Source organism: Rhinoderma darwinii, chromosome 1 (assembly GCF_050947455.1).
Source record: "Rhinoderma darwinii isolate aRhiDar2 chromosome 1, aRhiDar2.hap1, whole genome shotgun sequence".
Taxonomy (NCBI): domain Eukaryota; kingdom Metazoa; phylum Chordata; class Amphibia; order Anura; family Rhinodermatidae; genus Rhinoderma; species Rhinoderma darwinii.
This window is the reverse complement of record NC_134687.1, coordinates 592741716-592813804: the sequence shown is the minus strand read 5'-3', so window position 1 is coordinate 592813804 and position 72089 is coordinate 592741716. Positions and strand designations below refer to the sequence as shown.

Here is a 72089-nt window from a genome sequence, read left to right as displayed (position 1 = left end):
ACTGAGCTTGGTTCTGGTGTTGTATATATGTACTGAGCTTGGTTCTGGTGTTGTATATATGTACTGAGCTCGGTTCTGGTGTTGTATTTATGTACTGAGCGTGGTTCTGGTGTTGTATATATGTACTGAGCTTGGTTCTGGTGCTGTATTTAGGTACTGAGCTTGGTGCTGGTGGTCTATTTATGTAGGATCTATAAATAAGGACAATAATTGCAGGGTAGCTGGACATTTTGAAAGTCTTTGAATAGTTAAAGGGAACCTGTCATGTCGTTTAGTCCTCTAAACCACCACCATCCTGTAATACATGATCTGATAATCTGTCCAAACATGTCCTGTATGTTTTTTCAGATGCAGCAAAATCTATAAAATAAACTTTTAAAACATTGTGCGCTGTATGATAATTTCCCTTTGAAGAGTTGCTATACTGCAGAGTCATGCAGTCTGGTCTCCAAACCTGCCTGTCCATGCTTGATTGACATCCCCCTGGCTGTCCTACGTCACTACCAGCCTCCTCTCACTGATGCGCCGTCACTTCGTTCTCACTGGGCATGTGCAGTGCAGCGAGGTGTACTTTTACTTCCTCGCTGCACCTCGAATGCTCAGGGAGTAGACCTTGCTGCACTGCGTAGGCTTTAAGAGTACAAAGAAACTGTGGATCCGTGAGAGTTGGAGGAGGCTGGTAGTCATGTAGAACAGCCAGGAAAATGTCAATCAAAGTCTTGGAAGGGGGGGGGGGGGGGGTGGGATTTACATTTTCATCTCCGGAAGCAGAAAAGCTAGAATCAGCCCTGGTTATACTGACATGCAGCCTAATAGGCAGCCTAGGGGGTCTTCATTAGGACCTAGCTGCCATAGCAACCAATCGATACCCCGCAATCGTGTCGAGGTGGTGTCAAAGTGCACAGAGGTAAAACCACTAAGGTGCTGCAGTTGCTATTGAACGTGGGATCTAAGGGGTTAAATAGCCGAGATAAGAGTTATTTCCAATCCCGGCCCTTGCAGCAGAATATCAGCTGTATGATACTAATTGGATACTATTGGCAACCGGGCAAGTTTTTCTGTTAGACAGCTTTAATAATTCAGGCTCAGTGTTCACATAATGCAGCTGAAAATCATTTGGATTTCAGGGCACAGCGTTTTTTTTTCTTAACCACCGGATGCCCAGTTCATATGGGTTTTGCTGCAGATTTGGTGTGGAACTAAAAGGTTATCCCCAACTTAGACATTTATGACCCCCGTTTCGCATGGTGAGGCGGCCACTGGCTGCAGTGGAGAGGGGTCTGCACATGCGTGAGTCTCTCTCCTTTCTATTCTATGGAAGTTGAGGAAACAGACACGTCCATCAGCAGTCTCCTTTGAAAAATACTACGGACGGCACTGTGCATTTGCTGGTTTCCCATGTAGTCTTTTTCAATGGAGACTGCTGATCTGCTAACAACAGTATATTAATGACTGGAATATAATGCAGTTTTTGCACATTTTGAAAAATAATCATTAAGTGGCAAACCCCTTTCACTTTCATGTATTTTGTTGTGGAATTTCGGTGCAGATTCCGCAACAAATAATCAATATGTGAATTCGCCCTAAGGCTATGTTTGCACTGTAGAGTTTCAATGTGGAAATATCTGATGTGGAATTGGTGGAGAAACCGCGGCAGAAATCCGAGGCTGAGGCTCAGATTTCTGCCATGGTTTTGCAGTAAAAACTGCTGCGTTTCTGCATGCAGATTATCCTGAATTCAATTTTGCAGCAGAATACGCCGCCTAAACCACATCAAAAATGACGTCACTTTTTTCAGCAAGGCGGTTTAAAATTCCACCTGCTGAAAATTCTGCCTGTGTAAACAACGGGGCAGTTTCACATAGAAGACAATGGGAGACTTCTTACAAGCGTATTTCACGCTAATTCCTATTTGGAAAACGTGATGGAGTCAGCGCAAAAATTCCACCGTGTGGATAGGGTTCAGGGCCTCCTTCGCAAACTATTTTTTATGGTGCTTTACTTGCGTTAGTGGCTTTATCTTATTTAGTATCATTTTATCCTGGTGATTTTTCAAAAATAATTTTATAAAATTTATTTAAATTTATAAATTACAACACAGATAGTGTTAAGCAAAGACACACTTATCCAGAAAACATTAGATGTCAACTGGCACCAACAAGAAAGAACACATACCCCACCCATCCACCCACCGCTTTTGCTATCTGCAGTGTTTGTCTATGCAAGATTTCTGGTGCCGCTGACCCCAAAAACAGTGTTGTAGGCATTCTCATATCTCATTGTAGAACCAACATCTGGCCTGAGCATTTTTGAAAACTAAAAACACGCAAAAAATGTCTAAACAATGTGTGTGAAACCAGTTAAAGGGTGTATTTACACGTTGCAGTCATATCAAGTTTATTATGAGGTTGTTTCTGCAACGTGTGCATGGATTTTTGCAAACCCAATTCAGATGAGAATAGTAATAATCTTTATATAGCACTAACATATTCCGCAACGCTGCTTGTGAAGTAAAATAATAAAAAAATGAACAAACAATGAGACAGGAGAGAGGGCCTGTCCATAAGAGCCTACAATCTAATGCTGGCCCATACACATTAGCTACATGTCGCCGAACATGCAGATTTCGTTCCGACTCCACGACGGCGAGAGAAGGGTCGGGGATTTTGAATTCCAACATGCCCTATCCTTTAGTTCATTATTAGATAAGCCGCCGCCAGACGAGTCTGGCAGCAGCTTTTTCCCCGAGAACACTTGCACGCTCAGCCAAGCATATGGGAGAGACGAGAGGAATAGCAGTCGGCCGACAGCTATCTAAATGTATGGCCATTTTAAATGGAGTGGGAGGAAAGACACATGAAACAGTCTTAGAAATTTCTGCATTAAATCTAAGCAAACAAATCTAATGAAGCAAATTAGTGACGTTAGGAGTCTGTAGGTGACAACGCATGTGGTAATTATAATGACAGTCATATTGATTGAATAGAATTGTAACATCTTGACAGAAGGGACGATTGACAGATTTATTGAGATTTCTTTTTTTGATCTTTCATTGAAGGACTTTCATAGAGATGGCCCAGGGCATTTGTTATTTGGACCATGAATCGTATGGATTTCTTTCTGTGGTAACATTATAAATCTATTTAGAACTTAAGTTAATGGATCATGCGACCTCTCTGGTGAATTGTCAGGTCCCGTGTCTCCATAACAACAGAGAGAGTGCGGCCATGTACGAAGGCTTCCTGCAGCAGAAGATCAGAGAGCGGCCTTCTTGGAGCTGATTTATAAAGATTGTCTACTCTGCTACAATTCAACTACAAGGTTATTCTGCTGTAAATAATAAATGCTGAAAAGAAACCGGCACAGAGGCTATGTCTGCATTCAATGCCGGTTACACGTGAGGATGGAGAAAACAAAGTCATGTGAGTTAGTCACTTAAAGTGTACCTACCGTTATCAATTTTTTTCCTAAGAAACCAATGACGTGGAGTTAAAAAGTGGACATTCTAAGGGCACGGCCAGACGTGGCGGATTTCCTCCGCAGCTGTCCGCATCAATGCCGCACCTAATCCGGGTTGCGGATTACGGCTGCGGATCTGCCCAAAATGTGCAGTAAATTGATGCGGACTAGCTGCTGCGGACTGCGGAAAAAGTGCTTCCCTTCTCTCTATCAGTGCAGGATAGAGAGAAGGGACAGCACTTTCCCTAATGAAAGTAAACGCATTTCATACTTACCGGCCGTTGTCTTGGTGACGCGTCCCTCTTTCGGCATCCGGCCCTACCTCCCTGGATGACGCGGCAGTCCATGTGACCGCTGCAGCCTGTGATTGGCTGCAGCCGTCACTTAGACTGAAACGTCATCCTGGGAAGCCGGACTGGAGACAGAAGCAGGGAGTTCTCGGTAAGTAGGAACTTCTATTTTTTTACAGGTTGCTGTATATTGGGATCGGTAGTCACTGTCCAGGGTGCAGAAACAGTTACTGCCGATCGCTTAACTCTTTCAGCACCCTGGACAGTGACTATTTACTGACGTCTCCTAGCAACGCTCCCGTAATTCCGGGAGCCCCATTGACTTCCTCAGTCTGGCTGTAGACCTAGAAATACATAGGTCCAGCCAGAATGAAGAAATGTCATGTTAAAAAAGCAAGACGCATCCGCAGCACACATAACATGTGCATGACAGCTGCGGACTTCATTGCGGAATTTAGAATCTCCATTGAAGTCAATGGAGAAATTCCGCCATGAGTCCGCAACCAGTCCGCCACTGCTCCGCAACAGACAGAGCATGCTGCGGACACCAAATTCCGCTCCGCAGCCTATGCTCCGCAGCGGAATTTTACTCAACGTCTAAACGAACACTTCTAAATAGAAGTGGAAGTCAATGCAGAAACGGCTCCGCTGCGGATTAACGCTGCGGAGTGTCCGCAGCGGAATTCAAGTGAAATTCCGCCACGTGTGAACCCAGCCTAAGACATTCAAATAGAAAACAATAGTATTTCCATGCCAAAGGTTCTCCATGCCAATAGGTGACAGCCATAATGCTCTCCCATGAGTCTCAGCCACAGTATTCCTACTACCACCAACCACTGTAATAATCTGCTTCTGTCCTACTTATGGTCCTTACCATGCAGAAAGTTTAATGTAAGAAGCCATTCCATTTTCTGCTGTGTCAAAATACATCCATATCTTTCTATATGATATGCAGTAGTGCTTTCTGAGGGTGTCCCCTCCACATGGGCATTTTGTTTTTATAGAAAATTTTCTTCCAAGCGTCAGTTCCCTTGCAGACTGCAGCAGGTTTAAGTCTTCCCACAGCATGTTGCTGCCACCACCATGCTTTATGGGGAGGGGGGGGGGGGGGGTTACTTTGTTAGCTAAATGCATCAGTTTTATTTCTACATTATATGTTAGCCGTTAGAGCGTAAGAATGTCAGGGCCCCCCATAGCAATCGCTTGGGGGACACATGGTATCACAGCCCCGCATCATTTTTATAATTCAAGGTTTTTGGTCTTCTGATTGGTTTCTTCCTCCCCACCCCTCTTTTATTATCACAGTTGGTATTTACCTGCATGGGTCAGGTTGAGGTCAGCTGTACAGGAATGTACGAGCAGGTTCTGGAATTTTCCACCTTGCGCTCGTGAAGCCCGCGCTTTTTACTGATTGGATAATGAGCAGCAATGGCGGGAAGATTTCCTGTTTAAATTCCGGTGTTCGGCAGTGTTCCGGGCCGTTTGAAGAGGATTCAAGACAAGCCCCGCCCAGCCCTCCCCTTTTTTAAAAGGGTTTCCCTGTCGTGATGTTTACTAGTGGGGTTTAGTCTCTCAGCTAATGCTGAGGGGACTTGGTTCAATAATTTTATGATGATTGATTAATGAATTTTCAATAATTTTATGGTTATGTTGTATTGAATTATTTATTCTTGGGTAACCCTTAATAAACATCGCGGCCTATATTTTCCAATTATAAAGTTGTGGTTGTCATTTATTTGTATGTTTATATGTTGGGGTTTGTGTTACCATGTTATATTACTCATAACAGTGTGATTATACATGTATGTTATTAGATATTGTGATGTGTCTTGTACATTAATCATTAGTTTTAAGGTTTGCATTTTCTATAAAAAGGGGTTGTATATCTCCCAATATTCAAGTATGGCAAAGAGAGACAAATAATGCGGCGCATGTAGCGTGGTGCAATTTTTTTCTTTTTAAGCCACGCCTCTATAACCGTGCCCAATCCCCGCCCAAACACACCTGGTTTAGCCCACACAGTATCATGCTCCTATGGTGCCTCCCACAGTATAATTCCCCCATAGAGCCCCCCACACAGTATAATTGCCCCTATATCTCCCCCCACACAATATAATACCCCTATAGCTGCCCCCCACAGTATAATACCTCATAGTGCCCCCACACAGTATAATGCCCCCATACAGTATAATGCCTACACAAATTCACCCATACATTATAATGCCCCATAGCGGCCCCCACACAGCATAATCCCCCATAGCTTCTCCCCATACAGTATAATGCCCACACAGATGTCGCATATAGTATAATGCAAACACAGATGCCCCTATACAGTATAATGCCCCCACATCTGACCCATACAGTATAATACCCGCACAAATTCCTCCATACAGTATAATGCCCCATAGCTGCACCACTACAGCATAATGCCCCCTACCCTATAATGTCCACACCGATGCCCCATACAGTATAATGTCCTATAGCTGCCCCCATACAATATAATGAGGAGATGTGAGCCAGCGCTCACAGATCCATGGCTGCGGCCGCCGGGAGGGTCAGTAAACCCGACGATCCGCGGCCATGGACGCTGCAGTGCCACAGTGCCCATGTAGTGCCACACCCCCTTGAAGATAGAACCACCCCCCTGTAGATAACGCTAACCCCCCAGAAGATAGCGCTAACCCCCCAGGAGGTAGCGATATTTGGGCTACCTCTAGGAGCGGAATCCCCAGCCAGAGCATCGGCCACGTTGTGGCCGGAGATTCCGCTCCATGAGGAACCTCTGAAATCACTGTCCAATTGAGATGCCGGAATCCCCGACCAGAGCGTCCGCAAAGCTCTGGCCGGGGATTCAGGCTTTCCCAAGACAGGAGTCCCCGGCCAGAGAGCTTGCATTGCTCTGGCTGGGGACTCCATAGTTGAAAGCCCAACATCACTGTCCATATATGAAAAGTGATGTCAAGGGCGTCCCCGGGCTCAGGGCTTAAAGTAGTGCTGTGCCCAGGGAATCCTCGACGAGTGGACAGTGAATGCTGAAGCAGGGAGCTGATGGTTCCCGGGTCAGGTCATCAGTATATTCAGGATAGGTCATCAGTATATGATCAGTGAGGGTTTGACACCTGGACCCCGCACCGATCAGCTGTTCCGGCTGCCTCTGGGCACCGCATGTTATGCAGTGGCTGGTGTTAGAAGCAGATGGCTCCGTACACTGTAGTAAATAGGATCAGAGCTGCAGTACAGCTGCTATACTGTGACCGGAGCCATCTACTTCCGTCAAAGGCATCCGGAGGCAGCCGGAACAGCTAATAGGTGCGGGGTTCGGACCCCCACCAATCATATACTGATGACCTATGGTGTAGATAGCTCACAGTATACAAACAAAAACAACCCGTGCCTGGTCAACCAGTTAATCACCAGTGTCTGTACTCTGAATTGTTTTTTAGACATCAGTTATTCTACATTGTATATTAATCACCACTTACTGTGGTGTGCATGGCATATTAGTCATCAGTTATTATGATCTACAGTGTATGTTAATCAGCATTTATTATGGTGTGCATTGTATATTAGCCATGAGTTAGGCCTCATTCATACAAACTTTGACTACGTTAAAACAACGGCCGTAAACCCATTTGAAGACCATTCATCAGGCAATTTATGCGTTTACTTGGCCCTCTTCAATAGCCAAACCCGATAGGAAAACCTCCTGTCCTAGATGTAATGCTACTCGAACAGATATGTAATATGGTTTCTAGGCCTGCCCAAACATACAAATATTTTGGAGAGGTCGCCTCCTTATTGCAACGAGTAGCTTTAGGGGGATCCTGGGTCCAACGGAAGTCATATTTCATGTGAAACATGATGGAGAACTAGATGATGCGGAGGTAACACACCTCCCTTCCATACCACATGCCGTAGCAAAGCAATGTGTCCTTCAAAATTGGCTGCTAGCGGATATCCCGGACCGCAATTTAGTAATTCAAGGGATGAAGAAATTATTCTATCTAGATAGAGCTGGCATCTTAAACCACAAGGATACACAGGGCAAGAATTTTTTTGGGAAATGGAAGCGATTTCTCACATATCAATTCTCTACATCGGAATTACTTAATATAATTGTTCCATTTACTGGTTCACCTTGGTATCTGATAGAAGACCTCAAGGGCACTTTAGCGGTATTGTAACCTCAAACATAGTAACAACATAGCACTCTTTTTCTACATTTTTCATATAGGACACATATAACATACGCTCTTTTGTACGTATACAGCTCCACAGTTTTAGTTAAAGTTTTTGTCGAATTTGTTAATGTGAATTCTTTGAATTTTATACATCTATGTGATTAGCTTGGCAAAAGTAGGGTGATAACATTTTCTAAGTAAAAGTTGATAATCTTGTCTTATCACTTGTTTTGTCTAACATCACCATTGCATTATGACCATTGTGCAAATGTAGATGATTGCATTGTTCCTCACAATATGACGTAATTTTGTACTTGTTTTCCCACTTTTGTATGTTTGAAAAAAACCGCAATAAAAATGTTTTTAACAAAAAACGTCCATCACACCGTTGCATGTATTTCAATGGGGCCGTTTACACGGACGTTGTTTCAACGGACCGCGGGAAGGGTCTGTTGAAAAATAGAACATGTCCTATTTTCTTGTTTTCACGGATCCCTCCATAGACTCAAGTCCATGGGGATCTGTGAAAACAAGACCCACACAAGGGCAACGTGAACATGAAAAACAAGTTTTTCACGTCTGAGTTTCCCCACGTTCATTTGATTAAGGCCTTACTGTGGTGTGCATTGTATAAAAGTCATGTTATTGTGGAGTGCATTGTATACCATTCACAAGGTACAGTGGTGTGCATTGTATATTAGTCATCAGCTACTGTGGTCTACATTGTATATTAATTACCAGCTATTATGGGGTGCAGTGTACATTAGTCCTTAGTTACTGCGGTGTGCATTGTATATCTTCACTTAGTAACCAATCGGTTGTGCACCATAAAACGGTACAAGTTCTTTTTCCGTAATTTTTTTTTTTAGCTCTCTGGAATTGAACTAATATGATGAGTCCGTGATGATAATCACCTGTAGACTGACACATGATGACACTTTACAAAGAGAAGATTCCATATAATTCTATCAATATTCACTAGAAGAGGAGTATATGGTGGCTGTCTGTTTCTTATTCCTTGGCAGTCAAGATGGGGCTTAGTACATCAGCTTTAAAATATTTATTGAGTAAAATGTAGATCCCTTATTAAATAATTTGACACAATCGGAAGAGGCTCAGTTGGTTACTAAGCAACAGGATTAAAAATGAAGAATTATGGGTTTTCGTAGTGCTTGGTCTGCCACACAAGGCAACATTCTTATTGTTAGGCCTTATTTACATGAGTGTTGCGCACCTCGGACGTGAAAAACGAGTTTTTCACGACCGAGGTGCATCCATGCTCGGCGCTGCGGGACGCAATGTCTCGCATCCCCCATAGATGAGAGTCTATGGAGGGATGTGTGATGCGTGAAAAGATAGGACATGTCCTATTTTCCCACGGACCGATTGAATTACATAGCTCCCACTGACGTTTAACACGCTCATGTAAATAAGGCCTTATGGTCGCAAGGCTTCTCTTATACCCAGGGGATACACTAACCCTTCTCTGCCTCCATATAAATCAGGACAATCCAAATCACATGTCCATATGATGGGTATCATAATCAGTACTTGTACTTTACAGAGTGTTCTAATATGTAACTAGTGTGACTCAAAGGGTTAACAGACTCCCTTCCCCCACAACCACCTTACAACAAACACCAGATAAAATAATTCCCAGTTTCACTCATGACGTGGGTGGTTAATGAAACTATATGCTGAATGTTTTTATTAAAAATTGAGACTAAATTATGGAGAACGTGGCATGCGCCAATGTTGCTGAATTCATGTATTCTACGACATGCTGAGATATATCCTCCAGTATATTTTTGCTCCCATTTCCCTTTCCCAATCTGTGGGATTTTAGCTATCCATGGAGAAGCTAATATTTTTTTATTTAAATCAGCCAGCAATGCACCGTATTTAGACTTTTGCAACCATTTTTTTTTTTTATTGCTCCAAAACATATAAAATCCGTCTAGGTTAAACAAAGGCAGAGAAAGTGGAGTCAGACTAGACACAGGGTTTGTTTGTATTTTGTAACCATGGACACACTGGTTTGCATAGGAGCTGTAGACTAAAACCAGTAGTTTTAAATATTACGATTATTTCTTAATAAAATATGTGATCATCTATAGTAGAGGTAAATGGGAGTTACGGAAACTGCGTATCACAGCGAGATATGGTTTCCGGAACTGCTACCTTGTTTCCAGAACTACCATTCACTTCTATGGGAGTTCTGTAAACCGTGTAGAACAGCGAGCTACGCTGTTCCAATAAGCCCGGCCGCCTCTCCACACGGTCTCAACCCATTGCTGGAACCCACATCTATGAGACATTTATGGCATATACTGTGGATATGCCATAAATATCGGAGATGGCAATACCTCATGCAAGATGGCAACCCCTATAATCATGTACTGAAAATAGAACTAAAAAAACCTACAAATTAAAAAGAGTTTTAAAAATAATGTAAGTTTTACTACCCTTTAAAAAGGGTGAGATGATTAAACTATCAAGGCAAGAAATATAAAGAAGGAAGAATTAAGAGAAACTAGACAACAGATTCAGCAGTGGAGCCGTTCAACATCCCCGATAGCTCAATGAGATGAGCTACTGCCTGGCATACAGGAGTTTCTGGGTTTCAATCCTAACAATACTCCCTTCTTGCTGGATGACCTCTGGATGTCCTAATGGCTGGCTTGTTAGGATTTATCTAAAGATAATCTTTTGTAAGCCTAGGAGAATGAACATTTTCTTTTGATTTACAAGATTTCTCCTCAGAGACGTACCCCTACCAATGGATTAAGTACTGCAGTTTATTCCAATAGATTCTGGAGTTTAAGCTCTTCTCATCAATACATCCATCTTCACCTTGCACATTCACTGGTGGTAGAGAAGGCAAATTGTGGACCAGAAAAGGATTTTCCTGAAAGGTCTTAAATAAGAAAAGGAATGAAAAATAGAATGCAACTTCATAGTCTCAGGATTAACTGAAAAGTGACTTTGGCACTGACCCCTATTTTGGTTAGAGCAAAGATATGTGCCACCGGAGGGAAAAAAAAAGGCAAGAATGAATTGTCGATAACAATTAGTGAATCAATAGTACAGTTGTAGGATATTTGTAGTGGAAGGATCTCTGCTTATTGTATGTAAAAACCATCAGAACAGTTGGTATTTGGTTTAGGTAATCCATCCAGAGTCTATTGCACAGGCAAAGACCTGGGAGAACGAACAACAGGCAAACAATGTCGAGGACAGGTCTCACTCCACACTTATCTGAGCTAAAGTTCAATCTATCACTGGAGAGTGTTTTCTTAACGAGGTAAAACCCAAGAGGAGGGGACGGAGACAATTTTTTAGGCCGTAGAAGGAAAATTAACTCATGGTGTAGTGCTCCTATTCGCGTGGAGCTCGGTAGCTTAGTGGATGAATTCAGATAATCTCCCGTCCACTGATGCTATGGAAAGTGGGTTCTCCAGTTGGTGCACAGGGATATGATAGCGGGTCACTAGAAGTCGGCAAAGCAAGATTCCTGCAGAACCAGAAATGCTTGGACTGTGACGCAAACTCCGGCAGTGAACAACGTGATGGGTTTAGTCACTGCTTAGGTTAGTCTCTTTTAATTGCCCTAGGCGTTGGAGTTTCCTGGTCTCACCGGACAATCACTTACAAAGTGCGTCTTACCGCCAGAGTACAGACACAAGTTAGAAGAGTAGAAGAGGTTTCTGCAAGGTGGGTGCCAGTCTGGGTCTGTCTCGTGTTGTCACAAAACCAAATATCAACAGGATTGGCGAAGGATATCAAGTCGTCCAATGTAGTAGGTAGATCCCGACCTGGCAATTCATCCTTGATGCGGCCAGCCCTACCTTCCCAGAATGTAGCGGCAAGAGCTTCATTTTTGCACTATAAACTCTGGCTAAGGTGTGAAACTTGATGGCATATTGCCCTCCAGTAGAGATGCCTTGGCAAAGCTTGAGTAGTGATAAAGCCGCAGATGATGCCTGACCAGGTTCTTCACACACCTTTTTAAATGTCATAAGGAATGCTTGCATGACGAAAATGATTCCATCACTCCTTTCCCATAACAGTTATTCCCAGGCCAGCGCCTCTCCAGGCAGTAGATACAAGATGTAGGCTACCGTAGCCCGGTCAGAAGCTAATGGATGCGCCATCACCTCAAAATAGATTGTGCATTGATTCAAGAAGCCCCTCCAGGACTAGGAGTACCCTTCATAGCAAGAGGGAGTAGGTAGATGCATTCCAGGACTGAAGGCATTTGGACCGCAGGAGAAGCTGCAGTAAATATGGCATTTAGGTGAGAAGACACATAGAAGCCAAAGAACGCAGAGAGGAGGCAAGTATACAGCGGCAGCAGAGCACCCTCTGGTCCACCCCTACTCATCTGGACAAAACCATGCTCGGCCTTAACATATGCCAACTCAGCTGTGGGTAAATCCTTTGAATCATCTGGTATTTTCACTCTGGAAAATTCATCTCTTTCACTTGCTCTAAAAGTCCTCACTGAAATTGGTTTTTCTGGGTTGTTAGAATCCATTCGGGATCAGCTATCCAGCAGCGAAATTCCATTGTGCCTAGCAGAGAGTTTTCCATCCCGCAGATTATGCAGTTTAGCATCAGGCACAACTATTAGGATAATCAAAAACTTGATTAATAGAAGTGTCATACAAATAATTTATAAAAGATTACAATTCTTTTTTTTACATAAGGAGACACCCACACTCTAGCTTTATCTGTCAGAAGATTGATTATAAACAATACTTTTTCCATTTCACTGGGAAATAGAGCAGGTTGCATTTAAATATATACCGTATTAAAGAAACCTCGGTAATGGCGACAATCACCATTGCACTTTGATGGTAGTCACATGCAACGTCTTGAAATCGCGTCTGAGCTACGCCCATCCAGAACTTGTCTTTGTTAGTCTCATACCAGAGTTTGATCGGAGGCACCAAATACTATGTATGCGTTTGCTTTATAATAGCATGTATGTATCAGGCTAAGGGCTTATTCAGACGAACGTATAATACACCCGTGCTACGCACGTGATTTTTCACACACGTCGCACAGACCTATGTTAGTCAATGGGGCCGTTCAGACAGTCCGTGATTTTCACGCAGTGTATGTCCGCTGCGTAAAACTCACGACATGTCCTATATTTGCCCGTTTTTCGCGCATCACGCCCCCTTTGAAGTCAATGGGTGCGTGAAAACCGCGCACGACACACGGACGCACTTCCGTGTGCCACGCTACAGTAGTCAAAACTGTGAATGAAAACAGAAAAGCATCACGTGCTTTTCTGTTTACAAATATAAAAACAGAGTGTCATAACGATGGCGGCTACGCGAAAATCACACAGCCGTGCATCATATGCTGATGACACCTTTTGTGGACCTTTTGCGCACGCAAAACGCACACGCTCGTGTGAATCCGGCCTCAGGGAACTTAAAAGGATAACAAACTTCAAAGCTCTGACATGTTTTTTTGATTGCTGGGGGTCTGAGCACTGAGACCCCCACCGATCGCTAAAACAAAGTGACAGAAGCGCTTGTGTGAGCACTGAGCCGCTTAGTTTACATTCAACTCTTTTGAAGCACAAAGAAAATGGCAACATTGAGGACTGTAGACGCAGTGGTCAGCCAAGAAAACTTAGTGCAGCAGATCAGACACATCATGCTTACTTTCCTTTGAAATCTGAAGACGTCCAGCAGTGCCATCAGCTCAGAATTGCCACAAACCATTGGGACCCAGACACACCCATCTACTGTTTGGCGAAGCCTGCCCAGAAGTGGTCTTCATTGAATAATTGCAGCCAAAAAGCCAAAGCTTTCACATGGAAACAAGGCCAAGCGTCTCAACTATGCAAAAACATAGGAACTGGGGTTCAGAAAAATGGCACCAGGTGCAAATTTGAAATATTTGGCTGTAAACAGAAGGCAGTTTGTTTTCTGAAGGGCTGGAGAGAAGTACAATAATGTGTCTGCAGGCAACAGTGTAGCATAGTGGAGGTTCCTTGCAAGCTTGGGGCGGCATTTCAGCAAATGGAGTTGGGGATTTGGTCAGAATTATTGGTGCCGTCAATGCTGAGAAATACAAGCGGATACTTATTAATCTTGCAATGCCATCTGGGAGGCATATGGAAAGGTTATTTCTTGCAGATTACTATTAAAGTTGTCACAGAAAACAAAGGCAGTCAGACATTGGAATACAGGAGGGTTACTTTTTCCAAGGAGTGGTTTTAGGCAGTGTTCACACTGCATATTTTGTATGTTGATCCGGACACTGACTCAGCGCTAAAAAATGATTTTCCATAACGAGCGGCAGATGAAACCGCTAACTAGGATAGGGGTGGCCAGTGTGGATGAAGCTTCCAGTTTCAGGTAACTTTAAATTAGTAAAACATATAATTAAAAAAAGACAATTAGGGCTTGTCCACATACAACGCAATTGCTGCAGAAAATTTCTGCATCAATTCCGTTGAAAAATGCAAACATTCCGATGCGGCAAAAACGCACCATTTCCTGCGTTTTTTACAGCAGAAAATTGTGCGTAAATTCATGCGTTTTTACTAATGCAAGAAGATGGTGACCTCTCTGGAAAACGCAGAAATTCTGTCCACATTCCGCAGCAAGAATTGACATGATGCGGTCCGAAAAATCCACACCGCAGGTCAATTTCAGCCCGGAATTTTTATGCAGCGTGTGGAGATTTGTAAGATCCCAACCACTATGTTGCTACTGTATTCTGCTGCGATTTCTCCGCCTGCAATTCCGGAAGAAAAAAACCGCAGCAATTCCGCAGCATGTGGACGAGACCTTAGGGTATGTTCACACGGAGTGTTTTCAGGCATATTTTGGGACAATTACGCCTCGAAAAATAACTGAAAAAATGGAAGCAGAACGCCTCCAAACATCTGCCGATTGATTTCAATAGGAAATACGGCGTTCTGTTCCGACGGGGCGTTTTTTTTACGCCTCGTTTTCCAAAAACGGCACGTAAAAAGACGCCCGCGAAAAATTAGTGCATGTCACTTCTTGGGACGTTTTTGGAGCAGTTTTTCATTTACTCTACAGAAAAACCAGCTCCAAAAAAAGTCTGTAAAAAATGCAGCGAAAATCGCAAGTGGCTTAAAAAACTTCTGAAAATCAGGAGCTGTTTTCCCTTGAAGCTCAGTATTTTCAGGCGTTTTTTTTTTTTAGTAAAGGTGCGCACATACCCTTACACTTTTATGGAAATGCATTAAAAATCTTGAATCATTCCCTCCCCACTGTGATGGTAGAACTCCACAGATGTTCCGTCCAATGGTCACATGCTTGCTGGATGTGACTTCACCCACACCTGTTTACATGCAACTGTGGGGTTACAGTGGGGGACATTTAAAAATAATTTTTTAAGAAGTTCTCAAATGGTAATTGCAGCCTTTTTAATAAATACGCACATTTGGCAGATGACCCAAATAACACCATGTAATCGGTTTCTGTTACAATTTATTGTCTTGATTCTCTCAATATACAGTTTTGTTAGAATCTTTTACATTTAAAAAAGGATAAAACGAGTCCCGCAATCAGGACCTAATGAAGAAAGCCTTTTTTTCCGTATCAATTATGTTGATGATGTAGGTTTTCACTCCAAGTAATTTAAATGCTTTGTACATAACACAAAAAGTACCCTTCACACACGCACGCATACACACACATACGTGCACACGTACACTATATTTCCCCAGATTTTCACAGAAAACCTGGAACGGTCTACCAAAATATTACATGTATCTGCCCAGAGCGAATTACAGCTGCAGTCCCACTGAACCCAAAAGCACGCAATTTAAGTGGCTGCTGAATAAGTCTTCCTGCTGGAATGTGCACGATAAGATCTATGATTTTAAAAAGTCAAACCAAAAGCTTCAAACAAAAGAAAAAAAACAAACATTTAAGAACGGTCTGACAAATAACCACACAGGCCAGGTTCTTCAACAGCATTCGGCGATCACTTGAACCTTGATAGTTTTCTCCAGAGTGAAGAGCAGATTATTTTGTGATTTCTGGAGCCACAGAAGTGAAACTGTAGCTTTAAAAAAAAAAAAACAAAAATAAAACATGAAGGGATAGGTTAAAAGAAAAAAAAAAAAAAAAAGAAGAATAAATACTTCTTATAAGAAGCAATTTGTGTAAAACCTCAAATTAAACTTGACATAACCGGTGAGCGTCAAAGAAAGCATCGAATTTCACTAAATAAAAACATACAAATGGACAAAAAAAAACAAAAAAAAACAGCTGACATAACTTAGTGGCTGCTAGAGGGTCTTTTGATGCATTGCACATTGAGAGAAAGGGTTAACGACAGACTGCCACCTCTTCTCGGGCCTCTTCACTAGCTCCACAAGCCAGCATAGTTTCCGTGGAGACCAGTTGGCAGAGGGCCGCCTGCCACAAAAAGTTTGGTTCCGGACGAGTCGTAGCAGTGGGTGTAAACAGCATTGGGGCAGCAGTCGATATCCGAGAAGTAATTCCTCCACATGTCATTATGATTCTGAGGAGACAAGAAAAAAACAAAAACAACAACTTTTATTTTGAATAAGGAGGACTTTCTAAATCCTCGTGTGACTGTCAGTTAAATTCAAAACATGGAAGTCCAAATTACTACACTCCCATATGATACCTTTTGTTTGGGGCAATACTCACTCCAAAAACATTCCTTGGATACTTTACAAAAGGTCTAAAATTGTGGGCGCAGCAGCCCATCTGGATGTTTTCATTTATTACATGGCTGGCCAGCTTAAATATTTATGAAGCTGGGTATTAAGGGGGAATATGCCTAACTCTGAACATCACCTTGTCCACTACCACAAGGGATGCAGACCTTATGGCTGGTGTTGGAAAGTCCTGCTTTTTTCCCACGGGCTTTGCTTCCTATATATAAGCAAGAACCTTATTGGTCACAGGAGTGGCACAAGTCTCCTTCATGGTCCAATCCCATTATTACTCATTTACAGGATATGACGAGTTTTGGCAGACCCATGGGGTTATAAGCCTGAAATCACCATAGGACACCAACTCATTAAAATCTTTTGAGTAACTTGAGGAAATGTATGCCATGTACCCCATACTACATTTTATAAATACTAACAACTGAGACATGCCTTGGGAAGTCAGGTTCCAGACAGAGAGAGACATTTTCCATAAGTTCAGGATCACACACAGTTTTGATACAGTTTTTTTGCTCAGTTTTTTGAGCCAAAGTCAGAAGTTAATCCAAGAAGGCGACAAGGTATAAAGAAAAGACTGATGCTTCTCCTTTGTGTGTCAACTCCTGCGTTTGCCACAAAAACTGCAACACCAGCAGCCAATACTATTTAATGCAATTATTTATCATCCACCAAAGCTCTCTTAGCACTTTTAGAATAGAGGCAAATCAAAGCCATTAACACAGCAGAATCCCTTTAAGTTACCTCGTTTCTCCGTACTCACCAGCCAGCCTTTACCAGTCGTCAGTTTGAGGATCTCTCCTTTGGATTTTGAACCATTTAAATAGCTAGTGGAATCATCCAAAAACCTCTGCGCCCGGATGTCATAAAACAAGAGGGAGCCCTGACCGGTCCCCACAGTGATCATATGTTCATAGAAGCTCACAGAACGGATACCTGAGCAGAAATACACACAATTGATTACAAGGAACGGTGTTATCACCATGTGCACCAGTCATGCAGTACATAAAGAAATAGATTTCCTTACAGAAGGGCATTGTGTGGTTAATATGTGGGTTGGATTGAAGAGGGGAATTAGGACCCCCCCCCACACTCATGGTTTGTATGTAACCAGAGTCTAAAATATCCTCTTATTAAAAGGGAAATTGTATTAATCAGTAAAGCAGATTCCCAATGTGTTCCATTAAGTCTCCTACCTGTTCTTTTTCTTGAAGCTTCTATCACTAGATATCAGACACCACACTTGGGCAGTTGCATAGCAACAGACTGAATCAGGCAACGGTGACACACTTTCTCTACTTGGGTCACTAGAACTTCCTGTGTTATGTAAATACACGGACTGTTCCACACAGGCTCTTCACTGGGGGGGGGGGGGGGTGTGATGGGGAATAGACAAACAACCAGTTACTGCTGATCAGACAGATGTGTTATAATGATAAAGACCACAGTTCGGCCACCCTGCACCTAAAATTATATTCCCTTATTTTATTTAGGAGAATATTGAGAGAACGATAGAGGTTACTGGCTCCACCTGTTCATGTGATGCTGTGCAGAGGCATCATGGGAATTGATGGCACAGAAAGTTGTATATCCCCTAGAGGTCTTTTTTAATAACTGTGCTGATAGCCAAGCAGTATAGATGGCTGCTTAGCAACAACACTGGATCTGAACAGTCTTGTCTAGTTACAAAGGTTAAAAAAAAATACACAGGTCCTTCAAGTTTAACCTCTCTCAAACAGCACACCAATGCCATTTGTCAGTAAGCAAACATCTAGCCCTTTTTTAACCCACTAGTGACCACCCATAGGTGTTTATACAGCGGTCCCCAACAGGCTTTATTATGATGCAGTAGCCTTTTCACTGTGCTGCATCAGAATAAAATAGCAACGCTGGGAGTAGTGATCGCTCCCTGCTCTCCGATACCAGAAGATGCGGAGGGCTTGGAGCAGACCTGCTCGAGGGGGCGAAATTGAAATTAGCATCGAACCCTCTCTCACCCCATTGGAACACCTGCGATGCGAATGCAGGGTGCCGATGGTTTTTATGCCAGTTGTGGGCCTAACAAAGGCCCCCAGGTTTGCCTTTAGTGAACACCTGTTAGGCCAAAAAATGCCTGTTCGGTTAAAAAAAAAGTTACACACATTTAGTATTGCTGCGTCCGTAACGACCCCAACTACAAAACAATTACGTTATTTAACCAGCACAGTAAACGTCGTACAAAATAAAATAAAAGTGCCAGAATTGCTGCTCTCTATTCATCCAGCCTTAAAAAAATTTTTTATTAAAAAGTGATCAAAAAGTCGTACGTACTCCAAAATAATGCCACAAAAAATAAGCCCTCATACAGCTAGGTCAGCAGAAAAATAAGAACTGTATGGCTCTTAAAATATGGCGACACAAACAAATAATTTGGCAATAAAAGGGTTTTTACTGTGTATAAGTAGTAAAACATTTAAAAAAACAAAAGCTATATCAATTTGGTACCGTCGCAATTGTAACGACCCGCTGAATAAAGTTATGTTATTTATACCACACGGTAAATGGCACAAATTGAAAATGCAAAAAAGCATGGTAAAATTTTTTTCCTATTGCTGCCCAAAAAAAAAAAAGTTAATAAAAAAGTTAATCAATTTATATGTACCCCAAAATGGTGGATTTAAAAAAAATACAACTTGTCCTGCAAAAACCTTTTTTTTACTATACTAACCCAGTAGGTAATTTACAGACTCACCACTGCCTTGCTCCCTGCAGTACACAGACCTGGCGTTCTCTGGCGGCTGCCGTGGATCAAGGAAAGACACATGTGCCTGTGATCCCACAGCATAGACTGACCACTCCAGACCATAGGCAAGACAGACATTCTCTCTGCAATAAGGTAACTTGGTCGACAGCAGCTGCATGCAATAAGAAAATAAGACCGTAAACCAGATGTAAAATAATCAAGTTCTCCTTATTGTGCTGTTCCTGTAACTACAAATGCACAAACATACAATAATGTAGAATAGTGCTGTCCAGTGTTATAACAAGGATTCCAGCCCAGATCATTATACGCCATGGACACCTATAACCTGGCAAAAAATATTTTTACATTTGTTAGTGGCCACCTGGGAGTTTAAAAAAACAAAAAAAGTTGCACTAAGTTTCCATTCCTTTATTCATTTTTAAACCCCCTGATATTCAGTTGGCAACTGGCTCCTAGTTTCAGACTTCTCATGCAGTGGTTGTTCATCCTATGCTGTGTGTCAGGGCTGTGTCCAGGATGCTGCTTCTTTCACCAGCTTTCATGAATCAGCACAGCTTTCTCTACACGGGTAGCCTAGCCTGTGTGGTTCACTCCCTCTCTACAGTCGGATACAGTTCAGCCTGTTTCATCTGCCCTCCCTGAACACTTGGCAGATCAGAGTGTGGAGAGGTGGGAAAGCATCCATGTACAACCTCCTCATTACTGCTGCTATCCACTGAGACAACAGTGTGCTGTCAAATTTATGCCAGAACTTGCAAGACAACCAGCTAAAGGAGTTACAGACTACAGCAGCAAAAAGCTAGGAAACGTTTAATAAAAGACTATTTAGGAAGTTTCTTAATTTTGCACTTAGGAAGCAAAATGAAGGCTAAAAAAAAAAATTCAGAGCTAAAGGAGTAGGATCAATTGTTCGGATAGAAAGCTCAAGATCCCCTGCTTCCTTTCACATAACCAGTTACATGAAACTACAACTAGGTGGAGCTCCCTACATACATCTATAAAGCTCCCATTAAACGCAACGATACATTCATCACCTTAAATGGACCTTTTATTCCGACTAGAACACAGATTAAATTTCTGTAACCCCAATACCTTGGCTAAAGTGTATTCTGCTGTCCACAAGTGGAAGTAACCATCCAGGGACACTGCTCCCAGCTCCTGCAAAAAACAAAATGATTTAAAATAACGCAAGGTGGACAAACTGATCTGTGATACGGAGATATCCAACCAATAAACCCAATGTCAGGGTTTATTAAAGAGACGGTCACGGCAAACCCCCCCCCCCCCATACTACAGCAATTCGTAAATAGCTTAGAAGACACGTATTCATATTCTGCAACTCGTATTTTTCTACCCTGCATGCTGATGCATAGAGAGGACTAGAAAGCTCAGTAATATAATGGAGGGGACTACTAAGACTCATCAGCTTTCAGCGCACGGCCTGTTTGCAGGCTTACACAGCTGGAAAATGCAAGAGAGTAGGAAGAAAAAAATAAAAATAAAATGGAGATCTGGAATCCATGTCTTTTCAAACACTTTGAAAATTGTATTAAAAATAAATAAATAAGTAATTTAAAAAAAATATCGGTGTTTGGTGCAACTTTCTAATTCCTTTTTATTAAAAAATAGTTTACTCCTGTATCCTGAAAAAGAGCAGCTGTAACCTGTATCTTGCAGGTCAGCAGGACTGTCTGATTACAGGTGGATCCACGCAGGACCCTCTGATGCTGAACCAATCACATCTAAGTTATGAACTTAGATGTGATTGGTAAGGCCCCATGCACACGTCCATAGATTTAATCCATCGTAAATACGGATCTGTTGTAATTTATAGTAATCCGTAAATCATTCCCATATATGGAAGGGTGTCCGTAAATATGGCCCATAGTGCATCCGTGTTTACTGATCCACAAAAAAACAGGAGGAATCTTTGGTAATCCCCTGGCGTCGCTTAGCAACGCTTCCGTAATTATGGACAGCTACGGATGCACATCCGTAGAAGTCCAATTACGGAAACACCCACAGACTTCTAGGGGGAGTCCGTGCGGTAATAACGGAAAAAAAGAGACATGTTCTATCATTTCTACGGCACGGACACTCCTCCGTAAAAATATGGAAAGGTGTCCGTAGCCCATAGAAATGAATGGGTCCGTAATTACTGATGAAAAATACGGTCGTGTGAATGGGGCCTAAGTCCCCATGTACACGAACGTGTTTTTGCGTCCGCAGTTCATCCACAAAACTGCGGATGAATTGCGGACCCATTTCTATGGGCCCATGGTTTCCACAGTCCGTGCATTGGCCAGAAGGCCGGACCGCAAAAATATAGGACAAGTCATTTTACAGGCCGCATTTGCGGATGGCCCGCTGATGACTCTGTGGCAGTCGGTGTCATAATCACGGGTCGTGCACACGGCTACGGTCGTTTGATTGGGGCCTAACAGCTCGAAACAGTGTCAGTGACATGAAGGACCCGCTGTCACTGAACTAGTCAGTCCCGCTGACCCGCCAGATACAGGTTTCAGCGCTAGATACAGCTAATCTGTACACAGTAAGTATTAGCCCTCCGATCGCCTTTGCAGCCACCGGCAACACAGCGATCACGTTGCTGGGGTGCCGGTGGCTATAAACTCTTCACATACTGCAATCTCTATTGAACGCAGCATGTGAGGGGTTAGTCGGTCGGATCGGAGGCTAGCTCCGGTCCTGGCCGATACCTCAGGGTGCCAGCTGTAACATACAGCTGTCACCCGGCGGTGATGTCGCTGGCTCAGCTCCTGAGCCAGCTTCATCTCCATCACGTACAGTAACGTGAAAATGCGGTAAGACACCAGTTTTAATGACGTTACTGTACGTGATTCGGCGGGAAGGGGTTAATTGAAAAACTAATAATTAACCCCTTAGTGACCACTAATACGCCTTTTAACGTGCTTCACTACTGGGCTTTAGGCTAGGCTGACGCCTTTTCACGTCAGCCTAGTCTAAGTCCTGCACGGGTCTCCCGTGCAGGCAGGAGCCGGGGCTCTGCTGTCTGATGACAGCTGAGCTCCTGCTCCAACGCCCGCGATCGAAGTTTACTTCGATCGCGGCCGTTTAACCCGGTAAAAATCCCGCCGTCAATAGCGACCGCGGCATTTAACTTTGTTTACAGAGGGAGTGCGCTCCCTCTGTCACCCATCGGCGGCCCGCTAATGCAATCGCGGGTCTCCGATGGGGTGTCAAGGCAGCCGGGGGACTGATAAAAGCCCCCAGGTCTGCCCTGGACATATGCCTGTTAGGACGCGCCGGAGGCACGTCCTAACAGATTGCCTGTCAGATTTACACTGACAGGCAATAATGCTCTGGTATACGAAGTATACCAGAGCATTATAGCAGCGATCGGAACATCGCACAGTAAAGTCCCCTAGTGGGACTAATAAAATCAGTCATCAAAGTGAAATAAAGATTATTAATAAAAAGTACAGTAAAAAAATAAATAAAACCATTTTTTTCCATAAAAAGTGGTTTTATTTAGTAAAAGTGTAAAAAAAAAAAAAAAGTACACATATGTGGTATCGCCGCGACCGTAATGACTCCATTAATAAAGTTAATATGTAATTTAAACCGCAAAGTGAACACCGTAAAAAAAAAAAACGCCAAAAACTATGGCGAAATTGCAATTTTTCTCCATTGCCCCCCAAAAAAGTCATAATAAAAATGAATCAATAAGTCCCATGTACCCCAAAACAGTACCATTCAAAACTACGTCTTGTCCCGCAGAAAACAAGCCCAAAAAATCACTACATTGATGGAAAAATAAAAAAATTACGGCTCTTGGAAAGCGACGATGCAAAAACAAATAATTTTAGTTCAAAAGTGTTTTATTGTGCAAAAGTCGTAAAACATAAAAAAACCTCCACATGTGGTATCGCCGTGATCGTACCGACCCATAGAATAAAGGTAACATGTTAATTACGTCGCACAATGAACGGCGTCAATTTAAAAACGCATAGAACAATGGCGGAATTTCAGTTTTTTTTTTTTATAATCCCCCCCAAAAAGGTTAATAAAAGTTAATATAAAAATTATATGTACCCAAAAATGGTGCCATTAAAAAGCACAACTAATCCCGCAAAAAACAAGTCCTCATACAGCTATGTAGACGAAAAAATAAAAACGTTATAGCTCTTTGAATGCGACTACAGAAAAACGAATAAAATAGCTTGGTCATTAAGGCCTAAAATGGGCTGGTCACTAAGGGGTTAAAATGTTTGACACTTAAATCCAATGTGCATAATAATTTGGAACACTGTAGTTAGCATTTTGACCCCACAGTTTGTTTGCTAAATTTATTTGAATTCGCGTGTGAAGATTAAAATCTACTTTTTTTCTGAAATAACAGACATTTGACATTTTTACAAGGCATAAAGGAGAAAAAGCACCCCTACATTTGTAAAGCAATTTCTCCCGATTACAGCAATACCCCATATGTGGTAATACACTGCTGTTTGGACCGACAGCAGGTCTCAGAAGAGAAAGCGCGTCATTTGGATTTTGGAGCGCGGATTTTGTTGGAATAGTTTTCAGTGCCATGTTGCGTTTGCAATGCACTGGTCCGGAATCCCCCCAAAAGTGACCCCATTTTGGAAAATACGCCCCTCAAGGAATTTTTTCTAGGGGTGTGATCACTTTTTTTTTTAACCCCATAGTTTTTTTGCAGAATCTTGTGGCTTTCTGGTGTGAAAAAGAACATTTACATTTTTTTCCACAAATGCTTCATTTATAGGACATTTGTCAGACACAGAGCATGCAAGTGAAGAAAAGCACCTTAACGTTTATTAGCCCATTTGTACCGAGTTCAGAGATACCCGCAAAGTGGTCCAAATATGTTGTGTGGACACATGGCAGCTCCTGGAAGTGAAGGAGCAGCCTTAGATTTTCAGGACCCAAGTTTTGTATGATTGGTTCAACAGCCCCATTTGATCGTTGAAGAGACTGAGCCCCCAGAATGATGGAAACTCCCCAGAAATGACCCCATTTCAAATACTACACCCCTCAAGGAATTTATCTAGGGGTGTGATCACTTCTTTGACCGCACAATTTTTTTGCAGAATCTTGTGGAAATCTGGCGTGAACAAAATTAATATTAATTAATAAAATTAATAAAATTAATATAAATTAATAAAATAATTTTTTTTCACAAATGCTTCATTTATAGGGCAGATTGTTCAGAGCATGCAAGAGAAGAAATAGCCTAATAAATGAGGGGCTTTTCTTCAGAGTTTAGAAATATCCCCAAATTGGCCCTAATCTGCTGTCGCTGGACATATGGCAAAGCCAGAAAGTATTGGAACACCACAAGGATTTTGAGGTCTTATTTTCCTTGGATGATTTTTGGGCACATGTCATTTTTGCATAGGCCTAAAAAAATTGTGCATTCACCACACGGTATTACAAATCCTAGGTATTCATCTAGGGCTATAATGAGTATTTTTAGTTTTGTTATGGGGGGGGGGGGGTGTTAAATTTTTAAATGGTGAAAAGGTTATGGTAAGGGGCTATAATTGTATATGAAAGGGACGATAATTATAATTGATAAATATTTGTTATAGGCCTGGATGTAGACAGGCAGTGACGTGGTGGTGGGTGTTGCACCACACACAGGTACAAGGGAGCAGGTGGCGTCACAAATGGATGTTATCATCAACACATCCCCATGCTGCAGGGGTTGACTGAAGGGTTTTTGGGAGCAATCATTGGTTTTTGCAGACAGTCCCACACGCCACGGTTTTTTGCTCCGCCAGGCATTTGAACTTGTGTACCAGTTGTCTATATACAAGTGGTACCCCTGATTAAACAGTGGGTGCAGGAGGTCCCAGACAATCTTCCCAGTTGTGGTCAGGAAGGGTGGACAGTTTGGGGGCTCAATCTGACGGTCCCTTCCCTCATATATTCTAAAAGTATGTGTGTAGCCCGACTCCGACTCACAACTTATATATCTTGATGCCATACCTGGCACGTTTGTTGGGCAAATACTGCCTGAACTTCACCCTTCCCTTGAAATGCACCAGGGACTAGTCAATAGCAATTTCTCTTCCAGGGCTATAGGACGATGAAAATGTTTGGGCTAAATGGGAAATAAGGGGGTCTTATAGAGTCTATCGAAATTGGGGTCATGGGGGGGGGGGGGCACAGGGAGTTATCATTAAGATGTAAGAATTTTTGGATTGCCTCAAAACCAGCCCTGGGCATTGTGGTGCGGTATAAGGGGCAGTGGAACAACATATCAGACTAGCAGACAGACCAATCAGAGCGATCTCCAACAATAGACCGCTTCGATTGGTCCCTTGTAGTCTGCCCGGACATCAGGGCAGACAGACACTAAATTTAACCGCCGCTGCGGTGTTGCGCCGGTTAACTTATAAAGTGCAGACTTAACTGCACGTCAAGGTGCGCGAAGTAACTGCACATCTTGACGTGCATTAACGGCAGGGTGCGGGAAGGGTAGAGTAGGGACCCACTTTAAAGAGGTCACCGTGAAGTGGCAAGTGGGCTTATACAGTTTGATCAAAATGTTAACGAAGAACCTCACGTTCATGTTTATTAATTAGGCCTAGCGAATCAGATCAACATATATATTGTGGATTGTGCGGTCCATGTCTAGTTTCTCACAATGCTGAGAGATATGCTCGCTATACAGTATAATGCCCACCATAGCTACCCCCACAGTATAATGCTCCCATAGCTGCCCCCACACAGTATAATGCCCCCCATAGCTGCCCCCACAGTATAATGCAACCCTATAGCTGCCATCATATCAGACGGCCCCCCTCCCATAGAAAATAATAAAACATGCTGTAAGACTTGGTACAGGCAGGAGCGATGACGTCACTACATCGCGCCTGCCTGCGCTGAGCCGCTCACGGCACAGTGAATGCTGAAGCAAGGGGCTGTCAGCTCCTTGCTCCAGCATTGAATACAACAGTATCTGCATCCCTCGAGTCCGTGACGCGATCAGAGGGGGGGTCCCCCTTCTCATTTTCCCCTTGAATGCTGTGGCTTTCAAGGGATTGGGAGATTTCTCTGATCTACGCTTTAAGGGATTGTCCACACGCAACGGATTTGCTACAGAAAATTTCCGCATCAACTAGTAGACAATCCGCTGCGGAAAATCCACACCATTTTATGTGTTTTTTACTGCAGAAGATAGTGTGGATTTTAGCTGTGTTTTTTTTTTTTTTCAATGGCTGTGGGATGGTGATATTTCTTCTTCTTGTGGGGACATTCCCACTCCCGGTAAGAAATTCTGCAGCGTATCCGAAGAAAATTACGCAGTACATCCGAAAACGCAGGAAATCAGTCCACTTTCCACAGCAATAATTGACATGCTGCGGAACTAAAATTACTCACCGCAGGTGAATTTCTGGACTGAATTTTTCCGCAGCGTGTGGATGACCTTGTCAATTTTTTATGGCTTGTCTCTTTAAAAGTCAGAAAATACCTTTTGGGAAATTGATTATTTCATTTATTTTTTCTACAATATACGTTTCCACTGCAACTGGAAATTCACAGCAGCCGCAGTTACATGGGAAATCAGTCCTATTATAGTGACTATTGTCACGGTCATGGCTGTGCTGGGTCTAGTAAGATGCAGTAGCAGCCTACTACGGGCGTTCTGGCGATCATGTTACCGGTCACATGACCAGTCGGACCAATAGGAAACGTCGCTGCCTAGTCTATACATAGAACTCATTAAGCGTCGTGTGTAAAAAAAAAAATATATATATATATATATATATTTATTACACACACCCTACCGTTCAAAAGTTTAGGGTCACTTACAAATTTCCTTATTTTTGCAAGAAAAGCAGTTTTCTTCAATGAAGATAACATTAAATTAATCAGAAATACACTCTATACATTATTAATGTGCTAAATGACTATTCTAGCTGCAAATGTCTGGTTTTTAATGCAATATCTACATAGGTGTATAGAGGCCCATTTCCAGCAACCATCACTCCAGTGTTCTAATGGTACATTGTGTTTGCTAACTGTGTTAGAAGGCTAATGGATGATTAGAAAACACCTGAAAACCCTTGTGCAATTATGTTAGCACCGCTGTAAACAGTTTTGCTGTTTAGAGGAGCTATAAAACGGACCTTCCTTTGAGCTAGTTGAGAATCTGGAGCATTACATTTGTGGGTTCGATTAAACTCTCAAAATGGCTAGAAAAATAGAGCTTTCATCTGAAACTCAACAGTCTATTCCTGTTCTTAGAAATGATGCGAGAAATTGCCAAGAAACTGAAGATTTCCTACAACGGTGTGTACTACTCCCTTCAGAGGACAGCACAAACAGGCTCTAACCAGAGTAGAAAGAGAAGTGGGAGGCCCCGCTGCACAACTGAGCAACAAGACAAGTACATTAGAGTCTCTAGTTTGAGAAATAGACGCCTCACAGGTCCTCAACTGGCAGCTTCATTAAATAGTACCCGCAAAATGCCAGTGTCAACGTCTACAGTGAAGAGGCGACTCCGGGATGCTGGCCTTCAGGGCAGAGTGGCAAAGAAAAAGCCATATCTGAGACTGGCTAATAAAAGGAAAAGATTAATATGGGCAAAAGCACACAGACATTGGACAGAGGAAGATTGGAAAAAAGTGTTATGAACAGACGAATCGAAGTTTGAGGTGTTTGGATCACACAGAAGAACATTTGTGAGACGCAGAACAACTGAAAAGATGCTGGAAGAGTGGCTGACGCCATCTGTCAAGCATGGTGGAGGTAATGTGATGGTCTGGGGTTGCTTTGGTGCTGGTAAAGTGGGAGATTTGTACAAGGTAAAAGGGATTTTGAATAAGGAAGGCTATCACTCCATTTTGCAACGCCATGCCATACCCTGTGGACAGCGCTTGATTGGAGCCAATATCATCCTACAACAGGACAATGACCCAAAGCGCACCTCCAAATTATGCAAGAACTATTTAGGGAAGAAGCAGGCAGCTGTTATTCTATCTGTAATGGAGTGGCCAGCGCAGTCACCAGATCTCAACCCCATAGAGCTGTTGTGGGAGCAGCATGACCGTATGGTACGCAAGAAGTGCCCATCATGCCAATCCAACTTGTGGGAGGGGCTTCTGGAAGCATGGGGTGAAATTTCTCCCGATTACCTCAGCAAATTAACAGCTAGAATGCCAAAGGTCTGCAATGCTGTAATTGCTGCAAATGGAGCATTCTTTGACGAAAGCAAAGTTTGAAGGAGAAAAGTATTATTTCAAATAAAAATCATTATTTCTAACCTTGTCAATGTCTTGACTATATTTTCTAGTCATTTTGCAACTCATTTGATAAATATAAGTGTGAGTTTTAATGGAAAACACAAAATTGTCTGGGTGACCCCAAACTTTTGAACGGTAGTGTGTGTACACACACTGATGTCCTAGTGGAAAGCCTAGTTTCCTCAATCAAAGAGGGGATGTCCCTTGGATTACCACAAATAGTGAGGATCAGAGGCTTTTTGCCATTTATACTGGAAAGGTCATAGGGGAGGGATCCCTTTAGATGTACACCACAATCAGTGTGGATGACTATTTCTCTACAAAAGGCAAAGATGAGATTCCTCACTTTTAGACAGGAAGTTTGGCGGTCACAGACTATTTTACATTGTGCAGTAATGTGCTCGGTGTCTGCTTCTATATGATCATATAGCAATAAGTAAAAAAAATAAAAGGAGGTTTACAGGAAATGTCACAAAGTCAGCAGCGGTGGAAGGACAGGGCATGACACACATTACCTTCTTCTTGCTGTTGAACGCCAGGGCGCGGACCTTACAGTTTGAGGAGTTGCTGCTCTCTTTGGGTATGTCCTTCAAAGCTTTATGGTAAATATGAGCATAGACGGGCACCCGAGAGCAGCTGTGTTGGAAGTTGCATTTATTCAACACCTCGTCATTAATCTCCCACAGAGCCATCGAGCCATCACGGGAGCCTGAAACAAAAAGGGAGTTCAGATCAAAGAACATTCTCTGGATTAACCCCTTAATACCCAAGGTATTTCAAACCTTAAAGGGAATGTGTTGCTAGCAAAACATGTATTTTTTTTTTAGTTAAACAATTAGTGTGTGGGTGATTAAACATTGTTCTAATTTTTTTCACGAGTCAGGAAATATTATAAATTAGATTCTAATTTATAATATTTCCTAGTGCTGGTCACTAGATGGAGCAATTCCCAAAATTGCAGCATTGCATGTGGTAAAGCAACCACATTGCTTTATGCTGCAAAATTTGAGAAAACTCACTCGCTCTAGTGAGCTCTGAGAATCCTCCCTCCTTTATCCTGGCTAGTGCCGGGAGAAACGAGGGGATTGAACGGTCAAACCTCCTACACTGTGTCGCCATTTTTTGAGCTAACACACAGTGTAGAAGGTTTACATACAGTAGTAAACACACTGAAACACGAACATACATAGAAATCACTTACCTACTCCAGTCGCCGCCGGTCCGTCAGCTCGGTCTGCTGCTCCATGTGCACAAGTCCGGAAGCCGCGACCGGAAGTAGTAATCTTACTGTCCGGCCGCGACTTCCGATCCACAGGAAAATGGCGCCGGACGGCGCACAGTTCAACTTGGACTGTGTGGGAGCGGCGCATGCGCCGTTCCCACACGGACGGCGTACACCATAGTGGATGGAACGGACCCCGTTCGCATTCACTATGGGACTGGAGCTGCCGTATTCCATGTCTGTATGTGTCGTTAATCGACACATACAGAAATGGAGTAAAAAATGGCAGCCCCCATAGGGAAGAAAAAGTGTAAAAATAAAAAAAAGTGAAACACAAACACACAAATAAATATAAAAGTTTTTAATAAAAGACTAAAATCAAACGGATGTTACATTTTTTTCGTGACACTGGTCCTTTAATGACGGCGCAATTTTTAAAGTTTTTCCATCGTCGCATTCAAAGACCTATAACTTATTTTTAAGTCTACATAGCTGTATGACTTTTTTTGCAGGACAAGTTATATTTTATAATAGCACGACTTTGGGGTACATATAATTTATGGATTATGTTTTTATTAGCTTTTTTTAGCGAGGTACTGGGAAAAAAACCCCCAAATTTCGCCATTCTTTTTTGCATCTTAATTCACGATGAACGACACATACAGAGATGGAATACGGCACATACCTCCCCATAGAGAATGCGAACGGGAGCTGTTCCATTCACTATAGCGTATAGCGTACTACCAAAAGGAAGGTCTTCGGCAGAGCGAAATCCGGCGCCATTTTTATGTGGACAGGAAGCCGCGGCCGGACAGTAAGATGACGACTTCCGGTCACGGCTTCCGGCCATATGTTCAAGGCAGCGAAGAAGCGAGGAGTAGGAGCGGAAGCAGCAGCGGTGGCAGGAACAGGTAAGTTATGTTCGTGTATGTGATGTGTGTATTCTGTTCGTGTTATACTGTCTGATTAGCACTGTATCTAATCCTCCTACACTGTGTGCCGCCATTTTCTGAGCGAATGAACAGTATAGGAGGATTAGAAGATTCAACCACCTCCTTCTCCTAGCACTAGCCAGGATAAGGGAGGGGGGATTGTGTGAGGACACTAGAGAGAGTGTCTACACCAAATTTGCAGCATAAAGCAATGAGGTTGCTTTACTACATTGCAATGCTGCAATTTTGGGAATTGCTCCCTCTAGTGACCAGCACATGGAAATGTTATAAATTATAATCTAATTTATAATATTTCCTGACTTGTGAAAAAATTAAAACAATGTTTAATCACATATACTTCCTGTTTAACTGAAAAAAAAACCAATTTCTAGCAACATTCCCTTTAAGGCTCAGAGCCCATTTTTCAAATCTGACATATTTCACTTTGTGGTAATAACTTCGGAATGCTTAAACCTATCCAAGCGATTCGGAGATTTTTTTCTCGTGAGACATTGGGCTTTATGTTAGAGGTCAAATTTGGTCGATATATTCAGTGTTTGTGAAAAATCGCAAAATTTTGAAAAAAAATTGCATCTGCTTGTAAAACAGATGGAAATACCACCCAAAATAGTTACTAGTTTACATTTCCCATATGTCTAGATTGGCATCGTTTTTTGAATATTCTTCTATTTTTCTTTGACATTACAAGGCTTAGAACATAAACCGCAATTTTTCATATTTTTAAGAAAATTTCAAAAGCCTCTTTTTTTAAGGTACCTGTTCAGTTCTCACGTGGCTTTGAGGGGCCTATGTATTAGAAACCCCATAAAATACCCCATTTTATAAACTAGACCCCTCAAAGTATTCAAAACAGCATTCAGAAAGGTTTTTGTTTTTTTAACCCTTCAGGCATTTCACAGGAATTAAAGCAAAGTGGAGGTGAAATTTGCAAATTTAATTTTTCTTGCTGAATTTCAATTTTATTCAATTTTTTTCTGTAACACAGAAGGTTTTACCAGAGAAACACTACTAAATATGTATTGTCCAGATTCTGCAGTTTTTAGAAATGTCCCACATGTGGCCCTACTGTGCTCGTGAACTAAAACAAAGCCCCAGAAGCAAAAAAGCACCTAGTGCATTTTGGGCCTCTTTTTTATTAGAATATATTTTAGGCAGCATGCCAGGTTTGGAGAGGTGTTGAGGTGCCAAAACAGTAGGAATCCCCCATTTTGGAAACTACACCCCTCAAGGAATTCATTTATGGTTGTTGTGACCATTTTGACCCCACAGTTTTTACACAGCACGTATTTGAATTGGGCTGTGAAATGCCATTTTTTTCCAATAAGATGCGATGCCATATATGTGGACATAAACGGCTGTTTGGGCACACTGTTGGGCTCAGAAGGGAGGGAGTGCCATTTAGCTTTTGGAGCACAGATTTTGCCTAGTGGTAGTTCTGATTGGGGTTTTGCTGGTAGTTCAGTTTATAATGTGGGGTCATTTGTAATCTGGGCAGAGTACATCAGGGCATAATAAGAGGGTATAATAATGCGGTAAATAAATAAATTCAGAGATATGTGGCCGGTGTCGCACTGATAAATGGTGCCCGATCTTATCCGCTTTTGGACACACTGCACATTCTGTGTCGCTATATTCTGAGAGCCAGAACTTTTTTTATTTTTCAGTAAAAAAAAGCGGTGTAAGGGCTTGTTTTTTGTGGGACGGGTTGTAGTTTTTATTGGTACTATTTTGGGGTACATGCGACTTTATGATCACTTTTTATTCCATGTTTTGTGAGGGGTGGTGTTAAAAAAAAATAAAAAAATAGCGATTCTGGCATTGTTTTTTTTTTCGGTGCGGGAAAAATAATATTATAGTTTGGGTCGTTACGGATGCGGCAATACAAACTATGTGTACTTTTTTTTTTTTTAAACGTTTTCATTTTTCTTCCATCTTCATCTTCCGTTTGTTTTTATTAACGAAACTTTTATTCAACTTTTTTTTTTGTCCCACTAGGACTTGATATCCTGCACCTCATCTTTACTCGAATGCATTGCACTACCCACGTAGTGCAATGCATTAGAGCGGTCAGTAATTCACTGACAGCAAGCCCATTAGGTTCCGTCTGTGGGCGGGGCCTAATAGGCTATCATATGTGGCAGACCAGGAGGCCATTATTAGGCCTCCGGTTGCCATAGCAGCGATCGGCATAGTCACGATATCGTGTCGATGCCGATCGCTACAAACCACTAAGATGCCGCGATCGTGGCATCTGAGGGGTTAATGGCAGGGGTCGGAGCTAGCTTCATTCCCTGCAGTTACAGCACAGTGTCAGCTGTAACAAACAGCTGACACCAGTGGCTGATGTCGCAGGCTCAGCTTCTGAGCTTGCACCATCTTGAAACTGCGGCCGGACGCCTTTTAAGCCCTGCCTCTGGGCGGGACCTAGCAGGCTTCCGTTCTAGGCAGACAGGAGGCCATTGTTAGGCTTCCGGAGCAGTCATCGGAATCCCGCAATTTCATTGCAGGGTTCTGATCTGCTTGTAAACACCATAGATGCAGCGCTCGGTTTTGAGGGCTGCATCTAAGGGGTTGATCGGCCAGATCAGAGGCTAGCTCCGGTCCTGGCCTTGAAGCAGTGATAGCGTTAAGCAGTCACTGCTTTAAAACGGTCTGCAGACGCGGCTGCCGACACAGTACCCTGTTAATGCGGTGACGAAATAGTCCGTCAGTTTGCGTTAACAGGACAACTCCTGTGACCGACTATTACGTCACATAGCGTTAAGGGGTTAAATATGATCGGAGACTACTGCTAGTGGTCTCCGATCGTTGCCCTGAAGCCCGAGGCTGTGAGTAACAACCCAGACTTCAGGAGCTCCCAGCACAATGCAGGAAAAGTTCTTCTGAAGTGCCGATATGAAAAGGCGGCGCTTCACAAGAACTACCCCAAACGGCCAACGTAAAAAGTTCGTTAAGCGGTTAAAGGGATTTTCCGATTATTATTCATCACCTATCCACAGAATAGGCGATAAATATCAGATTGGTGAGTGACTGACCGCTGGGACCCACACGATTTATGTGTCTGTGCACTGCCAGAAGCTGGGTGGGAACGATGAGAAGTGTATGATGCTGATTTGTCAGCATCATACACTTCTATTCACAACGCCCAGCTAGTAAAACAAGTAAACACGCCCAGTTGGACATACGAAAAAAAACACGCCCAGTTGTCCATTTCAAAGCTCATTTGCATATATATATATATATATATATATAAAAAATAGCTCATAACTTGGCCAAAAATGAACGTTTTTAAAAAAAAAAACAACACATGTTACTGTTCTCTACATTGCAGTGCCGATCACATGCAATAGGAGATAGGGATTTGAGAATCTGGTGACAGAGCCTCTTTAAACTCTCCCTCTCTGTCCCTGTTAACCCTTGGTGCCCTTGCTGTCCCTGAGCTAAACCCTTGCTGTCCCTGAGTTAACCCTTGCTTACTTGCTCATCCCGTTGTATCCCTTGTTAACCCTTGAAACATTTAACCCTTCCCATTGTTAATCCTTTACCTGATTAACCCTTAGAATACAGGGACAGATATTAGGAGGGAGCGGGACAGAGATAGTGGGCGTATGAGAATTACAAGTAACTTATGCGTATTGTATTGTAACGTAACTTGTTTGTATGTTTAGGTAAGTGGGTAGTGGTATAGATTAGAATTGTAATACCGTGCTTATACTGTACTGTGATTAGTTACTGTGTTTGGTGTATTTTATATATGAGAGTGATTACTGTATGTTAATAAATATTACCTTTTACTATATGGTCTTATTCCATTAAGTAGCAGCAAAAGCAATTAGAGCGACGTTCGTGTAAAGGAAAGGTAGGGAACTAAGCTTAACCCTAGTGACGCTGATTATAAAGGAGGTAGTAATAGTGGGTGACACGAGAAGGTGAATGCCGTTATTACCCCACCCCCTTTTACACTGAACAGACCGGGAATGCTGGAAGATTTCGGCTCTGAAGCCTGCAAGACTGTTAATGCAGACAATTTTCATGGGATTGAAAAAACATTTAGAAGATTATCAGAAGATGTACATGATCGGATATGAACTAGATAATGTTTCTAATATATCAGTTGAACAATACATTGCTGAGAACTTGGGTAGAAATGCTTTTCCTTAATATAGAACTCACCTGACACAACCAAGGTGTCACTAATCCATGCAATTGAAAAGATCCAGTCATTGTGACCCTCCTTTAAATAAAATAAAATATAGTTAGGGCAATATAGGCAGGATGTATAGATGCTTCTGACAAAGTGGGATCTGATCACAGTAACAACTGAGAAATCCAGACAACGGTGTAAATCTGCTGCAATATGTATAATTGCATCACATCACTAGGATTAGGAAATATTGGGGTAATCATTCTTATCTCAGCAGCACAGAGTATTTGAGTAAATGTATAAGACAGGTTATTGAGGACAGACCTGCATGTGACAAGGGCAGCATTATGTGTGAGAGAGGAAGAGAGGGAAGGAGAAGGACAGACAAAATTATAGTGGAAGCAGCACGGATCTCAGCAGAACAGAGTATTTCAGGAGATTAGTGTAGAGGGAGGTCACAGACAGTTAGCAATGTTCACACCATTATAAAATGAATTGCTAGAACCTGAATTGTTAGATAAAACCATGCTCATGAATTCATACATGCAGTTAAATATTTCACGTGAAGCAATATACCCACATGCAACACACCAGTAAGTACGTACTCTGAGTTATGCTGTGTTTGTGAGGGCAGGAACCAACATTTTTGCCTAATGTTTAGTTATTGGGGTCAACGTATAAAACCGTATACAGTAAGATCCCTCTAGTGGTGGCTGCAGGAAGCCAGAATGTTACCATTTAATTCTAGCTCAATGTAGAGGATCTGGAGCTCTGTATCAGAAAAATGTAGCTCCAACCACTACAAAAGATATATTACGAAATTAATCAGGAGAGAAAAAAATAGCTACATGTTTATTTTTATCTACCGTCAAAGAAAAAAGTAAAGCTCACATCTCCCACACAGATAGGATCCAGGGTCGGCAGCCGGTACACTGCCAGGCTGTTGGGGTTATCTCCTCCGGTAGCCAGCAATGTTCGGGAAGGGTTGATCTCTATGGCATGGATTCCACAGCTTTGAGGAGTTGTATTAACCGGTTCACGGTCTTTCAAGATCGGGATCTTTGTAATCTGTCCTGTCTGTATATCCACCACAAATAACTAAACAAAAAAAGAAAAAAAAAAATGACAAAAGAAAGATGTCAATTGATATAATTAATTGTGATATGATGGGTTATCCGTGATATTGCAGGTACAACTACTGCATTAGACAATCTTAGAGGGTATGCGTCGTTTTAGGTAACATTTGAGAACAAGCCATCCTGTGTGTACATGAGGAATTACACTATTTCTGGCCATGACTTGTATTCTGCATTATTTAGCAGTTTTCCCCTCTGCAGGGTCTCTCTCTAATTTTGGTTTCCCCCCAGGTTGTGGATGGAGCCTAACTGCTATCAGGTCTTCTATTAACTGCACATATAGAAGATGAGAATCCATCTGTCCCATCTCTACCGAATAGCAACAGCGTGGAGATTATACAGCAGTAATGAGCAGTGTAGCTGAAAATGCAGCCCTGGGGCAATATATAAATCTTAGGCTGCATGCACACAACCTTTTTCATTTGTGGCCCGTAAACAATGGACCTGCAAAACACGGCTGTGCCGCCCGTGGCTTTCACGTCGCCAAAGAATTGAGTGGGCGAGACCGTTCCAACGGCCTCACATGGATCCATGAAAAACACTAATGTGCACGGGGTCATAGAACTTAATGGGTCAGTGGGCTATCCGTTAAAAAAAGAAACCGATAGCACACTGACAAAAACGAACGGTCGTGTGAATGTAGCCTTACTATGAGTAGCTGCAACGTCTGTGTGTCTCTATGCCTCTCACTTAACCCCCGTTCCCCCTCCCCGCTCCATAGACTTCTATGGGCAGCTGAAACCTGATCCCACTAAGCTTATACAGTGCATTTGGAAAGTCTTCAGACCCTTTTGAGGTTTTCACATTTTGTTTTGTTGAGGCCTTGTGCTAAAATTAAAGAAAATAAAAATAAAAATCACGTTTCCCCCCCACCATTCTGCACTCAATAACCCATTAATGACATAGTGAAAACTGAATTTTAGAAATTTTTGCAAATTTATTAAAAATGAAAACCTCAAATTTCGCATGGAGATAAGTATTCAGGCCCTTTACTCTGACACTTGAAATTTATCTGAGGGCCTCACCTTTCTCTAGATCATCTTTGAAATGTTTCTACACCTTTATTGGAGGCTAGCTGTGGTAAATTCATTTGATTGGACATGATTTGGAAAGACACACCCATGTCCATATAAGGTCTCACAGCTGACAATGCATATCAGAGAAAAACCAAACCATGAGGAAGAGAGAACTGCCTGTAGAGCTCAGAGACAGGATTGTGTGGAGGTACAGATCTGGAGAAGGTTACAAAAAAAAACAAAACTGCTGCACTGAAAGTTATCAAGAGCACAGTGGCCTCCATAATTCTTAAATGCAAGAAGTTTGGAATAACAGGACTCTTCCTAGAGCTGGCCACCCCACCAAACTAAGTAATTGGGGGAGAAGGGCTTTTTTAAGAGGTGACCAGGAACCCAATGGTCACTATGGCTGAGCTCCAAAGATCCTGTGTGCAGATGGGAGAAACTTCAAGAAGGTCAAGCATCACTGCAGCACCCCAACAATCTGGGCTTTATGGCAGAGTGGTCAGAAAGAAGCCTCTGCTCAGTAAAAAGGACACATGAAAGCCCACCAGGAGTTTGCGCAAAAAAAAAACCAAAAAAAAAACAAAAAAAAAAAAAAACACCCCAAAAGGACTCTCAGACTGTGAGAAGAGAGATTCTGTCGTCTTGTCAAACCAAGATTTTTGGCCTAAATTCGAAGCGTCATGTCTGGAGGAAACGAGGCACTTCTCATCACCTGCCAAATACCATCCCTACAGTAAAGAGTGGTGGTGGCAGCATTATGCTGTGGGGTGTTTTTGGTCAGGGTTGAGGGAAAGATGAATGAAGCAAAGTGCAGAGATATTCTTAATGAAAACCTGATCCAGAGTGCTCTGTACCACAGACTGGGCCGAAGGTTCATCTTCAGGCAAGACAATGACCCTAAACACACAGCCAAGACAACACAGGGGGGGGGGGGGGGGGCTTAGTTACAACTCTGTGAATGTCCTTGAGTGGCACAGAACGAGCCCTGACTTGAACCCAATGGAACATCTCTGGAGAGATCTGGGAAGGTCTGTCCACCGCCGGTCTCCATCCAACATGACAAGCGCTCGAGAGGATCTGCAGAGAATGGCAGAAAATCCCCAAATCCAGGTGTGCAAGTCTTGTGGCATCATACCCAAGAAGACCGGAGGCTGTTATCACTGCCAAAGGTGCTTCAACTAAGTAAAGGGTCTGAATACTTATGTCAATGCAATAGTTTAGTTTTTCCTTTTCAATAAATTAGCAAAGATTAACCCCTTAGTGACGAGCCCATTTTTGGGCCCTAATGACCAAGCTATTTTATTCGTTTTTCTATAGTCACATTCAAAGAGCTATAACTTTTTTATTTTTTCGTCTACATAGCTGTATGAGGACTTGTTTTTTGCGGGATAAGTTGTACTTTTTAATAGCACCATTTTTGGGTACATATAATTTTTTTATTAACTTTTATTAATTTTTGGGGGGGGGGGGGGGGGGATTATAAAAAAAACCTGAAATACCGCCACTGTTCTATGCGTTTTTAAATTGACGCCATTCACTGTGCAGCGTAAATAACATGTTACCTTTATTCTATGGGTCGGTACGATTACGGTAATACCACATATGTAGAGGTTTTTTGTGTTTTACGACTTTTGCACAATAAAAACACTTGAACTAAAATTGTTTTTGCATCGTCGCTTTCCAAGAGCTGTAACTTTTTTATTTTTCCATCAATGTAGTGATTTTTTGGGCTTGTTTTCTGCGGGACGAGACGTAGTTTTGATTGGTACTGTTTTGGGGTGCATGGGACTTATTGATTCCTTTTTATTATGACTTTTTTGGGGGGCAATGGAAAAAAATAGCAAATTCGCCGTGTTTTTTTTTTTACGGTGTTCACCTTGCGGTTTAAATTACACATTAACTTTATTAATGGAGTCATTACGGTCGCGGCGATACCATATAGGTGTACTTTTATTTATTTTTTTACACTTACTAAATAAAACCACTTTTTATGGAAAAAAGGGGATTTATTTTTTTACTGTAATTTTTATTATTAATCTTTATTTCACATTTATTATTTATTTCACTAGTCCCACTAGGGGACTTTACTGTGCGATCTTCAGATCTCTGCTATAATGCTCTGGTATACTTCGTATACCAGAGCATTATTGCCTGTCAGTGTAAATCTGACAGGCAATCTGTTAGGACGTGCCTCCGGCGCGTCCTAACAGGCATATGTCCAGAGCAGACCTGGGGGCTTTTATCAAGCCCACGGCTGCCATGACACCCCATCGGAGACCCGCGATTACATTCGCGGGCCGCCGATGGGTGACAGAGGGAGCTCACTCCCCCTGTAAACAAAGTTAAATGCCGCGGTCGCTATGGACGGCGGCATTTAACGGGTTAAATGGCCGAAATCGAAGTAAACTTCGATCGCGGGCATTGGAGCAGGAGCTCAGCTGTCATCAGACAGCAGAGCCCCGGCTCCAGCCTGCACGGGAGACCCGTGCAGGACTTGGACTAGGCGAACGTGAAAAGGCGTCAGCCTAGCCTAAGGCCCCTTAGTGACTCATGTGAAAAGGCGTATTGTTGGTCACTCACGGGTTAAGAACATTCTGTTTTCATTTTGTCATTATGGGATATTGAGTGCAGAATGATGAGGAGAAACTGGATTTATTTTTATTATAGCAGAAGGCCTCAACATAACAAAATGTGGAAAAATTTAAAGGCTCTGAAGACTTTCCGAACGCATTGTAATCCGTCTCGTCGACACTGATTTAGCAGTAAATTCAGAGTGAAGAGTTAGGAGGAAAGGAGCCAGATAAGTGGAGAAAGCAGCATGTTCCTGGAATAATATATATTACAAAGTTTCTTATATTTTCTTATACTATTGATTTGTGCAAAGTTTGCTCAAACATCAGTGCCTATTTAAAGTGAATTTCATCCTTGAATACCATTTTTTTTTATTTATCCAAAATCGCCTCAATATTCTGCACGGATAAATCGGTTGGAGCTCCAAATCCCCTGCAAAGACATAGGTGGTAGCCTGCTACCACCAGAGGGAGTTTTAGACATAAAACTTAACAGTATTCAGTGTGCTCCCTCTAGTGGTGGCTGCAGGTAGCCAGCACGTGAGGCCTCATGCACATGACCGTAATGTTTTTTTTACTGTCCGCAAATACTGATCCGCAGTCATTCGCATATCTAGCATGCTGTCGGCAATTACACTCGGTAGTGCATCTGTAGTCATCTGTATTAGCGGAAAAAAAAAAAAAAAAAAAAAAGGGAGGCTACAAATGATGTCACAAACATGTCCCAACACCTTGAAAAGGTCACATGATCGCTCAGGCGCCATTACGGATATACGGAAAGGTGTCTGTTGCCCATAGAAATGAATGGGTCTGCAGATTATCCGTAATAACGGGTAAAAACTATGGTCGTTTGCATGGTGCCTTATCTTTTAAAACTATGCTTTTATTGGCTATGCAGGGAATTTGTAGCTGTGTATAAGAAAAAAAGAGAGAATTAAAATCTGTAAAGATATATTAAGAAATTAGACAGCACAGAATTTGACCGAAAGACGACCAAAAAAATAAATAGAGATTAATTTAGCAAAGACAAGACCCCCCCAAAAAGACACGACAGCAATAACTATATACAAACACAGTAATAACTTAACCACCTGGCATTGAGGCCCTAATAGCTTTATGCAACACCTCGGATTCGGAGACCAACAAGGTATTTTTTAGGGATCATGCGCTTTATCTGCCAATATTCAAACTATATACTAGAAAGATTGTAAAAAGTATCGCCATTCTGCAAACATCAGCCCATTTTACCGCAAACCCTTAAAATTCTCTACATGATAAAGGGGAACATAAGCGAAACAAGCTCATCATTCTCCAGTCCCCTGTAAATAAATATACTATAATAGACGTTTCTGATCAATAACAGGCAAAATGAAATTAAAGTATCTTACGGTATTGCATTTGGTCCCACAGACGACTTGACGATGGTTCAGCCATTGCGAAGCAAACACTTTATTGAGGGCTCCCAGTTGGAACTCCCTCTCTCTCAGGATGCCAGGCAGTGCTTGAGCGGCACAGCCACGTAACAGGTGATGGTAACTGGGGTCATCCTGTGCCTTCAGCTCCCTTGTCTTCAGATAAAACACCATGGACTTCTTTTCTGGAGGAAGCCTCCTCCGCTTCTGAGCGACATGATCCCAATCAGCCTGCAAAACGGCAAGAAGTTGAGATACTTGAAGTGGTTTGCAGGGTCCTCACGCTGCAGAGTGGCATCCGTGCTGCCCATTACCTGTGAGCAAGAGGATGCCCAGATCTTGAAGGAATTATTCTGTTAGCACAACCCCCCTTTTTAAAAAAATAATTAAAATACGTAGCTCCCCTGTTGACCAGCCAATTGTCACAGGTCTGGCTACTGAAAACGTACAGAGATCAGCGGTTCTAACCAGTGGAAGCTGCCAGCGAATGGATATTTTCCTTGCAGCAGGAGATATGTAGCATTATATGAAACGTACAGGCGACCATAAAATGTAGTAGGGATAAGTCTTCTAGAACAGTGTTTCTACACGTTCCGAAGTCAAGTACCCCCTTACTCAAATTAACTCCATCAAAGTACCCCCCAAGATGTGTTGCATCTATTAAAGAACAGCAGGAGTATAATGGGAGTACCCCCTGGAGTCATGGCATGTACTCCCTCCCTGGATGACAGTAGGGAAATCCCAAATAGAGGATCTTCATTGAGTCTGTATTTTAGGGTGTAGCGGCACAAAACCCTGATAAACATGGAGCACGATCTGAGCACCATTGCTTTGACTCCATGAGGTTAACAGCCTTACCCCAATTTTATCAAATATAGCAACCAGGATTTGGAATGGGTTGTCTAGTCTTATGTAAAGTAGAATGACAAATTCTGGAAATGTCTAATATACTGCGCTTTAATTCCTCAACATTTTCACGTTTCTCTTGCGGTCTGCCAATGGGAATATTCATATTTAGGGTTTATTCACACATTGCAGCCAGATCATGGCTTTTGCAAAACTGCAGCATTTTGGCACAATTTGGCAAAAAACATGAACAAAGATGCAGATTGACGTGATTTTTTACCCCCCCCCCCCCTCAGCCCCTTTACACATCGAGAGGGTGAAATCTGTACAGACCTAATAACACCCTCAGTTGTGAGAAGTTCTAGTGCCGGCTGCAGGTCGCCCAACACATACAACGTTTTTTGTAAATACTTTGGTCAGCCAATCAGTGCACGGTCTAGCCGCCGCCTCCTCAGTCCACAGTCTTTATTTTACATGTAATACTATGGATTTAAATTCTACATTTTTAGACTTCGGAGCGAAAAGCACCCAAGCGATTTTTTTTTTTTTTTTTTTTTTTATTAGCCTGGAACCCTGGACTGGACACAATTGTTGTAAATTGTTTGCTGTGAGAAGTATAAGGTTCTGTTCACAATTGCATTCGTTTTTTTCCCCTAATCTAAAAGTTTGTGGCACAGCCGGCCAGTTACCAGTTATAAAAAGGGGCGTTTTTATCCTCTTCTCCTTGCCGGATGTGATGCTGCATAGGCATGGTCTGAATGTTGGCACAGTCAGACGACCAATCGAATAGTTAAAACCTCATGTGCTGAATAAAAAGAACTCCTTCCCTGATCTCATCCCCTCCTTCCCTATCACTCACATGTAAAATAAGATTTCCCCTGATCTCTCTGTATATTAATCCCTAACTTGTAACCCCAACATTTCACCAAACACCCTATTCTATAACCCTGATTTAACGGCAGCTCTTCACCAATCTTCTCTTTTTTTAAAATATAAATCTGACTTAAACCCAGCCCTTCCATAATACCCCACCCAGACCTGTAATTCCTGACATTTAATTCCTAGCCTTCCTTCGTCTAACCACTTTGTTCTACCCCAAAACCCCCAGTCCTACCCTGATCTCCCCATTTGCTTACTAATACATGATAACCCATAACACCAGTCCTCTCTGATTTTTTCCGTTTCATACCATTCCCTAATACATAACCAAAGATCTATCCTAATAAAATCGATAGATTACAACCTGGATTTTTCCTCAATTTTTGCTTCCCATATTAACATCTCATTCTTCACCTCAATTCTTCTACAATTGCCAGCTTTTAGGCCTTATGCTCACGACCATAAAGGTTTTTACGGTCGGCAAATACGGATCAGACAGCTACACATCCGTAGCCATCTGCAATTGTGGAAGCGCCCAAGGACTTCTATGGGCCAGTCCGTAACGCAATTGCGGACAAGAATAGGACGTTCTATATTTTGTGGGTCATTTCTACGGCACAGACACATATCCGTAAATACATGGAATGGTGTCCTTGACCAACAAAAATGAATGGGTTCACAACTTCATCCGGAATTACATAAGGTCCCATGCATATGACCGTATTTTCTGTAGACTTCGCCCTACTTCAGGGTTTTTTATGTTTTTTTTAGTGTTCCGGCAAGAACTTCCAGTGACAAATAGAAAATAATCTGAAAAAAATCATAAGAAATTTGTAGCCCTCAACCTCCCCTGTTCCACGCTATCCCCTAATGTCCACCCGGACACCAGTTTTTATGTAGACAATTTACATGTAACGCTAAATCACTTTGCAAACGCATTACTAATGTTGTACCGATCCGGAGTTGTAGCCTGTAATCTATTCCAGAGCTGCATTCACAATTCTGTTGGTTGTTGTCCTAACAATTTAGCGGAGCTCCTATAATGTAGGGGAAAATTATATCTTTTTTTAGATTACAATATAGTGACTGGAATTCACATCTGCATTCCCTTTTTTTCCCATCAGAACAAAAAAAAAAACACGGAACTGCCAGAGCCATTGCAACACGGACACCAAGGATGCCCAAGGGAACCCATTGACTTAAATGGCGTCAGGGTTTAGTTTTAACAGTGGAAATAGTGCAGCATTTTTGACCAGATCTGAGGCTCTGATGTGAACTTATCCTAGGCTTGGAGATTTTAACTTTGAAGCCTGCAGAATTGTGAATGCAGCTCTGGAGTATAATACAGGCTGTAACTCAGGATCAGAAGATAAGTTATGATACTACAAAACTGTATTGTGTCCCATTAACACAGATGCAAGACTAATTACAATTCCATTCCCTGACAGCAAACAGAGATTCTTCAGTAAGGTAATTATACTGGATAGAAGTTATTTTTATATTTTAAGCTCCCAATTGTTTTTATTTAGCTATAAACCCCCTTCTAGTTGTCCTCAACAGTAATATCTGACTTGTAACCCACCCCCTGCCTCGGTCTCCCCCGTCATAATAATCCATGCACCACAACGTCAGTCCTGCCCAATCTCCCTGGTGCTTGACTAATCCCAGACCCAAACCGCTCTGTCCTTCCTCGCTCTCTCCTCCATTCCTTCTCAGATAACCCGCTTCCATACCCGGCCTCCCACCTACCTACCTGTTCTCCGGGGCCTGCTCCCGGCGCCGCTCTCCTCTTCCTGCTAACTGCTCTCCGGGTCATGCTCTCGCCCGCAGAGCCCCCGCGCCCGCATGGAGATAACCCGGGTGGCCGGATATCTCATATAACGGGAGCAGGAACCGAGAGCAGCACAGAGTACGTCCAGCAAAATCTACGGACGACAACGTGACCTCTCACCCCTAGCGCGGCGTATCGACGTCATCACATGTCTCGCAGACCACGCCTACGTCTCCTGGCAACGGAGGGATCGACAGCGTTTGGGCGGGGATATGGTAGCAATGATAGACGCCTCGGTAGGCGTGTCCGTCTATGGGAAAACTATGTTCTGAGGTGAGTATAAAACGTTTCTTGCTATGCTTTATATACTCCCTCATCACGTGGATATTACTGGAGGATATGTAACGTTATAATCCTCCACATAATACAATATAATACATATAACTGACTATATAATAAAACCTGGCATATAATATACAGACAGGTATAGATAGGGTCATGCTCGGATAAATTAAAGTCAATGGTTGCACTGGGCAACTTGCCAACTTTTGAGAAGCGGCATTAGGAAGACTCCCAAGAAGTTATTTTTTACCTTATGCCCCTCAAAATATATTTAGGACATACCCCAACCTAAGGAATTTCAATCACAAGAACTGTAGTGTATATGATCCCCTTCATAACACCCCTAAACAAATATAGATCCCAGACCAGTCCCCTAAACAAAAGCAGACCCCATAAACAAATACAGACCCTAGGCCAGACCCCCTAAGTAAATACAAACCCTTAATCAATACAGACACCTGACCCCTAAAAGCAAATACGGACCCCAGGCAAGGCCCCTTAATGACCAGGCTATGTTAAACCTTAAAGAGGCTCTGTCACCAGATTTTGCAACCCCTATCTGCTATTGCAGCAGATCGGCGCTGCAATGTAGATTACAGTAACGTTTTTATTTTTAAAAAACGAGCATTTTTGGCCAAGTTATGGCCATTTTTGTAGTTATGCAAATGAGGCTTGCAAAAGTACAAGTGGGCGTGTATTATGTGCGTACATCGGGGCGTGTTTACTACTTTTACTAGCTGGGCGTTCTGACGAGAAGTATCATCCACTTCTCTTCAGAACGCCCAGCTTCTGGCAGTGCAGACACAGCGTGTTCGCGAGAGATCACGCTGTGACGTCACTCACAGGTCCTGCATCGTGTCGGACGAGCGAGAACACATCGGCACCAGAGGCTACAGTTGATTCTGCAGCAGCATCAGCGTTTGCAGGTAAGTAGCTTTTGTTTGTTTATAGTATTTTTTTGTTTTATAGTTGTAATGTTGTTGTTTTGCTTTGCAATTGCTGCTTATTTGACTTAAAAATTTGTTTCACCAAAAATCTTTGTGTTGTGTTTTTTTTTATAGTTATTATGTACAAAACATTTCACATGTATGGTAACGAAGGTAGTATGTCGATTTGCACATTACACTTCATATTGATCAGGATTTTTTTGTTTAATAATTGTGAACGTGGCTGATTTTTAACCAACAATCAAAAATAACATTGTCATTGTGTTTGCATTTATATTTATTGATAAAGTGAACATATAATTGTAAGGAGGTATTGGTATGTATTTCTGCACACAATTCCTTTTACCATTAAGGGCACGGCCAGACGTGGTGTTTTTCCGCTGCAAATGAATTCAACAGCTATTCCGCCACGTCTGACCCTGCCCTAACTTACATAACGTTAATGGTATTGCGTCAGAAATACATAAGCTCGCAACCCACGTCAAGGGTCCTCATTGCCTTGCGAGTCCCTAACTAATAACTCCAACCAGGATAAACTAACTAAAGTAAACAGTCCGGAACAAAAAATGATAACTTTACAAATCCAACTAATTTGTGCCATGGATTGCATCTACCTGCCAAGGGACCGCCCCAGCAGAGGACACAAAATAGTCCGCATAGAATTCCCGCGTCAACATTCCTGCTGCTCCAGGTCTTCCATGTAGGGTGTTGTCCACATTGAGGCAAGAATTTGCATGTACAGCGTCCAGGTCAATGTCTTGTGTTGATTCGTGGATCCTGCAGAAATTGTGCAGAATGACGCTGGCTTGGATAACCAGTATCATATTCTGGGGATCCAGTTGAAGGGGGCTCTGGAATAAACGCCATTTGTTGCTCAGGATCCCGAAGGCACATTCCACATACCGTCTCGCACGGGTGAGCCGGTAATTAAAAATGTGCCTCCAGTTATCAAGATCACGGCGGGGGAATGGCCGCAACACATGGCGTGATAGGCCAAAACCTTCATCTGCCACGATGACAAATGGCGCTGGTGGACCGGAACATCCAGGTAGTTGCCTTGGTTCAGGAATGGCAAGCTGGTTTGAGAGAAGACGTTCACCCATTCGGGAAGCCCTGAAGATGCCAGCATCCGAGGAGCTCCCATAGGCCCCTATATCAACAATTACAAACCGGTAGTTGCTGTCAGCCAAGGCCAACAGCACCACTGAGAAAAACTGTTTGTAATTGTAATATAGGGACCCAGAGTGAGGCGGCTTCTTCACATGAATGTGCTTCCCATTCAGCGCTCCCACACAGTTGGGAAACTGTGCAGATTGATAGAAGCCCTCAGCAATCCGTAGCCAATCTTCTGTCTTGGGCTGTGGCATCACCGACGCTCTCAGACGCTGCCAGATGACTTGGCAGGTCAGACGGACGATCTGAGAAATTGTTGAGCACCCCAGCAAAAACTCAAAATGCAGGGATGCAAAGGAGTTGCCGGTTGCCAGGAATCTGTCAAGAAATTGCATCCAAAAATTAGTACTGCTGGTACAGGGTAACAGGACATCAGTTTCACACAGGGGACAACTACTACGGTTATGCATCATATGACGGGAAAGGCGACAGGGGACATGTACGGTTCTACTAACTTTCTACTAACTTTGGGCACAGGGGACATTATACGTTTTACCTGAAGGTGACGATGAGCCTTTCCTCTGGAGAGATGCACCGTCGCATGTTGGTGTCCTCTAAGGTGATTCCAGGACGGAGGTCCGACAACAGACGGTCAAAGCTAGAGATGGACATGCGGCAGAAGTTGTGAAACTTTTCCGGGTGCTTCCTCAGATCATCGTAAAGGCTATGGAAATGTCCCTTCCTGGGCCTTTCGGAGACAATGGGATGAACCCAATACCTCCTCTTCTTCCTCAACGGTTCCTCGTCCAGCATAGGTCGCTGTCCAAATCGACGCGAGACCAGCCAATACAGCAGATCATCATCCACACGAGAGTCTGACATCTTTGCTGCAAAATAAACGCCAATATTCCAAACTATCTCAGCACAGGAATCTAACACCGCTCTCACAATATACAAATGGCACCTAGAAAGGCGTTTCTGCGATCATGTGACTCTTTTGAGGACTTTGGTCATGATTTTTACCTAATTTCCAGCCCCCACCTTTTTTTTACGGATCCGTAAATACGGGTGGAATACGGGTGCCAACGGGACCGTATTTACGGGCACGGGTCCGTAAATATGTGTGAAATACTGGTGGAATACGTGTGACCAGGGACCAGTATATACGCCCGTATTTACGGCTGGACAAAATTATAGTCGTGTGCATGAGGCATTAGGGCTTGTTTTTTTGCGGGACAGGTTGTAGTTTGTACTGGTACTATTTTGGAGTATATGCGACTTTATTTTATTTGCGGTGTTCACCGTGCGGGAAAAATAATATTATAGTTGGGGTCGTTACAAACGCGGTGATACCAAATATGTGTACTTTTTTTTTACGTGTTCATTTTTTTCCTATAATAAAAGACTTATTTTATGGAAAAAAAGCATTTCTTGTTTATGTCACTTATAACTTTTATTTTTACACTTTTTTTTAAAACTGTTTTATTCTTTTTTTAAAACTTTTTTTACTTGTCCCACTAGGGGACTACGAGACTTGCAGCTCTGATCGCTGCTAGGACACATTACACTACCTATGTAGTGTACTGTATTCTAACTGTCATTGTGACGTGACAGTCACTCTGACAGGAAGCCTAGGAGGACCAGCAGAGGCTGGTCCTCATAGGCTTCTGTACATGGCAGCCCGGAAGTCATTGTCTGGCGTCCGGTTGCCGTGTGTACCATCACCAGCCCCCGTGATTTCACGTGGGGACGTCCGATCTGCGCTAAACACCTTAAATGCGGTGATTGCAATCGAACGCCGCATTTAAGGGGTTAACTGCCAAAATCAGCGGCGATGGGCTGCTGATCGGCAACAGGGACTGCAGGGCAGACACTCTGCACAGTTAACCACCACTGTGGTGTAGTGCCGCGCGGCGGTTAACTGTCAAAAGTCAGACGTAACTGCACGTCAAGGTGCGCGAAGTTACTGCACACATTGACGTGCATTTGACGTTTACACAGGGCAATTATCGGTAACAAGCGTTCCATGAACGCTCGTCTGCCCGTTAATCGCTCAGTGTAAAAACCCCTTTAGTATATATAATAGAAAAAAAAAACTAAACAAACATCTTTATAGGAACTGAGAAGGGAAGCTTCCAGCTCAGTACAGGGATTAAAGTGTCTATGGGTAAACCACCATCAAACATACACCAGTTGAATGGCAAGAAAGTAGAGGTATAAATTCGGGAGGGCCAGTCCACTCTGCCCAGTGGGTAAGGGTATGTTCACACGGCCTATTTACGGACGTAATTCGGGCGTTTTAACCCCCGAATTACGTCCGAAAATGTGGCTCTTTAGCGTTGGCAAACATCTGCCCATTCATTAGAATGGGTCTTACGATGTTCTGTGCACACGGCCGTAAATAGACTCCCGCGTCAAAGAAGTGCCTTGTCACTTCTTCAGACGTAATTGGAGCCGTTTTCCATTGACTCGATGGAAAAGCAGCTCCAATTACGTCCGTAATGGACGCAGCGAAAAAGCGCCTTAACATTCCATTACGGCTGAAATTACGGAGCTGTTTTCTCCTGAAAACAGCCCCGTAATTTCAGCCATTACGGACGTGTGAACATACCCTAACTGTAGTTTGCCCAGGGCGTTTCTAGTAGTACCCCCTGCCCAAATAAAAGATCTAAGATCCTTGTCAATGTTGGAGTACAGGGATAATGGAAGCCACACCAGAGAATTGTTAAAGAGATATAAGAATCTCGGTAGGAAATTAATTCTGCCAGTAAGGCTGGGTTCACACGACCATATTACGTCCGTAATGGACGGAACGTATTTTGTCCGGAAGTCCCGGACCGAACACACTGCAGGGAGCCGGCCTCCTAGCATCATAGTTATGTACACTGCTAGGAGTCCCTGCCTCGCTGCAGGACAACTGTCCCGTACTGTAATCATGATGTATCTGTATTTTTTTTATATCAATGCTATTCCCGGTAGAAACCATAATTAAATATTGCACCAAAGTACACTGCATTATATTCGAAGGATTGCTAAAGTATATAATATTATGCCAGTATCGTATTGTATATCTTGTTTTTAACATCATTTTAACTATTACTATGCACTATTTTCTTTGTTTTGATTTGCAACATGCTGTAAATTCAGGTCTTTTGCTATGCAGTTGTTATCCAAAACATGCAATCATTTTTTAGAGAGAAACAAATAGAGGATCACTAAAGATAACATGAGTTATTATAACAAAATTTCTACATACTATTGTATGTCAGATAGATGTGCGCAAAGCATATACGTACATTCTTTTTTCTACTTACCTTATGTAGACGGACATCGTGATCTCTCAATGAGTCCTCCCCTAATCCAGGTATAGGATAATTGATCCCTCCTGGTTTTCTTGGATATAAATTTGACTGACTGCAACGCAAATAGACATGAGCCATGAGTAAGGACGGAAGTACCATCCGAAACGCGTAGGCTATTGCTACCACTCCCCTTGCACTTGTACTTTTAAACATTCAATTAAACTTGGAACTGCCGTTCCTTTTTATCATCTTCAACAAGCGCTGGATCATTCTTTCGTTTTCCCTGCTACTGTGCCGTGTGCCGCCACGCAGGATCCGAGCGCTTTCTGGACCAAGACAAACAGTGAGTGAGCTGGAAGATTCCTCCCTGTTCTTTACTATATATGGATAACTATGTGTTGAAACTCCTGGCAGACATGGTCAAAAAATCACAGAAACGTCTAAACCAAGATACACCTGGCCCATCCGCAGCAACAAGAACCAAAACCGCCCAAAAATAGTTGGCCGATGCACAAGAGGCAGCCGTCGCCTTGCAAAAATCTAACTATGACCAGACTCCTGGATCGGGACGCTCAGTCCACAACGTGGTCTCTCCCATCATGACGCCATCATACACCAGCTCCAAGATAAAATTGACGACTTGGTAAACAGAAGCCGCAGGAGTAACTTCAGTTTTGTCGGAATCCCTGAATCTATCAGGGGTGACGACTTAGTGTCCTTTCTGGCGCGAGACCTTCCGACTGCACTAGGCATATAATTTCCGACGGATCCATGGCTCATCGAAAGAGCTCACCGCCTGGGCGGCACCAATAAGGTTCGATAAGGTTTCTGTTTTTTTGGCGGAAACAATAGAGCAGTCAACTGCGCTATTGATTCCATCCAAAAAACCTGAAAACTTACGGAACGGAGACAAACGGAAACCATTTGCAACGAAAAAATTAGCATTGAAATCAATGGTAATGCAAACGGAAGCTATGGTTTCCGTTTGGTTTGCGTTCATGGGTTCCCCTGACGGAAGCAATCAATGGAACCTTGACGCTGATGTGAAAACACCCTTACTATATAAATAATGCAGTCAATTCAGAAGGTGATGTGCAGAGAATTACATGACTGATTTATAGCGCGTCCAGGAGTGTTGCAAGACCCAAAGTATATGTCCCTCTCTCACACAAACAATTATCTATATACATGTACAGTTATTAAATCATACCACTATACCAGATTAAATAATACCCCCATACTGTTACTGAATAAAAACCACTATACGAAGAACAATATTACCACCATAGAGAGGGGTCAGACTATATTGGTGTGGGGAGAAACAGACTGTAGGGAGGGGACTAGACAAAAGGATAAGGCTTCATGCACACTTCCATCACCGTTTTCACGGATCCGTGTGTCTGTGATTGTATCAGTGTGGTTCCTGTGTGTACTCCGTGTACACTTCCGTGTTTCCATTTCCGAGAGGAAACTAATTCCCATTCACACTATGCACCCGATATCAGTGCGGGCACAGCGTTTCATTGTGAGTAGTGGTACACAGCATGAACAGCGACAGGGTCCTGAAACATTAGAAATCTATATTGTGAGCGCCGCGCATGATACTCACTGTCCAGCGGTAGGCACCGTCCATGGTGCTTATAGAGTTACGATCAGTGCTGGATAGAAAAAAAAAAGTTTATACTTACCCATAACTCCCTGCTTCTTCCTCTTGTTCGGCCTCCTGGGATAACGTTTCATCCCATGTGACGGCTGCAGCCAATCACAGGCTGCAGCGGTCACATGGACTGCCGCGTCATCCAGGGAGGTCGGACTGGATGTCAAAAGATGCACGCGTCACCAAGACAACGGCCGGGGTACGTATAAACTTCTTTCTCTTTCTATCGCTGCGTTCCGTTGCGGAAACTCTGCCCGAAAAGACTGCCCCTTCTTTCTGTCCAGCACTGATCGCCAGCCTCTTCTCTCTATCCAGCAGTGATAGAGAGAAGATGCTGGCGATCAGTGCTGGATAAAGAGAAGGGGCTGCCCCTTCTCTATCCAGTAGTGATCAGCAGCCTCTTGTCTCTATCAGTGCTGGATAGAGAAAAGGGGCTGCAGATTAGTGCTGTGCAATATCTATCTCTACGTGTACGTCTGCCCGCCCGGCAATTGCTAGGCTACGGCTCCGTCATATGCACGACACACGGATGCTTTCCGTGTGCCTTCAGTTTTTTTTGACGGACCCATTAACTTGTATGGGCCCCACGGTCACGGGATCTCGGACCAAAGTAGGACATGCTCTACTTTTGTCGGAACGGAACAACGGGACCGTCCAAAAAACTGAAGTGTGCATGGCCCCATTGAAATGAATGGGTCAGGGTGCTAGCCATCAAAAAAATGGCTAGCACCCTGAAGGAAAAAACGGAAGTGGGCATGAGGCCTAAGGAGATCCTTTTCTTACCAAACAGCAATGAAAATAAAAATGCCCAAATAATCACATTTCTGATACTGAAAGGGAAAAATTTAAAGGCAAGTTAAAGTGTATGTTGACAAATGCAAGAAGTCTTGGTACTGGAGGAACATATAGATATAGTTGGTGTTGCTGAAACATGGCCGGACTCTTCACATGACTGGGCTGTAAATCTACAGGTTTCGGAAGGACAGGACAAATAGGAAAAGCGGTGGTGTATGTCCGTATGTTAGAAGTGATATGAAGGCGAGTGTGAAAGAGACAATAGTGGGTGAAGATAGTGAGGAGATTGAAACCTTGTGGGTGGAATTACAAAGGGAGGTAAACAGTGAAAAACTTACTTTTGGTGTAATCTATAGACCCCTCAATATAACTGAGGAGATAGAAGTTCAAATATATAAACAAATGGAGCGGGCTGCACAGGCTGGTACGGTAGTGATAATGGGAGATTTTAATTACAGGGTTATTAATTGGAGTCATGGTTCGGCTACAACTGCAAAGGGGAGAAATTTCCTCAACCTGTTGCAGGAAAATTTTATGGGCCAGTTTGTGGAAAACCCGACTAGAGGTGAAGCTCTGTTGGATCTGGTCATTTCTAATAAAGCGAAGCTTGTTGGGAATGTCAATGTTCGTGAAAACCTTGCTAACAGTGATCTCAATATAATTAAATTTTAACCTATACTGTAAAAAACAAACAGGATGGGAGGGCAAAAACACTTAATTTTTAGAAGGACAATTTCCCCAGGATGAGGGCTGCAATTCAGGATATAGACTGGGAAGAACTAATGTTAACCCCTTGACGCATTATCATGTACATGCACGTGATAAGTGTCATAGGGAAGTATGAATGGCGCTCACGGACTGAGCGCCCTCCATACCCTGTGGATGTCAGCTGTGTTTTACAGCTGACAGCCCAGACTAACGGTCGGGAAGAGCGATCGTGCTGTTCCTGGCCGTTTAACCCCTCAAATGCTGCGGTCATTCGCGACTGCAGCATCTGAGGTGTTATAGAGAGGGGGCGTCCCCCTCTGACAGCCCATCGGCGCCCTCACACCACGATAGGGGGCGCCGGTGGTTGTCATGGCAGCCCGGGGGCATAATGAGGCCCATTAGTATTGCAGTTTATTGTACCAGCGATCTAACGATCGCTGGTTTTAGTCCCCTAGTGGGAGTAGTAAATGGTGTAAAAAAAAAAAAAAGTTTAATAAAGTTATTAGTAGTGAAAAGAAAATTACAAATATTAAAAGTAAAAAAAAAAAACTTTTCCCATTTTTTCTCTAAAGTAATGTAAAAAATAAACAAAATTGGTATCGCTGCATCTGTAAAAGTCTGAACTATTACAATATACCATTATTTAACTCACACAGTGAATGCAGTAAATCCACTGTGCACTAATTTCTGCAAAACCTTTTGGGGTTCAAAATTAGAGATGAGCGAACCGGGACAACCGAACCCGCTTTCGGTCTGAACTTCGGGAAAAGTTCGGTACGCAGCGAATCCGAACTTCACCAGGTTCGGCCGAACCCGTTTTGACCGAACCCGGCTACATTTTGGCGCCTGCCACATGTTACATCTAAAATGGAGGATTTCACAAGATCACCTGACATCAGGCTACCCCATAATGCCTTGTAAACGGCTCTCCCAGCCAATCGGTAGGCAGCATAGGGGCGGGCTCAAGCCTGCAATAAAAGTCTATGCACGGAGCTCAGCGGCCATTTTACAGACAGGAGCTGTAGGGATAGCATCTCCGTGCAGTAAGGGAAAGCTTTAGGAATCTAAAAGGCAGGAATCCAGCAATCGAAGGGGCTCATCCACTACTCACTACTCAGCCAGTCTGTGAATACGCTTTTATAAGGGGCTCATCCCCGTTGCATCCAACTTGCAATACAGGCAGACTTTGTAGTACTACAACGCCCAGCATTCCCTGAGTCAGTGCAAGGTGGCTGATAGAAATTCTCATTCATTGCCATTTGCCAAGCCAGTGTCAGTGTGAATACGCTTTTAGAAGGGGCTCATCCCCGACCGTTAACATAACGAAATAGCAATCCAACTTGCAATACAGGCAGCCTTTGTAGTAGTAGTAGTAGTACTACAAGGCCCAGCATTCCCTGAGTGCACCGCGGCGTGGCTGATAGGAATTCTCATTCATTGCCATTTGCCAAGCCAGTGTCAGTGTGAATACGCTTTTAGAAGGGGCTCATCCCCGGCCGTTAACATAACGAAATAACAATCCAACTTGCAATACATGCAGCCTTTGTAGTAGTACTACAAGGCCCAGCATTCCCTAACTGCACCGCGGCGTGGCTGATAGAAATTCTCATTCATTGCCATTTGCCAAGCCAGTGTCAGTGTGAATACGCTTTTAGAAGGGGCTCATGCCCGGCCGTTAACATAACGAAATAACAATCCAACTTGCAATACAGGCAGCCTTTGTAGTAGTAGTAGTACTACAAGGCCCAGCATTCCCTGAGTGCACCGCGGCGTGGCTGATAGAAATTCTCATTCATTGCCATTTGCCAAGCCAGTGTCAGTGTGAATACGCTTTTAGAAGGGGCTCATCCCGGCTGTTAACATAACGAAATAACAATCCAACTTGCAATACAGGCAGCCTTTGTAGTAGTAGTAGTAGTAGTAGTAGTACTACAAGGCCCAGCATTCCCTGAGTGCACCGCGGCGTGGCTGATAGAAATTCTCATTCATTGCCATTTTCCAAGCCAGTGTCAGTGTGAATACGCTTTTAGAAGGGGCTCATCTCCGGACGTTAACATAACGAAATAACAATCCAACTTGCAATACAGGCAGCCTTTGTAGTACTACTACAAGGCCCAGCATTCCCTGAGTGCACCGCGGCGTGGCTGATAGAAATTCTCATTCATTGCCATTTGCCAAGCCAGTGTCAGTGTGAATACGCTTTTAGAAGGGGCTCATCCCCGTCCGTTAACATAACGAAATAACAATCCAACTTGCAATACAGGCAGCCTTTGTAGTAGTAGTAGTACTACAAGGCCCAGCATTCCCTGAGTGCACCGCGGCGTGGCTGATAGAAATTCTCATTCATTGCCATTTGCCAAGCCAGTGTCAGTGTGAATACGCTTTTAGAAGGGGCTCATCCCCCGGGTTTTGATTCAACTTGCTGCACTCCAGCAGTGAAATGTCTGGCAAAAAAAAGGTTGTGAAAGGACGGGGTAGAGGAAAAATCACCCATGCCGTCTCCTCTTACAGTCCAAATGTTGGATCTGTTGGTGCCAGACCCAGTACCAGCATTTGTGGCACAAGACATGTGCCCAGTTCCACTAGTAGCAGCAGCCATGTGCCTGCTGGTAGTAGTAGCAGTATCAGCAAGCCAGACTTGTCCATCTCCTCCGGTGGGCGGGTTACTTTAGACAATACGACCATTGTGGACTGGTTGGCTGGCTCGCGGTCATCTCAGCAGGAAGACTCTGACGATCTGGCTTCAAGCCAGGTTTAGTTGGATTCCAGATCCTCTACAGATCCTTGGCACAGTGACAGTAGTAATATAGGTATTTCTAGCGTTTCCATTCCATCATCTATGTCTTTACTCCCCCTTCCTAGCGGGAAGCCATCTTTCCTGAGAGTCCTAAGAGACATCTCCTCGGGTGCGAAGGATGATACTGAACAACATAGTGATGATGATGATTTGTTTTCCGCGAGACAGCCAACGGAGTGTGTTGCGGCGGTGGTGGAGGTGGAAGCGGAGTCCGAGACGCATGGCTGCGGTAGTGGGGGTGTTGGTGGTGGTAGCCGTGGTGGCAGACGCAGTAATGAGGGGGGGCATGGAGCCCGCCATGATGTCACATCACATTCACAACACAGTGACAGAAGTGGCGGGGATGATAAGAAAGGCTATGATGATGATGTTGTTTTAGACAGGACGTGGGAAACAGGTGACGAGGTGATGACGGTGTCAGAGGAGGAGGGTAGTAGTGGCGGCACTGGCCGTGATAAACAGCCAAGCCGAGGTAGGGGCAGATGTCAATCTGCAAAACGTTGCAGCGGTAGGGTCAGCTCAGGAGCCGGTGACGGCGACACTGATGCTGGTGTAGGCTCCCGAAAAAAGCCTGCCAGACAAGGGGCAAGCTCGGGTGGTGGTGGTGGTGGACGTGGTACTACCTCTTTACGGTATTCTGCCGTGTGGCAATTTTTCTGTACCTTCCCGGAGGACGAAAACATGGCACAGTGCCGTATCTGCAAGCAGAAAGTAAGGCGTGGGCAGGGCAGCAATGTACGAACTACCGCTCTACGTAAACACATGGAGCGGCATCACAAGGCCATGTGGAACAATCGACATGCACCACCATCATCATGTACATCTAATGAAGACCCCTATGCCGCTGCTGCTGCTCTGAGTCCCTGTCATCTAAGTAGTAGCCAGGCCTTATCCACCATGTCGTCATCATCATCATCACTGTCATCTAGTGCTCCTCCTATGTCCCGTCAGTTATCCATTACGGAATCGTTGTCCAATAAGCAACAATATATACCCAGTCATCCACTTGTCGTGCGGCTTAATTCACACCTGGCTAAGTTGTTGGTGGTGCAATGTCTGCCGTACCACCTGGTCGACTCCGCCGGCTTCAAGCAATTGATGGCGTGCGCTCAGCCTAGGTGGCGAATACCTAGCCGACATTACTTCTCCAAAACAGCTGTCCCTGCCTTGCACAAGCATGTGGAGAAAAAGGTGTGCCAGTCCTTTCAATTATCCGTGTGCAGCAGGGTACATGCCACCGTCGACACGTGGAGCAGCAACTATGGGCAGGGACAGTACATGTCTTTCACGGCCCACTGGGTCAATATTTTGCAGTCCGATGCACCACCGCAGCAATGCCAGGCATTACCACCTCCACGCTTGTATCTTTCTGGTTCAACTCCAGACACTAGGCGCCTACCATCCTCCTCCTCCTACTCCTCCTTGCCTTCCTCCTTGGAGGTCTTCCCGTCCCTGACAGGACACAGCGTATCTTTCACTCCTCCTCCCTCCTCTTTTCATAGGTGCAAGGTGAAGCGCCACAACGCTGTCTTACACCTGCTGAGCCTGGGCGAGAAAAGCCACACAGGGCACGAGCTGCTGCTGTGCATCAAGGAGGAAATCGCACGCTGGCTGTCTCCTCTGAAACTCACACTGGGCAATGTTGTCTCTGATAACGGCAAGAACGTTGTGGCTGCACTGCGTCTAGGTCACCTGACACACGCTCCTTGCATGGCACATGTGATCAATCTGGTCATAACACGCTTCTTAAAGTCTTATGTTGGTTTGAAGGGTGTGCTGGCCATGTCCAGGAGGGTTTGCGTTCGCTTTAGACGTTCGTATTAATTTAAGCACGCCCTCCTGGACTTGCAGCGTCAAAACAATCTCCCAGAACACAGCCTGATTTGCGACGTTCCAACACGCTGGAATTCCACCCTGCACATGTTGGACCGTCTGTACGAACAGCGGAAAGCCATGAATGATTTCCTGATGCAGCAGACGGGCAGCGTTTGGAGCCAGTGTAATTTCGAGCTCAGGCACTGGCAGCTGGTTAGAGACGCATGTCGCGTTTTGAGGCCCTTTGAAGAGGCCACACGATTTGTGAGCCGTGACGCTAGCGGAATGAACGATGTTATGCCACTGATATTCATTATGGAGCAAACGCTCACAGCGATGATTCAGCAAAGGATGGAGGAAGGATCACATCTGGCTATGGATGTGGAGGAGGAGGATAAGGATGAGGAAACAGGACCTGAAGAGGAGCTGGATTTGGAGATGGAATCACAGGAAGGGATAGGGGACGAGGCAGCCGCACAACATGACAGTGATTGTGATGACGAGTCTGACGACGACCTTGATGATGGACAACCATGGCAGTATGGGGCGGAGATGGAACCAACCGGGCCCTCTGAAACGCTGGCCAGGATGGCAAGCTGTATGCTTCGTTACTTGCGCGCTGACTGTCGCATTGTTAGCATGAAGCAAAGAGATGAGTACTGGATAGCCACACTTTTAGACCCTCGGTATAAAGCCAGAATGGGGGAGTTTTTTGCGCCTTCCGAGAGGGAGGCAAAATTGGCTTATTATCGAGAGAAGCTATGCAGCCAGCTTGTCACGGCTTTCAAATGGCAAACACCTGCTGCAAGCATGTCTGACAGGGGGCCCACTCTCCGCTCCCCACTGTCTCATCGTTCCACCGCCTCTGGCAGAGCTACCTCTGCAATAGGCGGCGGCGGCGGCGGTGGCGGCGGCAGCAGCAGCAGCCAATTCAGTTTGGAAAATATGATGACAACATTTTTACATCCAATACCCCGACCTGACACACATCGTAGTCACCAAAGGGATGTTCACCATCACCAGGTGCAGCACCTAAACAACCAGGTTCACTCGTACCTGGACTGTGCCCTTTCTCCATCAGAAATGCTGATCCCAGACCCCATGGACTTCTGGGTCAGCAGATTGGATCATTGGCAAGAACTGGCCCAGTTTGCCATGGGTGTACTGTCTTGTCCACCCTCCAGTGTAGCGTCAGAGAGGGTTTTCTGCGCGGCAGGGGGCTTCGTCACCCCTAAGCGAACAAGATTGTCCGCCAACAGCTTGGAAAATCTCACGTTTCTGAAAATGAATCAAGCGTGGATCGGTGAGGATTTTAAAACCTCTGTGCCTGATGCCACTGATTAGATCTGACATTGCTGCTGCCGCTGCCGCCTGCTACTACCGCCTGCTACTACGGGATTCTGTCCTGTCCACTCTTTTTTTTAATGTTCCGCTGTTGGTGCTGCTACTACTTCTACCACCAATCCACCCACAGTGCCGTCTGCTACAAGCAGGCCTGCCCCACCACAGGGCTTTGTCCTGTGACTTTCGTCCAGTCTCTTTTTTTAATGTGCTGCTACTACTACTACCAGTCTACCATCCTTGCTGTCTGTGTTGGCTACCTCTACTACCACCAATAAACACCCCCAGTGCCGTCTGCTACAATCAGGCCTGCCCCACCACAGGGCTTTGTCCTGTGACTGTTGTCCAGTCTCTTTTTTTAATGTGCTGCTACTACTACTACCAGTCTACTACCCTTGCTGTCTGTGTTGGCTACCTCTACTACCACCAATACACCTCCACTGCCGTCTGCTACAAGCAGGCCTGAGGCCTGCCCCACCACAGGGCTTTGTCCTGTGACTGTCGTCCAGTCTCTTTTTTTAATGTGCTGCTACTACTACTACCAGTCTACCACCCTTGCTGTCTGTGTTGGCTACCTCTACTACCACCAATCCAACCCCAGTGCCGTCTGCTACAAGCAGGCCTGCCCCACCACAGGGCTTTGTCCTGTGACTGTCGTCCAGTCTCTTTTTTTAATGTGCTGCTACTACTACTACCAGTCTACCACCCTTGCTGTCTGTGTTGGCTACCTCTACTACCACCAATCCACCCCCAGTGCCGTCTGCTACAAGCAGGCCTGCCCCACCACAGGGCTTTGTCCTGTGACTGTCGTCCAGTCTCTTTTTTTAATGTGCTGCTACTACTACTACCAGTCTACCACCCTTGCTGTCTGTGTTGGCTACCTCTACTACCACCAATACACATCCACTGCCGCCCATCTGCTACAAGCAGGCCTGAGGCCTGCCCCACCACAGGGCTTTGTCCTGTGACTGTCGTCCAGTCTCTTTTTTAAATGTGCTGCTACTACTACTACTACCAGTCTACCACCCTTGCTGTCTGTGTTGGCTACCTCTACAACCACCAATACACCTCCACTGCCGCCCGTCTGCTACAAGCAGGCCTGAGGCCTGCCCCACCACAGGGCTTTGTCCTGTGACTGTCGTCCAGTCTCTTTTTTAAATGTGCTGCTACTACTACTACCAGTCTACCACCCTTGCTGTCTGTGTTGGCTACCTCTACTACCACCAATACACCTCCACTGCCGCCCGTCTGCTACAAGCAGGCCTGAGGCCTGCCCCACCACAGGGCTTTGTCCTGTGACTGTCGTCCAGTCTCTTTTTTAAATGTGCTGCTACTACTACTACCAGTCTACCACCCTTGCTGTCTGTGTTGGCTACCTCTACAACCACGAATACACCTCCACTGCCGCCCGTCTGCTACAAGCAGGCCTGAGGCCTGCTCCACCACAGGGCTTTGTCCTGTGACTGTCGTCCAGTCTCTTTTTTAAATGTGCTGCTACTACTACTACCAGTCTACCACCCTTGCTGTCTGTGTTGGCTACCTCTACTACCACCAATACACCTCCACTGCCGCCCGTCTGCTACAAGCAGGCCTGAGGCCTGCCCCACCACAGGGCTTTGTCCTGTGACTGTCGTCCAGTCTCTTCTAATGTGCTGCTACTACTACCACCACCCTTGCTGTCCGTTGGCTACCTCTACTACCACCAATACACCTCCACTACCGTCTGCTACAAGCAGGCCTGGAGGGCTTGTCAAAAGCCATTGCTTGTTGCTTTTACATCCATGTATGGATGAACCCCGGCAGGCATCTGCCAATAAAAAGGGTAAATTTTTGGAGGGCTTGTCAAAAGCCATTGCTTGTTGCTTTTACATTACATCCATGTATGGATGAACCCTGGCAGGCATCTGCCAATAAAAAGGGTAAATTTTTGGAGGGCTTGTGAAAAGCCATTGCTTGTTGCTTTTACATTACATCCATGTATGGATGAACCTCGGCAGACATCTGCCAATAAAAAGGGTAAATTTTTGGAGGGCTTATCAAAAGCCATTGCTTGTTGCTTTTACATTACATCCATGTATGGCTGAACCCCGGCAGGCATCTGCCAATAAAAAGGGTACATTTTTGGAGGGCTTGTCAAAAGCCATTGCTTGTTTCTTTTACATCCATGTATGGATGAACCCCGGCAGGCATCTGCCAATAAAAAGGGTATATTTTTGGAGGGCTTGTGAAAAGCCATTGCTTGTTGCTTTTACATCCATGTTGTAAAGGATCTGCCAGACACAACTTCTGTGTCGACGCCCATAGGTAATCAGTCTGCACCTGCTTCTATGTCTGTGAGACTGACTCGATCTTCCACCACCCAGAATGGCAGGCTTAGGAGTGGGAGAGCCCAGGGGTGAACCTAGCCCGTCTGCCGCCTGAGGCGAACTATAAAAAGGCGCCCCCCCCAATCTATCAGAGTTTTCTCATTCCTAGCTGTACACATCAAACACGCAATATATAAATTTTTTAAATAGGAAAACATTTGATGTTTATTTGTTAGGCCCTGTTCACACATTTTGACGAGTTTTTGGGCACGGAAACCGCTCCGCAAAACTCGTCAAAAACCAGCCGAAAATGCCTCCCGAGAAAGAAGGGACATGCCCTATCTTCGCACGTTTACGCCTCTGACCTCCTATTGACATCAATGGGAGGCAGAGAAAGGGTATTTCGCAGAGATTTTTGCCCGTAGCACTCAATGGCCGTGAGCGAAAAACGCGGTGAAAATCGCGGCAAAACGACGTGCAGGAAGGACAAAATCTGCCTCAAAATCCCAAACAGAATTTTCCTCCTGCAAAAAACTCAGTGTGAACATAGCCTTAGGCTATGTTCACACAGAGTATTTTGCCGAGTTTTTTGACGCGGAAACCGCGTCGCAAAACTCGGCAAAAACGGCCCGAAAATGCCTCCCATTGATTTCAATGGGAGGCGTCGCCGTCTTTTTCCCGCGAGCAGTAAAACTGCCTCGCGGGAAAAAGAAGCGACATGCCCTATCTTCGGGAGCTTCCGCCTCTGACCTCCCATTGACTTCAATGGGAGGCAGAGAAAGCGTATTTCACAGTGTTTTATGCCCGCGGCGCTCAATGGTCGCGGGCGAAAAACGCTGCGAAAATCTCCGCGAAAATCGGCGTGCAGGGAGAGGAAATTCCAAACGGAATTTTGATGCAGATATTCCTCCTGCAAAATACTCCGTGTGAACATAACCTTAAAGTGCTGTTTGAAGTATGGAAAATATTTAAAGAATTATTCTTACTGCCAATCAGTGCAGTGCAAATAGTACAGTCTGCACTGCACGGCCCCATATCTTTCCTCGGCAGCCAGTCTCATTTGCGCCGTCACTCTATGCAATTACATTCAGGCCAGTCCAGGACGGATCGCGCTTAGCGCTGTTTTGAAGCGGCACATCCTGGGCCGGTTTCTTTGCTCTACCTGCTGTATTGTTGTGGTCTGCCTGTGCTGGCTCGATGCTAGTGGTGGATTAATATGATCTTAGGCCCTGGGCTGTACACAAGTTATGGGCCCACATCCCACACGTAAGTATCACCTACATGTCAAAGTACATCACATGCCACTCTGCAGACTGTCTCTTAGCCTGATCATCTACTGCCACTCACACTTCTCTACAGCCCCCACCACAGTAATTTACATAGATTGTAAGACCAACATTACCAATAATACTCCATACTGTTACTGAATAATACCCCCATACTGTTACTGAATAATACCCCCATACTGTTACTGAATAATACCCCCATACTGTTACTGAATAATACCTCCATACAGTTACTGAATAATACCTCCATACTGTTACTGAATAATACCCCCATACTGTTACTGAATAATACCCCCATACTGTTACTGAATAATACCCCCATACTGTTACTGAATAATACCCCATACAGTTACTGAATAATACCCCATACAGTTACTGAATAATACCCCCATACTGTTACTGAATAATACCCCCATACTGTTACTGAATAATACCCCCATACTGTTACTGAATAATACCTCCATACTGTTACTGAATAATACCTCCATACAGTTACTGAATAATGCCTCCATACTGTTACTGAATAATACCTCAATACAGTTACTGAATAATACCCCCATACTGTTACTGAATAATACCCCCATACTGTTACTGAATAATACCTCCATACTGTTACTGAATAATACCTCCATACTGTTACTGAATAGTACCTCCATACTGTTACTGAATAATACCTCCATACTGTTACTGAATAATACCTCCATACAGTTACTGAATAATACCTCCATACTGTTACTGAATAATACCTCCATACAGTTACTGAATAATACCCCCATACTGTTACTGAATAATACCCCCATACTGTTACTGAATAATACCTCCATACTGTTACTGAATAATACCTCCATACAGTTACTGAATAATACCCCCATACTGTTACTGAACAATACCCCCATACTGTTACTGAATAATACCTCCATACTGTTACTGAATAATACATTTATACTGTTACTGAATAATACCTCCATACTGTTACTGAATAATACCTCCATACTGTTACTGAATAATACCTCCATACAGTTACTGAATAATACCTCCATACTGTTACTGAATAATACCTCCATACTGTTACTGAATAATACCCCATACTGTTATTGAATAATACCCCATACTGTTACTGAATAATACCTCCATACTGTTACTGAATAATACCCCCATACTGTTACTGAATAATACTCCCATACTGTTACTGAATAATACCCCCATAGAGTTACTGAATAATACCTCCATACTGTTACTGAATAAAACTACCAAACCATGATCACATATTACTACAACATTGTGTCAGAAAAATCCCACCATACTGTTAGTGAATAAATCACACTATATATAGACCAATATTACCACCATATAGTGACCTTATAGAGGTAGATGCCAGTTATACACAAGATATCTGCAAACCATATAAGTGATTACAGTATAGTTATATTGAGTGACTATTGTGGCAAATTTAAGTTTTTACAATTTTTATACTTCTTTTTTTTGGTAGGTTCCGCTGGAGCGTTTGGACTACGTCGTAGATTCATTGGACTACTCCGATGATCTACTTTTTAAAAAAAAATAAAAATGCTGAAAGAGGATTGCATGGGGGAGTTTAGATTTCAATAAAAGTTTTTCTTGTCTGTTTTTTTTAATACTTTATTATGGCCTTAGTAATGGCTGTTGTCTGATTGAAAGCGTCCATTACTAAGAAGGGGCTTAGTGTTAGCCAGTAAAAAGGCTATCACTAACCCCTATTATTACCCCGGTTCTCACTGCCGCGAGGGGAGTAAGATCCAGTACGCGACCATCTGAAGCGACGGTAAGGCAGCAGGGCGGTCACAGGCTGGTTTTACCAGGCTGGGAAGGGATAAAAAACGTGGCCCTTCCCACCCTGGGGATGCTAGGCTGCAGCTGCTTTATTGTATCTGGCTGGTTGTGAAAAATAGCAGGAACCCCACGTCTTTTAAAAAAAATAAATAGAAAAAAAATTACGTGAGATCCCCTCCATTTTTCATAACCAGCCAGATACAATAAAGCAGCAGTAGCCTATCATTACCAGGGTGGGAAGGTCCATGGTTTTCGGCCATTCCGAGCCTGATAGTACCAGCCTGCAGCCACGCCCTTCACTTCAGACGGTCGGGTGCTGGATCGTACCCAGCTCTTCCCGGTACTCCTGGTGGCGGTGGGTACCGGGGTAATAATAGGGGTTAGTGATAGCCTTATTACTGTCTAACACTAAGCCCCTGCTTAGTAATGGACGCTCTCAATCAGACAGCAGCCATTACTATGGCGGTAATGAAGTATTAAAAAACAGAGGCATAAAGACATTTATTTTATTGAAATGACAACTCTTCCACACAATCCACTTTAACCATTTTATTAAAAAAAAAAAGAAATAAAGCTTAAATCAGCGAAGTAGTCCAACGAATCTACGACGTAGTCCAAATGGTCCAGCGGAACCTGCAAAACAAAAATGAGCAGTATGAAAAATAAAAATAAAGTTGGCTGCCCCACAGACATATGAATAAATAGCTACCTTCGGAAACATATTAAAATAATTAGAAAAATTAGGCCCATAAAATAAAAAAAAATAATTATAACACCTTTCTTTTAAAGAGAACCTTTCACCTCCCCATACATGTACAGCTGAGTGCAGCATGTAATGGGGAGGGCTGCGCAAACTCTGGGGCACTTTACATTTTTTTCCTAGCCTCCTTCGTTATTTAGATATCGGTGCTGTAATATTTGGCGCCCGATATTTAAATAACCCCATGAACTGTCAATGGGGAGGTAATTGGCAAGGGGGCGTGTAACATCGCTGTGACACTGTCCAATCAGCTACGGTCAGCGTTACAGCAAGAGCTGGAGAGAGCGCGTGCGCGCAGCTCCGCCACCACTAAGGAACACAAGAGGAGAAGAAGAGTGTGAATTCTTCTTCTGTTCCATGGCATCGGAGCTGTGCGTGCGCGCACGCTCTCACCCTTTAGCTCTCGGCAGACAAGGACGACAAGACTGATCTCTCACCTGAGATCAGTCTTGTACTTGCCTGCCGAGAGCTGAAGAGTGAGAGCGTGCGCGCGCACATCATCTCCTCTCTCCAGCTCATGCTGTTGACATTGTCTGTAGCGGATTGTGTCACAGCGATGTTACACGTCCCCTTGCCAATTACCGCCCCATTGGCAGTTTATGGGGTTATTTAAATATCGGGCGTCAAGTATTACAGCACCGATATCTAAGTAAGGAAAGAGGGTAGGAATTTTTTTTTAAAGTGCCCCAGAGTTTGTGCAGCCCTGAGCATTACATGCTGCACTCAAATGCAAATCTGTGGGCAGGTGAAAGATTCTCTTTAAAGTGTAACAACTTTTTAAACAACTTTTGACATGTCAGAAGTTTTGATCAGTGGGGTCCGAACACTGAGACCCCCCGCTAGTCGCTAAAACGAAGCAGCAGAAGTGCTCGGGTGAACGGTGTGCCGCTTCAATTCTGTTTGGCTTTCCGTGGAGCAGTGTACGGGCTCAATAGAAAGTCTAGGAGTCCGTACACCGCTCACTCGGCTGAAAGTCGATCATAAATGAAGCGGCACAGCGCTCACCCGAGAACTTCTGCTGCTTCGTTTTAGCGATTGGTGGGGGCCTCAGTGCTCGGTCCCCCACCGAAGAAAACTTCGGACATGTCACTATGATATATAAAGATATCTATTAATGCGATTGGTGCAAGTTTTAATTACTTTTTATTGAAAATGATTTGCACTTTTTGAGATACAGCTGCTTTGTATCCTGTATACAGAGCAGCTGTATATTGCGCTGAGACCTGAATCCATTAGGTCGCCTATTACCGATCACATCTAAGTTATGAACTTAGATGTGATCGGTAACAGCTCGATCCTGCAGGACCCGCTGACCTGACAGATACAGGATACAGCGCTATATACATTATATAATATATTTATTTTAATAAGTGGGGGCAGGTTTATGGGGAAGGATTAGGGCCTGTTCACATCAGCGTTGGCTTTCCGTTCCGGGGTTCCGTGGGAGGTTTCCGTCGGGTGAACCCCGCAACGGAAAGTCAAACTGAAACCACAGCTTCCGTTTCAGTCACCATTGAAATCAATGGTGACGGAAACATTGCTAATGGTTTCCGTTCATCACCATTCCAGCAGGTTTCCGTTTTTGTGACGGAATCAATAGCGCAGTTGACTGCGCTAATTGTGACGGAAACGGAAGCTGTGGTTTCAGTTTGACTTTCCGTTGCGGGGTTACCTCCAACGGAACCCCAGAACGGAAAGCCAACGCTGATGTGAACAGGCCCTAAGGCTTCTTTCACACTAGCATTAATATACGTTTACCTCTCTTCCGTCAGAGGAAGAGAGGATCGATACGTTAAACGGAAAGCAACGGTTCCATTAGAATTACCATTGCTTTCAATGGTAATTCTTTTGTATCAGTTGCTTTCCGTTTGTCTCTGTTCGCTAAGTTTCCATTTTTTTTAAAGGAAACAAAAGTGCAGTCTGCAGAACTTTTATTTCCGTTCAAAAGAACGGAAACCTTGCGAACGGAGACAAACGGAAAGCAACTGATACAAAAGAATTACCATTGAAAGCAATGGTAATTCTAATGGAACCGTTGCTTTCCGTTTAAAGTATCGATCCTCTCCCTCTGACGGAAGAGAGGTAAACGTATATTAATGCTAGTGTGAACAAAGCCCAATACAAGATATTAATATAAAAAAAAACCCCAGCTGGGATTTGAACTAGCAACCTTTATATGTGAGGCAGACAAGCTAACCACTACCCTATAGAAGCTATCATAGTCAAACCCTGTGAAACTGTAGTAGTTGAGGGTTTACTATTAGTCTCTCCTGTCTCTGCTGCGTGTGGGTGGGTGGTGACTGGTCAGAGACTCACAGTCAGACTGAATGCCGCAGCTGCTGCATACAGTGTGCACTGTGAGTGACTGTGAGACTCACCAGTCACAGCTCTGATTGTAGCTTTCCCACACTAATTAAGCACAGGAAAGCTACAAAGCCAGGAGTATACTGCAGGGGGGGGGGGCGTTTTACTGACAGCAGAGGGCTCTATAGGGGGGAATAATCCCCCCACCATAGAGCCCTGACTAGTTACTATACTGAAAGGTTAGGGGGGTCTGAGCATCTGACTGACTGCTCTAAAGGGGGGGAGGGCAGAATCCCCCCCCGATAGAGCTCTCTGCAGTAAGTCAGACAGTCAGACCCTCCCCCACCCACACTAATCGTTGCATTATAGTGATGTGAGGGCTCTATGGGGTGGATTATTCCAGCCCCATAGAGCCCTCTGCTGTCGGTAAAATGCCCAGACCCCCCCTTGCAGTATACTCACGTCACGGGTCCTGGTCCCAGCAAGGCAGGAACTTACCTCGTGCTGCTCGTCGCTCCTCCTGCAGACTTGCTCCTCTCTGGCTGCATGTGCTGTGTACAGCGTCAGAGAGGAGGAGGAGGAGTGTTACAGACGTTCGGCACGTCTGCTATGTGCGTCTGCATGGCCCCTCCCCCCGGTCCAGTCCGTCCCGGGCTGAAAATGCAGCCGCCCCCCCCGTTTGGGTAGGTGGTGCCGCCTCAGGCCGTCGGCTCACCTGGCCTCATGGCAGATGCGGCACTGGGAGAGCCTATCACAGCCTGGCCAGATGGAGCTAGCTCCCGCCCTCTGTCTATTGTTACCTGCCTTTCCTGTTCCTCCTTTGCTTGTGATTCTTCTCTGCTGGTTTCCTGGCCCTGCTGCAGCTTCTTGAACTACTGATCCTCTGCTTGTGTTTGACCTTGGCTTTACTGACCACTCTTCTGCTCTGCGTTTTTGTACCTCGCTCATCTCCTGGTTTGACTCGGCTCGTTCACTTCGCTTGTTGCTCCCGTTGTCCCCGTGGGCAACTTCCCCATTTCCCTGGCTTCTTTGAACCCTTGTCTGTTTGTCTGTCGTGCACCTATTGAGTGTAGGGACCGTTGCCCAGTTGTACCCCGTCGCCTAGGGCGGGTCGTTGCAAGTAGGCAGGGACTGAGTGGCGGGTAGATTAGGGCTCACTTGTCTGTCTCCCTACCCCGACATTACATAATCACAAGCCCATATACCTAGTCTACCCTGGTCCCTGACACTACTATGGACGCCCTTGAGACCCCGGCTCAGCAAATGCAGGGCCTCTCCCTACAGGTCCAGGCCCTGGCTCAGAGGGACAACCAGCCTGATGCTACCCTGGTAGTGCCCCTCACCTCACCTCTTGAACCCCACCTCAAGTTGCCTGACCGGTTCTCAGGGGACTGGAAGACTTTTTTCTCCTTTCGGGAGAGTTGTAGGCTCTATTTTCGCTTAAAGCCCCACTCCTCTGGTTCTAAGAGCCAGCGGGTGGGTATAATTATGTCCCGGCTCCAGGATGGGCCCCAAGAATGGGCCTTCTCCTTGGCTCCTGACGCCCCTGAACTTTCCTGCATTGATCTTTTCTTTTCTGCTCTCGGGCTCATTTATGACGAGACTGACAAGACTGCCTTTGCCGAGAGTCAGCTGGTGACCTTACGTCAGGGTAAGAGACCTGTTGAGGAGTATTGTTCTGACTTTAGGAAGTGGTGCGTAGCTTCTCGGCGGAATGACCCTGCCTTAAGGTGCCAGTTTAGATTGGGTCTGTCGAACGCCCTGAAAGACCTGCTAGTTAGCTATCCCTCTTCTGACTCCCTAGATCAGGTTATGGCTTTAGCGGTACGACTTGACCGACGTCTCAGGGAACGACGACTTGAACGTGTTTGTGTTTTCTCTTTTGACTCCCCCATGATGCCTCCCGAGGTTCCGTTGCTTCGTTCTTCCACGGAAGACTTGGAGGTACCTATGCAACTCGGGGCCTCCGTGTCCCCCCAACAACGTAGAGAGTTCCGCAGGAAGAATGGTCTCTGCTTCTACTGTGGGGATGACAAGCATCAAGTGAACAACTGTCCTAGGCGTAAGAATAAGCAGCCGGAAGAACTTCCGCGCCTAAGTGACCATCGGGGAGGTCACTTGGGCGCACAGGTATTTCCCGTAAATATGAAACTTAATAAAATCTTGCTTCCCTTTCAGGTCTCTTTTGGTGGTAGGTCTGCTACCGGCAGTGCCTTCGTGGATTCAGGGTCTTCTGCTAATATTATGTCTGTGGAATTTGCTATGTCTCTAGCTATGCCATTGATTGATTTGCCTAAACCTGGCCCGGTAGTGGGTATCGACTCCACTCCTCTTGCTAATGGTTATTTTACACAGCATACCTCTGTTTTTGAACTCCTTGTTGGCTCCATGCATTTGGAGCAGTGCTCTGTACTGGTGATGCAGGGATTATCGTCCGATTTGGTTTTAGGCCTTCCCTGGTTGCAGTTGCATAATCCCACGTTTGACTGGAATACTGGGGATCTTACCAAATGGGGTAATGAATGCATGACGTCATGTTTTTCTGTTAATTCTATTTCTCTCCCTGAGGAGGTGAACACTCTACCTGAGTTTGTTCAGGACTTCGCTGATGTTTTCTCTAAAGAGGCCTCCGAAGTGTTACCACCTCATAGAGAATACGATTGCGCAATTGATTTGGTACCAGGAGCTAAGCTCCCTAAGGGTAGGATATTTAATCTCTCCTGTCCCGAACGTGAAGCCATGAGAGAGTATATCCAGGAATGCCTGGCCAAGGGTTACATTCGCCCCTCTACTTCTCCGGTAGGTGCTGGCTTCTTCTTCGTAGGGAAAAAGGATGGTGGTCTCAGGCCATGCATTGACTACCGAAACTTGAATAAGGTCACTGTAAGGAACCAGTATCCCCTTCCTTTGATTCCTGATCTCTTCAATCAGGTTCAGGGGGCCCAATGGTTCTCTAAGTTTGATCTACGAGGGGCTTATAACCTTATCCGCATCAAAGAGGGGGATGAGTGGAAGACTGCGTTTAACACGCCCGAAGGTCATTTCGAATACCTCGTCATGCCCTTTGGGTTGTGTAATGCTCCCGCGGTCTTCCAGAATTTCATAAATGAGGTTTTAAGAGACTACCTGGGGGTATTTCTTGTAGTGTACCTTGATGACATACTTGTGTTTTCCAAGGACTGGTCCTCCCACATTGAGCATGTCAGGAAGGTGCTCCAGGCCCTTTGAGAAAACGAACTGTTTGCTAAGACCGAAAAATGTGTGTTTGGGGTGCAGGAGATACAGTTTTTGGGTCAAATCCTCACTCCTCATGAATTCCGCATGGACCCCGCCAAGGTCCAGGCTGTGGCGGAATGGGTCCAACCTGCCTCCCTGAAGGCGTTACAGTGCTTCCTGGGGTTCGCTAATTATTACAGGAGATTCATTGCTAACTTCTCGGTCATCGCCAAGCCTCTTACGGATCTCACTCGCAAAGGTGCTGATCTCCTCCACTGGCCTCCTGAGGCTGTCCAGGCTTTTGAGGTCCTTAAGAAGTGCTTTATCTCGGCCCCAGTGCTGGTTCAGCCCAACCAAATGGAGCCATTTATCGTGGAGGTTGACACGTCCGAGGTGGGAGTGGGGGCTGTCTTGTCCCAGGGTACCAGGTCCCTCACCCATCTCCGCCCCTGTGCCTACTTCTCCAGGAAGTTTTCGCCCACTGAGAGTAACTATGATATTGGCAACCGCAAACTCTTAGCCATTAAATGGGCATTTGAAGAGTGGCGCCACTTCCTGTAGGGGGCTAAGCACCAGGTAACGGTCTTTACGGACCACAAGAATCTGGTTTTCCTAGAATCTGCCCGGAGGCTAAACCAGAGACAAGCTCGATGGGCGTTATTTTTTACCAGATTCAACTTATTGGTCACCTATAGGGCTGGGTCTAAAAATATTAAGGCTGATGCACTGTCGCGTAGCTTCATGGCCAGCCCTCCTTCGGAGGAAGATCCTGCTTATGTTTTGCCTCCAGGTATAATCATTTCCTTTATTGATTCTGATTTAGTCTCTGAAATTGCGGCAGATAAAGGTTCAGCTCCCGGGAACCTTCCTGAGAACAAGCTGTTTGTTCCCCTGCAATTCCGGCTAAGGGTACTTAGAGAAAATCATGACTCTGCACTATGTAGCCATCCAGGCATCCTGGGTACCAAGCACCTCATTGCCAGAAACTATTGGTGGCCTGCGTTG

The 72089-nt window shown here is 44.2% G+C and overlaps 1 protein-coding gene across 1 annotated transcript; it reads right to left on the bottom strand.

The window, feature by feature from the left end:
* Window positions 1-15400: 15400 nt before the first annotated feature.
* DCAF12 (DDB1 and CUL4 associated factor 12) lies at window positions 15401-44794 on the bottom strand. Its single transcript, XM_075840216.1, has 9 exons — window positions 44569-44794; window positions 41067-41321; window positions 35842-36048; window positions 34980-35040; window positions 29147-29340; window positions 20470-20535; window positions 19366-19528; window positions 17398-17570; window positions 15401-16459 (listed from the first exon to the last, which is right to left on the bottom strand). The coding sequence occupies exons 1-9, from the start codon at window positions 44629-44631 to the stop codon at window positions 16301-16303; spliced, it is 1341 nt and encodes a 446-aa protein (XP_075696331.1). The 5' UTR covers window positions 44632-44794; the 3' UTR covers window positions 15401-16300.
* Window positions 44795-72089: the final 27295 nt, after the last annotated feature.

Excerpts from the sequence above, each read along its gene's own strand:
- DCAF12 (XM_075840216.1), bottom strand. The coding sequence starts at position 44,631 with ATGACCCGGAGAGCAGTTAGCAGGAAGAGGAGAGCGGCGCCGGGAGCA. Across the intron at positions 41,322-44,568 it reads GAGCAGGCCCCGGAGAACAG|GCTGATTGGGATCATGTCGC; the intron begins GTAGGTAGGTGG and ends GCCGTTTTGCAG. Across the intron at positions 36,049-41,066 it reads GTGGGACCAAATGCAATACC|TTATTTGTGGTGGATATACA; the intron begins GTAAGATACTTT and ends TTTTTTGTTTAG.